Source organism: Pseudorca crassidens, chromosome 13, assembly GCF_039906515.1.
Source record: "Pseudorca crassidens isolate mPseCra1 chromosome 13, mPseCra1.hap1, whole genome shotgun sequence".
Classification (NCBI taxonomy): Eukaryota; Metazoa; Chordata; class Mammalia; order Artiodactyla; family Delphinidae; genus Pseudorca; species Pseudorca crassidens.
Genome location: NC_090308.1, coordinates 75,582,501 through 75,654,589, shown reverse-complemented (window position 1 = coordinate 75,654,589; position 72,089 = coordinate 75,582,501). Strand labels below are relative to the sequence as shown.

The 72,089-nt window shown below is 37.3% G+C and overlaps 1 long non-coding RNA gene, 1 other non-coding gene and 1 pseudogene across 2 annotated transcripts; 1 reads left to right on the top strand and 2 right to left on the bottom strand.

The window, feature by feature from the left end:
- Positions 1–16,823: 16,823 nt before the first annotated feature.
- On the bottom strand, positions 16,824–25,061 carry LOC137204812 (E3 ubiquitin-protein ligase RNF114-like; annotated as a pseudogene).
- Positions 25,062–36,765: 11,704 nt separating this feature from the next.
- Positions 36,766–36,875, bottom strand: LOC137205146 (U6 spliceosomal RNA). Its single transcript, XR_010934010.1, has one exon. It is a non-coding gene; the product is annotated as a U6 spliceosomal RNA (small nuclear RNA).
- A 5,601-nt stretch (positions 36,876–42,476) lies between these two features.
- On the top strand, positions 42,477–51,809 carry LOC137204811 (uncharacterized). Its single transcript, XR_010933853.1, has 3 exons — positions 42,477–42,792; positions 45,297–45,412; positions 51,550–51,809. It is a non-coding gene; the product is annotated as an uncharacterized lncRNA (long non-coding RNA).
- The last annotated feature ends 20,280 nt before the right edge of the window (positions 51,810–72,089 follow it).

The window sequence follows — 72,089 nt, the reverse complement described above, 5'->3', positions numbered from 1 at the left end:
TATATCAGTGAAAAAAAATAAATAGTTATTGTTTTAGGGCACTGAAATGCGGAGGTTGGTTTGTTAGAACAACAGACATTATCCTATGTTACCTTTGCTAACACAGCAAAGACACATTTTACCCAAACCTCCAGAAAAAGATGAGACTGTTTCACAAGTCAATGATAATCTGAGGTGAGCAGAGGGTACAGAAACCGTGAGCACTGGCCTTTAATTAAAACAGTTAAATCAACCCATACAGGCAAACCCAAAATAAACCAGTTGTCTCAGGTCTAAATAAAAAACATGCAAGTTACTATAGAATTTTCCTAAATGTTTTAAAGGTCTGTTTCCTACAGCTAGATAGACTTATGTATATTTCCCATTAACTTTAAATATTACCACCCTTAAAAATCACAGTGATGTTTTGGTGCAAGTAAAATAATCTTTACATGATCATAGAAGGCACCTGTTATTATAGTTACAAACCTAAAAAGAGCAATTGCTGTTAGAAGTATCACTTTTCTAATACATCTAGGATTATGAAAGACAGGGTTTAAGAAGGAGATCAGTTTCATTAGCCATAAAAAAAAGAGTGGCATCTGTTACTTGGTTTCCAGGGAACTGCTATGGTTCAACAAAATAGTTCTTTTAAAGAGCTGTTTTCCTATCACCATATTAGATCCATGCTGGCAGCTTACGCTTAATGGGGGAAATATTCAGGGCCTTATTAGAGAAGGAAGGTGGGATAGATGAGCTTTTCAGGGGAAGATGGGTCTTGTTAGCAGATTAGTCAGTCCTAAATGCTCCCAGAGTGTGTAATACAGAGTAAGACACCCAAAGCAGAGTCACAGAGTCTGTATGTCTCTGTTAGACCAAGATGTCATTTCTTGAGCCCTTTGTTTGTTTTATGTTCCCCTCTATTTGCCCTTTCCACTGTTTGGTAGGGATTTTTAAAAAGTGATAAAAGTATCAGTAAGTGAATTTTGCTACTTTTGGAACCTTAAGAAAGATGAGAAAGGAGGCACAATATATCTGTGTACCAGAAAGCAGGAAAGAACCTATGAAGGGTCTGAGGGTTTACCGCATTTGTAAGCTAATAAGTTAGCCTCTTACAGTTTTATTGATGCTGGCAAAAGACCCAAGACACGTGGGTCAGAGGCAACGGGACTTATTTGTACCAATATCAGTAGTGAGAGTATCAGCATGATATTTAATTTCCACAATGATGTGAAGAGTCTGAGGTAATACTGGCACACACAACGGACTGCCTTCCAGGAGAGGAACCCTGAGCTTGGCGAATATGAATCTTTCATAATGGACAGCATGCTAGTCCTTTGCTCTGGAGGATAACACTATCTTTATCTTCCAAGGCTGTAAGCCAGCCTACCTTTGGTCCAGACAAAGACACTATTTCTACCGTCAAAGGCTGTTTACTATACAGACATCCTTGAAAAGAAAAGAGTTCAGAATTAAAAGGGGCAAACTTGCAAGACGTGTAAAATGCAAGACACTCGTGGACATGAGAATTCTCTCCCTCTCCTTAGTATGTATACATAAATATTTATATCTATTTTTATATATTCTCTACTTAGTGTGTGTGTGTGTGTGTACACACACACACACACAAAGGCACAGCAAGGTTATTTAACTATGTAGAATAGAGTTTAATAAATACTAATTTTTCATTGATTGAATTAACTATTTAGCAACTAGAGATCTAATTAAATATAGAGAAATATATAACATAATATGTAAGTATATATTGATATAATATATAAATATATAAAACATAAGTAATATATAATGTAAATGTACACTTAAAATAGAATATAAATATATAAGTGCATGCTTAAATAAACCTGTTTGGTAAAGAGTTAATTCGATCAATCAAAAACAAGTATGTATTAAACCCTATTCTACATAATTAATTAACTTTTCTGTGTCTTGTTCCCTCACCTGTAAGACTAAGATAGTAAAAATATCCACTAATTGCATTATTTTGAAGTTTAAATGAAACTGCATATAAAGCACCCAAAATTATAGTTGGTTTATATGTATCAGTTCAAAAATGTTAGCTCTTATTCTTTTATTATTATATTCATGTTTAAATTTTATCATGTTTTCAAAATCAACTGTTGGCTATAACTTACTTTACTAGGTAATTATTAATAGCTACCTATCTATACAGATATATGTTTGCATATATGTATATATAACGCTTTGCACATTATAAATATATTCTAGCTATAATTTTATTCACCTTTCAAAAACTTAACTGGAATGATTTTCTTCAGAATGTAGAAGTCTGTTTATTTTATTATTGTTGATTCAAGGAGACTCAAGTTGAAGTGTAGAATCAAGTTATAATAGAAGAAAGATACTAGTTTATGACATTCTTGCCCGCTCCAGAAACAGGTCCTGAAGTAGCCTTATAATTCTCTCATCCTTTGTAGACAGAACCCTTTTAATAAACTGTGATCCATCAGGCAATAGGAAAAGCAACAGAGGCAGTTTGGGAAGGAAACTGAAAGGACTTTTATTAAAAGCACTATGATTTTCTCTTTAAAGAGTATTCATAGACAGCCTGTTAAAAGGGAGTGAAATCTTCCATTCTTGTGAGAGAACTCATCAGGAGAAAGATTCTTTTTTTGTTGAGACTTGCATCTACCAAGAACCTCCTTTTCCACAGCAGGACCAGGTCATGCTACAAAACATATGCTCCTATTTATGGCGCTTTCCTTGTTTCTCAGTGGTCTCAGATCATCTTTCACTTCTTAGGCAATGAAAGCTTAAAGGGAAAGGGAAGCTCAGGTTATAATGAGCTCGAGCTATCAGTAGTTTGTGTACAGGGTGGAGGCAGGGATGAGGCAGGAGTAAATTAGAAATGGGGATAGCAATAGGATAAAGTTTGTTGGGTTTATTCTTTTGTTAAATATTGTGTATGAAAATTTTCTCTCCTTGATCTTTAAAATCACCCTCAGTATTCTGACCTCAACTGAAATGAAACAGGAAAAGTCACTTGCTGAATTGAGGTAGGCAAAGACAAAAAGGCTACTAATTTCCCCAGTTATTTACCCTGTCTGTCTGCAAAAAGCACTAGACAACCAAGATAAATGAACGTGCACCTGCCTGTTTATAATGACGAGCACGCCACCGCTAGTGCCTACTAATTACCAGCCCAGGAGCTTAATTAAGATCTAATTATTCATTTTAGTACCATATTGCCTTAATTCTCCTGCAAAAGAGGTCAATCCACAGATACAGTCAGTAGCAGGTCAGTCACCCACCTGGCGGGGGCATGTAGCTTTTGAGGCACTTTTAGAGCACACATGATGGATTTACTGATTTTCCTTTTATCTTTCAAAAATAACATTTTTTGTTGCAATAAGAAGTCCTCATGTCTCCAAAAGCTTCCATTCACTTCTCATTTAAATGAATAAAACATTTTTTTAGAATGACATTTATTTGTACATTTGAAGGCATGGAAATGTGCATAGTAAGTACAGTTAGCTGTTGACTTTTTTATTTAATTCATGGCTTAGTCTAAAAGGCTTGAGATGGTTACTTTTTCCTGACATTCACAGCAAAAAGAAAATCCTGCAACAGACCTTAACTTCTGGGATTATAATACAAGTATATATTGTTCCAGTCCTTGTAATATGTCATCAGTAGAAAAAAAGATGCTGGGGGCTCTAGAAGAATTCTAGAAGCAAAGGGATAGTCTCCTCCCACACCTCACCCTGATTCCTGTTCATAATGTCTACACGAAGCAGCAGGGGATGCCCTTTAAAATTGGCACCTGCCTATTTGATAATATAACTTCTTGAAAACAGTGTTAAATTGTGCATATGCTAATTTAACTGTATTATAAAGGGTGTATAGGAGTGAGGGACTTCCATTACCTATAGGACAGACTGTTCTTCCTGCTTGGGAGAATTTACTCTGAGATATATATTCATCTAACCAAGAGATCTTGGAAGGAAAAGTATATACAGCTCTGACCTACTTATCTTTAACCAGTGAAGGTTACCAGTATTTACTAAGAGAGCCTGTACAACAAGTAGTTATCATTGCTTTGAGGTACACGTGCAGTTTAATGCCCGAAAGATCTTAGGGTTGCAAGTGATTTTGGTAAATACTAGTAATCTTCACTGGTTAGAAGTGGGTAGGTGTGGGTCATATGTCCCTTTTCTATCCAGATATCTAACGGGTGATGTTTCAATGCAGATACAAAAATTTATTAAAGAAGGGGCTCAGTCACTTAAATGGCCCACAGGGCTTAGGAACAATGACCATAGTCTATAATTCTCATATAATCCCATGAAAAAGGAGAATGATTTTTTATGGTTGGGTCAGGGCTTTGGTGATTTTCCCAAATCCATCCTATTAGGTTCATCAAAGTTAAAAAAACTTTTATGTGAGTTTAAATTTTGGTTGTGCTAAAAATACCATCCAGCCATGCCAGATTATGAAGTTTATTATATAGTATTTATAAATATCCAGAAGAAAATTTTGATATCAAGAAATTTATGATTTCTATTCTTTCCCAGACAACTTTTAAAAAGTGGCAGAAAGTCACTTAACAAGGGTTAAGAAAAGAATAAGAGGAATTTGCAATCACAGACCTTCCTGTTAGTAAAATTGGATATAATTATTACTAATATAACCATGCCCAGGATCACAAGAATATTTTTCTTTTTAACAGTAACTAAAATATCAAAAAGCATCAAAGAGAGTGCAGTTTTTAAAAAGCAAATTTATCTAATGGCTGCCTACTTTGTAGCTTTTGATTTTGATTCACGTCTATTAAGGGCTAACTTCAGCAAATCCCAAACAGTTTAGAAATATTAGACATATTAAGATAGGTTTATACTGTGGCTATACTCCATCCCCAAATCTTGATGACTTGAAATATAAAGTTCATTTTTCACTCATGTAAAATGTACTGTAGGGCCTTAGAACTCTGCAGTGTACAAACTAAATGTGGTGACTCAGAAATCCAGGCTGTTTAAAACTTGTAGCTCTGCTATTAATAACACATGAGTTTTCTTCTTACCCTCAAGGCATAAGAACAGAACTGGAGAACCATGAGGGCTTTTTTTCCTGCCTCGGATAAGAAATGACACTTATTGCTTCAGCTCACATCTCATTGACCACGACTAGTTGCATGGTCCCTTCTCATTGCAGGGCACTGGAAAATGGGGGTAGAGATAAAATGTTAGTTGAGCATCTGTGTCTTTGTGAAATTAGATTATTAGACACTTTAAGAGCCAGCTCTGAGAAAGAGCACAAGGTTCCCAATATTCTCTTTCCAAAAGGTTAATTCCTAGAGTTTACATGCAAAAAGTTCTATGAGATAGGGTAAGATTTTGATGATGTGGAACTTATTGGTGGAGAAAGAATCAAAAAGGAGGGTAGTCAGACTTACAAACAAATGACACTCACCAATTCTGTGTTCTAGCCTTACTGCCTTCGTCCCTTTTAGCTAGTTTTCCTTCCTGGGGAGGAGAAACACAAGTATTTCCTACTAGGCTACAAGAGGAGCAGCAAACATAACACTGCTGAAAGTGACGGAAAGCATTCTCCCACATTCCCTGCCCCATCTCTCTGCTCTCTTTCTGTCTTTCTGTCTCTCTGTCTCTCTCTCTCTCTTCCTACCTCCATACTTTTCCCTCTTTCTTTCCCCCTCCTCTTACTCTTTTGCACTTGAAGACTCTATGCTCTCTTAAAGACAAAAATAACACATGCAATAATTTTCTCCTTTCTGTTGCTCTTTTATTTAAAATTTTCTTCTGCCTCATCACATTAGGAATGAGATGTCTTCCTTTTATTCATAAGTTGATAATTTTTGTTTAGGTTTCCTATTTGGAAAATATAAAAAAGGATCCTCAAATTGAAGGGAACAGTTTTTTCTCTTCAATTTCCTTTTTATATTATAGAAAATTTCCACTTATTTTAAAGTTCCCTGGTTGTATTTCATATTCACAGGTCACTGATCTCACAATTGACTGAACCCAAATGAGAAAAATGCAAAAACATTTAATAATAATAATATAGCTATGACCCAGTATGAAAACATTAAACTAAATTCTTTTATAAAAATACCTCTGACATTTTCTGACTTTGCTTTTATTTTTAGGGTACAAGATGATCCCCTCAATATCCCAGTATAAGAAACTGATTTTCACAATTCTGAAGTATCAATTTTCTCTAAAACAAAATTTGTTTCATGCTAATAAAATTGTATTTACTTATACTGTGACTAGGAATCAACTCAAGATGTAAATGTCTCCTTTTATTAAATATCATGGGTTGATAAGTTTTTATGTTTTTAATTATGATATTGAAAGAAGACAGTATAATTTTTCTCACTAATAGATTTTTAAGTATACGAAAAAACATTTCTTACTTATCTATAGATCAGCCTCCATAATGGGTTATGGAAGATAAGTCACCCACAACCTCCCAATATGACTTTATTTGTAGATATAATTAAATTAAGAATCTGGAGATAAGATCATCCTAGATCTTAATCCAATGACAGGTATCTTTATAGGAAGAAAGGACACAGAGACACACACACAGAAAAAGAGAATGTGAAGATGGAGGCAGAAATTGAAGTGATGCTGCCACAAGTCAAGGAATGTTGGGCCACCAGAAGCTGGAAGAGGTGAGGAAAGATTCTCCCCTAGAGCCTTCAGAGGGAGTGCAACCTACTAACACTTTAATTTCAGATTTTTGGCTTCCAGAACTGTGAGAGAATAAATTTCTGTTGTCTTAAGCCATAAAGTACATGGTAATATGTTATGGCAGCCCTAGGAAACTAATAGAGTCTCCTAGAGGTTCTGCCCTTCAGGACAAATCTTTAAAACTAAATATGTGAGAAAAGCCATCCTGTGTTAGAATCACATATTTTGGGAGGCTCAACCAGAGCCCAGTAATTAAAGACACCAGCTCCTAGCCTGGACACTTACTCACTAGATGATTTTTAAATATTTTTTCTGTCATGTATTTTTAATTAAAATAGTGAAGACAATTTAAAAATTCTATGCTAAAATACCTTCTCTTTTTCTTACTGAACAAATGAATCCTCTTTGGGAAAGTGAAAAAATAAAGTTCCATCACAACTATGGCTTGAAAATGAATTTAACTTATAAATAAGAAGATTTTAAACTGCATCAGTGTGTATGTGCAGAAAGAAGAGGATATGGTGAAGAATCACTTTCCTCATGATATGAGGTCCACTTTATGGGAAACTACAAAGAAAATTCTTCACATTATGGCAAAATATCATTGCATCACATTTTTATCTCTCTGCATATCTTTAAGCCTTTTTAAAAATATGAGACAAACTATGGAATTTTTTAAAAAGAAGTTTCTTTTTCTACTTTTTGAAAAATAAAACCCACCCAAATATGACCTATACTTATACAGTTAGAAAAAATTGACACTTTTCTATGTTCTCAAATGCAGATCAGCTAAGTAGAATGAATTTTCTGGTACAGCCTAGACTCCACATCCCCTGGTTTTTGGAAGAACACCTGTACTGCAATTTCTTGACACCCCTACCATGAACGTAGAGAGTAGCGTCATGCTTAATATTCAGGACGAGACCCACCACTGACATTTGCAAGGCCCAGGGCAATAATCCAAATGCGAGCTCACGGATCTTGTGTTTAATTATTTTAGAGATGTAAATCAAGCTAACAACCTCAACTTGAATTCTCCTCCCAGTACTTTCTCTTCAGTATAGGACCGTGAATTGCAAGTAGCTCATTTGGCTAGTTCTGTGAGTTGGAAGGGTCCAGACCCACCAACATCATTCGGTCTTCCTGCAGACCCTTTCCCCTCACTTTAGAATTGGAGCCTGCAAAGTCCCCTCCCAGTTTCCACCTCTGTTCATAGATTGTCCAATCTAAACTACCATTGCTCACGTTGGGTCATGTTTTTTGTTGTTGTTGTTGTTTTTGCTGCATTCCAAAGCACAGTCTCTAGTATCATAAGGATCCAGTTGCTAACAGTAGTTGGTCCTCTCCCATTCATATTTTGGGTTCGTGAGAATTTCTTATCATATTGTGTAGTAGATGTTGTCCCTGGATGTTTTACTTATTTGTCTATATAGTTGTTCTATCCATTTTTGAGGGAGGATTCATAAAGAAGAAAAGACTTCACACAGAATTCTTGCTTATATGAGAAGGACCTATCCAAGCCTCATTTAATTCATCTATAAAATAGGGGTAATGATAGTACCAATCTTATAGGACTGAGATAAGAATCAGATAACATGAGACATGTGCATTTTTAAACACTGGCCCCAAAGTAGAACTTGAACATATTAGCTCTTATTTTTAGCCATTAGGATCAAGCATGTTCAGAAACTTCTAGATTCTTTTTACCATGAAATTCCAAAGAAGCTTTTCTTACATGGTTTTGGAACACAGACCAGATAAGAAACAGAAAACTACAGGTGGTAGGCGGTGTCATTACTCACAATTGCAATTACACTAGAAAGGTTCTTGACAGCCTGCTATTTGAGGGAAGGTGCAGCAGTTAAAAGCAGTAAAGAACTATTCTTCTCCAGTACAATAATGGACCCTTACAATTTTCACATAGAGATTATAGTGTTGTTAGTTAATAGCTTGAAAAACATTTGAAGTATCTTTAAATAAAACCTCAGAAGTTAACTCCATTAAAAGTTTCAAAAAAACTTGACCATAAAACATATTTTATTAAGAACATAGTAACCTTGTCATCCTTCCTTTGCTTAAATAAATGGCTACAGGGCATATATATATATACCAAGAGATTCAGTAAAGTTCAACTCTAAAATCTATTTTTATTCTACTCTATGACATTATGACATATTGTCACTGTAATAATCTCTCAGTGTAATCTTGGGATTGTTTGTCTTTGACCTCTTTTTTTTTTTTTTTTTTTTAGCCTCTCTTTTAATTTCCTTCGAGTATAAATAACTGAATGGTTGAAGTTGACATCTGAGCCACTGTTTTGAGGTCGTTTGCTATGCAGCAATAGATAACTTGAACAGAATGAGAGTGAAAAAGGTAGAAAGGGCTTCCCTGGTGGCGCAGTGGTTGAAAGTCTGCCTGCCGATGCAGGGGACGCGGGTTCGTGCCCCGGTCCGGGAGGATCCCTCATGCCGCGGAGCGGCCGGGCCCGTGAGCCATGACCGCTGGGCCTGCGCGTCCGGAGCCTGTGCTCCGCAACGGAAGAGGCCATAACAGTGAGAGGGCCGCGTACCGCAAAAAAAAAAAAAAAAAAAAAAAAAGGGTAGAAAAATTCAAGTGGAAAATTTAATTTACAGTAATCAAGATAAGGAAAAAACAGAGTCTCATATCTAAATAATAAAAAAATCATCACTTTTTGGAAGATGAGTCATTCATTTATTTCAACAAACATACTCTTTTCTTAGTAACAAATATATTTTCAACTCTCTGTTAGACACCTCCACCTGGATATCCCGTTGGATTTTTTTAACCTAAGCTGTCCAAAATGAACACATCCCCTTTCCCTGAAATTGTCTCCTTCTCCTAAATTAATACTTCTGTTAATGTCAGGGTAAGCCTAACTCATATTCAAATTCCAATAGGTACATTCATAAAATAGATATAAAGCCATATATACATTCTGGCTTTCAGCTAGTCATCCAATCATTCATTCCTTCAAAACACAATCAGTCCCTGCTAAGTTCCAGACATAAAACTCAAGGCTGAACTACAGAGACGACCAACCAGTGCTTCTTCCTGCCATCATGGGACTTCCTACAACATTCTATAGCAGCAGCCTTTGCCATTTCATTTCCATTATCTCTGCTCTCTTTCTAGGCATTATTTCTTCTCACTTGAACTAACGGTCAGTTTCTTTACTAAGAGAACTGGTTTTTCTGCCTCCTCTTTTCACTGGTCTGGCTTAACCATGCTGCTAGATTGACCCTTCTATGCTGATTACTGGATTCCTTGGCAAAAGTGATTCACTGATTTGGTACTAATCTGCTTCCTTTTCTCAGAACTTTAATTCAGCATTTAATGAAACATTCACATAGCATCATCCCTCTTTATCGAATCCTACTCATCTGCAAAGCACATCTCAAATGCCACCTCTTCCACGAAATCTTTCCTGTGTGTGAGATATCTTTTTGTTCATTTCAAAATCAGTTTATTGAGGGAAGGGGCACCATAGAGTCTAACATGTATTATAGTTATATAAGGTGAATAACTGTCCTCTCCAAACCATGGATTTAATCATCTTCTACCTGGAATAGCCTTTCTCTCAATTGTTTAACTTTTTTGACCCTAATTCACCATAGTCCATTTTCGTAGTTGATTTTCAATTTAGTAGGCTTTACAACTGGATAATGCATTTCATCAATGTTAAAGTTCTGTCTCTGCAAGGTAATACACTTACCATTGCGGCAGCTATGAATAGAGAAATGAAAAGGATCAGATGTCTCAGAAATTTCTATGTGAGTTTATATTAATGATTCTGAAAATCGGTAAAGAAGATAAAAGTTAATTCAAATATCTTTTTTCAATTTGTCCTAGAAGAAAGATGACAACGCTAAAGAACATAGTCTTTTACTGCCTCACCGACATGCAGAAGAATATATCAGACTTAAAAAAAAAAAAAGTAAGTCTCTTACTGCTCTGGAAACTTTTTCTTTAAATGTTTCCCACATAATCAGTTTAATGAACTACTGTTTAGTTAAAACATTTTCTGCAACATTTTTTTTCTAACAGTTAAAGCTGTTCTTATTTTCATGCAGTATTCATTCTTATTTTCAGAATATTTTTTGTTTAAACCCTTGTATATAATTCTGTCTTAGAAAAAGAAATTCCTGAGTATTTGACTGAACTTTCAGCCACACGAATCTTTTCCAGTACTGTCTTCCTAACATTAAAAGCTGTACATATTTCCATCTGGAAGTCTTTTTTACAGAATTTTTGTTTAAACTTTTGTATGCAGTGATGCTTTAAAAACGTAATTGCCCACGATTTGACTGATTTTTTTTCAACCACACACACCTAGTAAATGCACCTGAGGAAGTCAGTTGGTGAAGCAAAGCCCACTTGCCTTAAAGACATCCAGAAGATGTGGTACCCCAAAACAAACAGACAAGAAAAAAGATTCTCTCCATCCTAAGAAATCTGCATTTCCATAGCTTGAAGAGCAGAAGCAATCTTTTAAAACATATCTTTACCTTAGTTCTAAGCAACCATAATTCTTTATAAAACATGAGTATCTAGATGTCACTAAGAGGCAGCCTGACACAGAGGTATGGATGTAGGGCTTATAAGAGGGGCATCTAGACTCCACTACAGACATTGGGAACCTGGGGGCAAATGACTTCACCACTGTGAGGCTGCCTCAGTTTCTCCTCCCCAACCTGCAAAATGGGAATAATAACCCCTCACCTTCAGGATTCAGATAGGAACTAACCAGTATAACCAATGGGGGGGCAGCTGATCTTGGTATAGCAGTTGCAGCAATAGTAACAGAACAAAAGATTCCTGCTGCAGGAAGGGGTGGGGTGTGATTAGTCATGGGAAGTGGATGTCATCTTAGTTAGAAAAGTTTGTATTCTACTGATATTTTCTTACTGAGAAGCGCATTAGGAAAGGGAACCATACTTGTGTGTCTTAAAGCTGTAAGGAATGTGATGTCTGTGAAGGAAACACAACAGAACTGCTGCATATCCACACCAAAGAATCCTATTCTTGAAGCCATGCCTTTCAGTTTATCCTGATGGGTCATGGCTTCACTGAATGTGTCCCTCTCCAGATGACACATCAACAGGGTTGAACTAAATTATCTTCCCTGTTATCGTCTGGTTGCTCAACTGAGTAGGAACATGGAGAAAGACTTGATTTCCAGAGCACACAGTTAGAGGCATCTATCAGCTAACTTGTATGTTGTGCTTTCCACCTTTCTAACTTTACTCTGATGGAGGTCCGCAGTGGTCCTAATGTGCAAATTGGTCTTCTGACTTGGGTAAATGGAGGGTGCCCGGATAACTGAAAGCCATCCCCTCAGATAACTGTGCTCTGGAAACCAAGTGGGAATGCGAGTGGTAACTAAAACTGAAATGTTTCTACTTGATATATTATTCTGGTCTAGTGGTTTCAGCTTAACTTTCTTTTTGATGAAATGAAGCCACTAAGTCCCCAAATACCCACTTCACTTGGTATTTTGTGGGCAGAGAATGTGTTGATGTAAGAACTGTAGAGATGGTGTTGCACTAATGTGAAAAGTCCCTGTCACCCCCCGGCCTGGAGTCTGTAAGCCTTTTGTCTCAGAGCAGCCACTTTTAGATTATGAGCATCCTGACATGTACTAAGAAAGATTGACTGCTCCCTGGAATTTGGGGTTTGGGAAGGGACACACCACCTGCAGCCACAGGTCAAGAATCTATAGGAAAGACAGCTGTCAGTGTGGTGCAGGAATTGTGTAAGGGGCTTTTAGAGAATTTCCTTACAGTTAAGAAAACGGAATTCTTTTGGATGGGGAGGAATTAGCATGTATAAAAAGCTGCCTGGCTTTTGTTATTTCCATAAATTATAGTAATGACCAAATTTTGAAGTGTGACAGGCTTGTTATTTGATAAGAAGATGAAAAGGACGTATTAGAGCAGGAATGAATATGGCGTTGATGGTAATGACACCATCGTTATCATTATACTTGCCTGTATTGGTAAATAGTTACAGTCAAATTCTAAGAAAAACATGCATACATCTTGTGGAGGTAGAGAGGGAGGGAGTAATTAGGGGACATCTCGTAAAGGAGGTGGCAGCTGACCCACGATGCAAGGAAGCAAAGCGACTATAATTTTGATTAATCCTAAAATGAATGTGCTTGCTCCTTGCGTCCCCAGCCAGGCTGGTGTAAAAGCCCACTTGTTCTTTTATTATTTATTTTTTTTTTTTGCGGTACGCGAGCCTCTCACCGTTGTGGCCTCTCCCATTGCGGAGCACAGGCTCCGGACGCGCAGGCTCAGCGTCTATAGCTCACGGGCCCAGCCGCTCCGCGGCATGTGGGATCTTCCTGGACCGGGGCACGAACCCGCGTCCCCTGCATCGGCAGGCGGACTCTCAACCACTGCGCCACCATGGAAGCCCGCCCACTTGTTATTTCCACAAGCATTTATATCTCTCTCATTTCCTGTCCAGCCTTAAGGCAGTAATTACTAGCAGCAGGATCAGCTAGTAAGTAAATCATTTTGCTGCCTCTCTGCAACTCTTCCTACTTCGGGCACTATTTCTGCTAACTGGACTTTGGTAAACAGCACTTTGATAAATAGTAAGCCCCTGCCTTTCCCCTTTCTTCTCTCTGCATATTCCTAAAATTCTAACACACTTCTTACATCAAGTTGGAAGAGTGCGCTGAAACACCCCTTTTCCAAGTGTCTCCCTCCTATTATACTGCAAACACCCAGAGGGCACAGAGTTGCCCACTGTAGATGGTACATCCACGTTGACAGAAACGAACTGAAATTCCAAATGGAAAAGCTGATGCTTCCTTCCCTTCTATTCACCCCTGTTAGAAATATTTAATCTTTAGCTATCACTTAGTCTCCTCCTTCCAAATATTCTCAGAATTCCACTTATGTTCTGAATGACGCTTCATTTTCTCCAGATATCCTTTAGATTTTCAAGATACTATCCTCCTAACTTTCAGCAATTTTATGGAATTTCCCTGGGTTTTTATTCCTCTCATTTGTACCAGCCTGGTCGGATCCATACGTATTTACAATTATTTCCTCTTAAATCTGAATTTAGATTCAGAATATGTGAGTCCAAATGGAAGCACTTCCTTTTACTAGATTGGATACATTGGGCAAGATGGTTTGCTTCTCCAAGCCTCAGTCTTCTTTTTGGTAAAATTTGAGTGTTTATATTTCTTGGGCCTACAGAGCTGTCATAAGGACCAAATGAAAGAGGGTTTGTACAATGCTAGGGACATGATAATGTACTATAAACATGTTAGCTATTATTTTACTGAGACTAAATATATCAACCACATATAACAATAAAATTCCGACCCACAACCTGTGCAGCAACCAGCCATGGAAGCCAAACCACAAGCTCTGTAGCAATTGGCTCCAAAGGGTTAGAACTTGGTCAACAATTGTTAGCTCCCCCAATTTTTGTAATCCTTCTCCCCCACTTCCAATTCAGAACTAGCCAGAGAAAGCCAAATAGGATTCCTCCTTTCTAGTTAGCCCACCTTCAACTTCCCTTGCCAGCAACCTCCAATAAAAGCATTTCTAAAAACTTCTCTCATTTTTTCCACTACACAACTTTTCAATTCTGTTACCTGCCTGCCTTTGAATCTCTGCCAAATGAAGTAATAGTGACTTTGCTAAAGCAAATCTGCATAAATAACCTCTGTTCTCATTTGGGTGGTCTTTGTGTATTTTTATAATACTATAGTGTATATTTAAATTTATTCCTATAAAACCTGACAATACTATGTATTTTTTTCTCTCAGAGAAATCCATTCATTGGCTTAATGTTGATATTTATTAAACATCTCCTACATAATAATACTGTGATGGCTCCTCCAGGGTTTCATAAAAGACTAAATTATGTAGAGCCGTAAGTTATGTGGAACCCTGTGGAACACACGGCTTTGCTTGGAAGATACGATACAAAATAAGAAAAAGTAAAGTCAGAAATTCAAGACAGGCTAAAAATAATATGTTTATAAGGTAAAATCAGTGATATAGGCTATAAACGTCCTGATTCCAAAAAGTAGATATCACATATGCTTACCCAGGATCTAGGAAGGCTTCACGCAGGAAATGTGATTTGAACTGAGATTTGTAGGAAAGTTCTAAACTGAGGCTGGCAGCAGGAAGTGAAGATAATCCAGACAGGGAAACATCTATTAGTAATGTCCAAAGCAGGAATGTGCAAAAACCTGATAGGAAAGCGTGTAGTAATTGCAGCAGCAATCTGTTGGGAGATAAATGGGATACAAGAAAGTAGTGGCAATTAAGACTATAAAATCATTCACCAAAATGTGAACTTTATCCTGAGAAGCTCCTGAATGTTTGTGATCAAGGGCATAATATGTGTAGATGTAATTTCAAATTTAGAAGTCTTCCCTCCAGATGTTAACTTCTCAGCATGTGTTGGGAAATACTTCCTCCTACTTGGTTCTACTTAGAATAATTTATGAATAAAAGTATTGCTTTTAACATAACTAACTTTCTAATATTTTAAATTATCAAAGAATTTCTAAATACTGAAATCATGGTCTCTGTTTAATTAACTTTCCTGGGAAAACTCCTTTTAATGCTTGTTTAGTTAAAAAAGCATGCAGAGAGAAAGACTTTGGAGAACATAAAGACATTATGCATATTCACTTCTTATCCATTTTTTATTGGAGTATAGTTAATTTACAATGTTGTGCTAGCTTCAGGTGTACAGCAAAGTGATTCAGTTACACACACACACACACACACACACACACGCACACACATATTCTTTTTCAGATTCTTTTCATTATAGGTTATTACAAGACATTGAGTATAGTTGTCTGTGCTATACAGTAGGTTGTTTTTCTATTTTATACATAGTAGTATGTATATGTTAACCCCAAACTCTTAATTTATCCCTCTCACCTTTTCCCCTCTGGTAACCATAAGTTGGTTTCCTATGTCTGTGAGTCTATTTCTGTTTTGTAAATAAGTTCATTTTTATCAGTTTTTAAGATTCCATGTATAAGTGGTATCTTATATTTGTCTTTCTCTGACTTACTTCACTTAGTATGATAATCTCTAGATCCATCCACGTTGCTGCAAATGGCATGATTTCATCTTTTTTATTGCTGAGTAATATTCCATTGTGTGTGTGTATATATATATATATATATATATATATATATATATATATATATATATCTCACATCTTCTTTATCCATTCATCTGTAGATGGCCATTTAAGTTGCTTCCATGTCTTGGCTATTGTAAATAGTGCTGCAATGAATATTGGGGTGCATGTATTTTTTTTTTTTTATGCTTTGAGACATTTTATTTAAATTGTTTTTAAAGACAGCAATAATTTATGCCATGAACCAAACGAGGGTGCCGATGAGCATCTTCTGAACTGCCTGGTCACTGCCCCGGCCCCTGTGCTCTGCCATTGCTGGGGGCGGCCCTGCCGGGGGTGAGAGGTGGTCAGCTTTGGAACAGTGACAGCAGGGCCGAGGCCAAGACCCAGGCGGGAGGCCAGGAGCAGACACAGAGCCACTGCAAGTAGCCGGGCGTTGGGATTTCTTCCCGTTATTATCACAGTGACCCTGGGGAACCGCGAGGTGACCTGGGGACGTGGCAACCTCAGTCCCTGCACACAGCGATTGCCCTGTCTCTCCTCTCCTCCCCCTACCAATCCCACAATGGTTCATTTTTTATTGTTTGTTTTTTAAAAATATATAATTTTGTAAATGTTCCATAAAAATACTATTATTCCTAGTCAAACACAGATATTGCAATATGAAGGGTAACTGCTCTGTCTTTGCTCTAGAAAATGTGAAAAGGTCATCATATCGGATAACATAGAAGAGTGTGGAAACTTTACGTATCACAAAAGCCAGTACCGAGCACGCGAGGGGGAAGCATTGCCAGGTGCTGGGCCGGGGCCCCCTCCGCACTTCCCTGCTCAGTGCCGGGGCCTGTGGACATGGCAGGGCCTGAAGGGTCCTCTCTGCAGGGAGGACATCATAGCTTTGAGACACAGACAGTGGCCACACTCCGTCCCAGTGGCTGGGCCCCCGAAGCCACCTGCTCAGCCCGAAGCACCGAAGAGCCGGTGATGATGGGGACGTGGCCTCTCCTCCTGCAGCAGTGAGGCTCCACCTGGCCCTCAAGGTGCCTTCGCAGGCAGGCCTGGGCCGCAGGAGCTGGCGGGGCCTGTCCCTTGAGGCAGGAGGCCTGGGCCAGTGGCCGCGCCTTCAGTTCTCGGAGAGAGACAGGGCCAGGGAGGCCTGGAAGGCAGCCTCCTCGTCGATGCTGTAGTCCACGAAGGTGTCGTAGGAGAACTTGCGCCGGGGGAGCAGGTGCTGCAGGAAGTTGGCGCTCTGGTAGCTTGGGTCGCCCCAGGCCATGGCCGAGCAGATGGAACACACCCCGCGGCTGGGGGTCGCTGTAGTGCTTGTCCATGCAGTGCTTTACCAGCTTCTGCTGGTCCAGGCTGCGGGCGCCACAGTAAGGGCAGGCGAAGGTGGACCTGTTGGGGACGGCGCTAGGGATGGGCTGGGATGTGCGCACCACAGGGACGAGCTTGGGACAGTTAGCCATCTGCTCCTGGACCTTCAGGCAGGAGGCAACGTGCACCCTCATCTTGGCCAGCGTCACCTTCTTACTGCAGCCCTGCAGGGTGCCTTGTAGGATGAAAGCTGCTTCTCCACGTGGGCGGCCTTGTCCACTTTCTTGGGGTCGAAGGGCAGGCGGCACCGTGGGCACAGGGGGGTTGGCACCTGCAGGCATGGCCGGAGGTACTCCTCGCAGAACCTCTAATTCTTGCAGCCAGTGGGATGGTTTCGCCGCTGAACAAGCTGTCCTTACAGGGATGCAAGGAAAGTCGGCCTCCCTGTCCCTTCTACCCACTGGCTCCACTTCTGCCTTCCAGGGCCGGCATGTATCTTTTTGAATTAGAGTTTTCTCGGAATATATGCCCAGGAGTGGGATTGCAGGATCATATGGTAGCTCTATTTTTATTTTTTTTAAGGAACAGCCATACTGTTCTCCATAGTGGCTGTACCAATTTACATTCCCACCAACCATGTAGGAGGGAGGGTTCCTTTTTCTCCACAGCATTTATTGTTTGTAGACTTTTTGATGTTGGCCATTCTGACTGGTGTGAGGTGATACCTCATTGTAGTTTAGATTTGCATTTCTCCAATAATTACCAATATTGAACATCTTTTCATGTGCCTGTTTGGCCATCTGCATGTCATCTTTGCAGAAAAGCCTATTTAGGTTTTCTCCCCATTTTTTTGATTGGGTTTTTTTGTTTGTTTGTTTGTATTAAGCTGTATGAGCTGTTTGTATATTTTGAAAATTAATCCCTTGTTGGTAACATCATTTGCAAGTATTTTCTCCCAGTCCCTAGGTTGTCTCTTCTTTTTGTTTATTGTTTCCTTTGCTGTACAAAAGCTTTTAACTTTAATTAGGCCCCATTTGTTTATTTTTGTTTTTATTTCCATTACTCTAGGAGACAGATCTAAAAAAATATTGCTGCAATGTATGTCAAAGAGTGTTCTGCCTATGTTTTCCTCTAGGACTTTTATAGTATCTGCTCTTACATTTAGGTCTTTAATCCATTTTGGGTTTATTTTTCTATATGTAGTTAGAGAATGTTCTAATGTTATTCTTTTACATGTAGCTGTCCAGTTTTCCCAGCAACACTTATTGAAGAGACTGTCTTTCCTCCATTGTATAGTCTTACCTCCTTTGTCATAGATTAATTGACCATATGTGAGTGAGTTTATTTCAGAGCTTTCTATCCTGTTTCATTGATCTACATGTCTGTTTTTGTGCCAGTACCATACTGTTTTGATTACTGTAGCTTTGTAGTATAGTCTGAAGTCAGGGAATCTGATTCCTCCAGTTCCGTTTTTCTTTCTCAAGACTGTTTTAGTTTTTCTGGGTTTTTTTGTGTTTCCATACAAATTAAAAAATTTTCTTGTTTTAGTTCTGTGAAAAATGCCAGACATTATGCATATTCATTTTATTATCAAGTCTTCACTGGGCTTTATTTGTAGGTCCATACTCAGCAAAACTTCCATTAAGAAAAAAAAAAGTCATGAACAACCTAGGAATAAGACAGGAATAAGGACACAGACTTACTAGAGAATGGACTTGAGGATATGGGGAGGGGGAAGGGTAAGCTGTGACAAAGTGAGAGAGTGGCATGGACATATATACACTACAAACGTAAAATAGTTAGTGGGAAGCAGCTGCATAGCACAGGGAGATCAGCTCGGTGCTTTGTGACCACCTAGAGGGGTGGGATAGGGAGGGTGGGAGGGAGGGAGACGCAAGAGGGAAGAGATATGGGGATATATGTATAGCTGATTCACTTTGTTATAAAGCAGAAACTAACACACCATTGTAAAGCAATTATACTCCAATAAAGATGGTTAAAAAACAAACAAAAAAAAACTAATATGCTGTAAAGTTCTCTGTTGGATAATGATCACAAGCAACTCTAAACAAACAAAAATGATATAGCATGAAAGCTTACAAACAAGCTGAGGTAGAGTTTTGGTTTGTAGTGTTTTTGTTATTTTTCTGAAGTAGAAATGCCACCTTTCCAATAACTTTGAAAGTAAATCTTAACTTGCTGGTAAATACACTATGATAACTACTTTCAAGAAAGAAAAATTCAGAGGCAAGAAGGAAAAGGGCATCTTTTGAGGTTGCTCACTAGCCCACCAACATCTGAGCACTGAGGTGAGTCCCTTCATGGCCATAATCTTTCCTCATCATCTGGTCTCCACCATCACAGCCAAGTATGTCTCCCAGCCTTACTCTATTAGATGTTAGAATCTTTATTTTGATGCATTTTATCTGTTAAAATTTCTAACATTTATTTTCAAGGTAATCTCATTATATGTTCAAGGTTTGATTTTAGTGGAATATCAAGTGCATGTATCAAACTGCTCTCCAGATATTTCATTTGAGGACTGTAGAAAATCATATGTATTATTGCTATGTCAAACCTATTTTGTTTCCTTTCTCACCTCCCTTTCTGTCTTTCTGAGGCCCAAGCACATACTGAAGATACTCAACTCATTTAATATTTCAAAGCAACATTGGGAGAATGATTCTTTCTGCATCTATTAAGGAGGTGTGTCAAGAAGTAAATGTTGTTTTGGTGTTGAATCAAACTACTGACAACCTCTATATCTAGAACAACCAGAGTTCATAAGTCTTTGGTGTCCCGGAGAAAGGAATCCTTAAAAAAAGGAAACGTTTTCCTTATTGCCCACAGGGATGTATCCTGAGAGTCTAAAATGTTGACCCTAAGTCTGCTCAGGAGATCAGAACAAATTATTTAAACTTGAAAAGTCACTTTGGACGCCCCATGCAACACCCATCCCACAAACGCCTTATGGCTTGAAGCATATGAGTCGAACAAATATATGAATCATTGTACATTCTTCTGGAATCTCCATATGTTCGACTGGCCAAGAGTAAGATTGTTTTCCACTGGATTGTACCATCTTTCCTTGAATGATTATGCTTGAATTATTAGAGCAAAGCTATAGAGTTTTGCAGTGTATCTTTTCTAATAGTTGTTAAATATCAGTGAGTTGAATATCTCTTCTCCATGGAAAGACAGCTTGGTAGTAGTGAAAAACATACAGAAAAAGCATGGTTGGGGACATAAACTAGCCGTATGTCTCAGATACAATAAAATATTTTACATTGAAAAATAATACTTCATAATTAAAACACATTTTTGGTAAAATGATAACAAGTGCACAGATCATATAGAAAAATGTTTTTTAAAGGGGAATAAATGAATAAAACTTAAAGATAGTAATAAAAGAAGAGATTTAAAAGTTGAAAAGATTGAACTACATATTCTCTCAGGTGATCTATAATGAAAAGAGAATAGATGGCATTGCTAATGAGAGGGGAAATGTCCCAGAGTGGAGTGTCAATCACAGCTTAGTCAAAGAGAAGTTCAGAAGTAAAACTTGGCAAATCAGAGGAGGTAAGTAGTACCAGAAACATAAGGCTTTAAAGTGAGACACCAGAGGAGAAAAAGATAAAAGTTGCATAAAAAACAAGCAGGGATATTTACAGATAGAAAATTAGGTATGTATAGAAGGGAGAGTTGAGGAGGAACTTTGAAAACTGGAAGTGATTTTACCTGCAGGTTAACAGGAATTCAACAGCCCAGTAAACTGGTCCTTTTATTATAAATTTCCCTTACATCTGAGGTGCTCATCATATGGTGAAGATAAAAACCAGAATAATATAAACTTAACATCAATGTGCTGACTTGGAGACCAGAGGAAGTCATATTTTCGACTATGAAAAAATGGGAAGTATATGGGACCACAGAATCCTAGGGTTGAAGGCATCTGACGGGTGTCAGTTGCTTGAGTCTCATTTATAAATTATTTTCCAAAAGCTCATTACTTCTAAGGCAGTCCATTCTGGTCAGAATATTCTGTCAGATGTGTCTACCTTGTATTGAGTTGGGGAGTCTCTCCCTGTGCATCCATGACTCATTGGCCTTAACTGTAGGGCCACATAAAAAGACTCAAGCCTTCTACATCAGATCCAGCTACTGTGCTCTTCATCAGGTGGTCTATTCAGGGTAACATAAAGACGAGTCTTCTAACCAGGGTTCGTAAGGTATGATTTTAAAACTCTGCTATCAGCATTAGTGTTCTTCTTTGAGCGTACTCCACTTACTTTAAAATTCTTAGTATAATCTGATTAGCCTCCTGGCCACTATTATTTTAGGAAGGTGATGTCAATCATTGAGTTTTGCAATGAGCCATATCATACTGTTGACACTTACTGAACTGATTCAAGTTCAACACATGCTGCTACTAAGCCATCTTTACTGGATCCTGGATATATATGAGTAATTTTGTTTTCTTTCAAGTTTGGGACCTTACATTTACATCAGATGATACATTATTTTATTGGTCTGTTGTTCTGTTTGTCAGGACATTTTTAGCTCTTCATTCAGTCACTAGATCACATATCTTGCTCAGTACAGTGTCTGAGCCACCATGTCATTTAATAACTTGATATGTCATTGATATAAAAGTCATTGAAACAGGGCAGAAGACAGAGCACAGCATCAAAGATGTCACTCAGGTTTGGGATTCAAACATTCCTAGGTGTATGATCAACTCAAACACATTTCTTCAGCTTGTCCTCAGTGATAACCTGAGAAAATGTGAAATATTTTTCTACCCCATTTCTCTCATTTGCAAGATTAGTAAGCCCGTATAAAAGTTAAATTAGATAATAGAATATTTTCTTACTGAAATTTTGCATGATCCTAGTGATCATGGCTTTCTTATTTTTTCTCCTCATGTCCTAGGTTATCTTCTTTTAACTATGTGTTTAAAAAATAATGATAAAAGTAAGGGGTTCTCATGATAAAATTTAAAGTCACACAACTATAAAACATAAAAGACTTTCATTGTCTCCAGTGCCCATACACAACTCCCTAGAAGTAACACAGTTAAAAGTTTGGCATATATATTCTCAAACATATTTCATGTTATATTCATATTCATATATACAGATAGAGGAATAGTTATACCCTGTATCTGTGAGTTTGGATATAGATAGAACGCATATATGTTTATACCATCCATCTATCGTACGTCTCCTGTTTATGAATGCACCCACCTAACTACCCAACGCTTTCATCCTCTTCAGCTAATGGCCTTTTTTACTCTAAATACACTGATTTATTTTAATGGAATAATTCAAGTTACATTGTAATTTACATCAAGTGTAGATAACTTCTATTTGCTTTTCCAGATTTATTTGCCACCCTTTTTCACCTTCTTCTGTGTCCTGGGAGGCTGGCATGCATGGACCACATCAACAGACTCCCTTACCCTTTGACTTTCAGTTTGGTTGAACCACAAGAAAGCACCAGCAACACATTGGAGAGAAGGGGAAGAGTCACCCTTCCCTCTCTTAAGGTTTTTCTTGCACTGGCTACCTCCCTTGACCAAAGGTCCTAGCTCCTGTGAAGGTGGCCCTCTCTTCTTGTCTTCTGGGGACCCTCTATCTCTTTCCTCTTTAGGCACAGAGATGATAACTGTGCCTGTTGTTTCTAGCGCCATTTCCCCTATGCCTTGCCAACACCTTGCCAACACATATTTAAATTGTTCCTTCATCAAATTGAATGGGCGATCTGTTTCTGACAAGCATTCTGATAGATATATTTATTGACGATTTTTAGATTCTTTACAATATTTTACTACTGCAAAAAATTTCAGTGAGATATGTTTTACACATATCGGTGCACAATTTAGTTAGTGTAGGAAATGTTCTAATTTAGTTAGTGTAGGAAATGTTCTATGATCCTCTACTTTTTTACAATTTCCAGATATTTCCAAATTTACCATAAAAAAGGTATACATTTGGACTTACAATGATACCGTGTGAGAGTCTGTGGGAGTGTAAACTGAGTTCCCTGTACAGTATGCAATCCACCTGAAGTATTTAATAATTCATTCTAGAATTTTCCCTTAGTTTGAACTAGAAATCACGGATTACTGTTTTCAGAAACCATTTCTGATGTTTTAGGAAACAACTGGAAAACTCTATTTCTCAGCATTCATTTCTCTCTCCTCTTCCCAGGATCCTTCCACAATATCTGATAGTAGGTTTGACTTCATGCCTGAATCCCTTAGTCCGGGGCTGGAACCCACCTGCAGCATTAATGAAAAATCTGGAGTGTTTACTAAACCTCTTTAACTTGGAGGGATTCAACTTCAAACTCAGTCTTTCTTTCACTAGGAAGCTGTTAATATCCTTGTTCAAGACTTTCAGTTCTAGTTATTGTTTTCCCTCTGGGCTCCCTGGAGCCTCCCAGCCCATAAGTCCATCAAGGATGGGTGGAGAGTTTGAAAAAACATTTTTTGGGTTTTCTCTCTGTGGCCCTGCCTTCTGAGATACTGCCTTCCTAGTTTTCCAGGCTTGGAGACAGTCCTGAAATCCAATAAGTTATGACTTTGTACTTGAGTATTATCTTTGGCTTGCTGTGGGGACTGGGGAGTGCCCCAAGGGAAAATCAATATGGATCCTTCAAGGGTCATATGCTCTCTAGCTCCTGCGAACATTAAGTTCCTTAACCAGTTCCTTTTAAATATTTTGTTCAGAGTTTATTAGCATTAGTAGTATAGTAAGCCACTCTACCATTACCAGAAACCAGAACTTGGTATATGACCTTTTAACTTTTAGGAGTCAAGTAAAAGCCTGGGTGTTTGTATGCAACTATTTTTGCTAAATTTTACTAAGTGAGGAAACAGGTGATACTCAAGAGTTAAAACTTTGAGATAAGAGGGTTCCTATTTTATCATCTGTGACAATAATGGAAATTCAAGGCTTAAAACCCAGACCATTTTGTTACTAAGTGTATATATTAGTCTTAGAATTATAATAAACTTTAAATTTTATTTTATCATTCCAGTTTCTCTCAGAAATTCTTACATAAAACAAAAAATGTTGTAATAGCTTTATAGAAGTTAATTGAATGGTTTCAGAAATGACTAAAACCTTACACTCTGGTCTTGCGTATTTCGGGGAGAATACTGGACTTGAGTTCAGAGGCATGTGAGGCTCTCTACACTCAGCACATTAATCGCTGAAAGTGATTAATATGAGAAAGGCTGTACTTTTCCATTAACTCACATTCCTCATTTACCTTTATTGTTATCTAAGAAGAAAAGCTTTATTAAAATAAATTTGGTAGTTTAAAGAATAATAGAGAAGGTACTTAATTTAATGAAGAGAGAAACTGCTTTTAGCACACTTTTGCGGTTTGGAAGCACACACTTAAAATCCAGCAGTTGAAAGACTAATTAGAATTCATTCTTATCTTTTTACTAAAGCATGAACCATCATGTAAGCATGGTTCAGGATCTTTTTAGCTTATCTCTAGCTTTGGCTTTTAGCATTTTCAAGTTGCTTTTCCTCCTGTGCACGTCCATTGCTGCTACTAACATCACAGCTTGTGATTATTAGTTTACACATCTGTACCCTCTGATCGCCTCTGTTTTACTCAGCTTCATGGTCGCTGTACCCAGCATGGTGCCTTAGATGTGGTAGGTACAGAATGAAATTTAACTGTAAGTAAATTTATTTTGAATGACTACATAAACAGAAAGAGTATGATGTTAAAACTTTATGATCAGGAGAAGTAACAACTGACACTGCAGAAATACAAAAGATCATGAGAGATTACTACAAGCAACTCTATGCCAATAAAATGGACAACCTGGAAGAAATGGACAAATTCTTAGAAATGCCCAACCTGCCAAGACTGAATCAGGAAGAAATAGAAAATATGAACAGACCAATCACAAGCACTGAAATTGAAACTGTGATTAAAAATCTTCCAACAAACAAAAGCCCAGGACCAGATGGCTTCACAGGCGATTTCTATCAAACATTTAGAGAACAGCTAACACCTATCCTTCTCAAACTCTTCCAAAATATAGCAGAGGGAGGAACACTCCCAAATTCCTTCTACGAGGCCACCATCACCTTGATACCAAAACCAGACAAGGATGTCACAAAGTCAGAAAAGTACAGGCCAATATCACTGATGAACACAGATGCAAAAATCCTCAACAAAATACTAGCAAACAGAATGCAACAGCACATTAAAAGGATCATACACCATGATCAAGTGGGGTTTATCCCAGGAATGCAAGGATTCTTCAATATACGCAAATCAATCAATGTGATACACCATATTAACAAATTGAAGGAGAAAAACCATATGATCCTCTCAATAGATGCAGAGAAAACTTTCGACAAAATTCAACACCCGTTTATGATAAAAACCCTGCAGAAAGCAGGCATAGAGGGAACTTTCCTCAACATAATAAAGGCCATATATGACAAACCCACAGCCAACATCATCCTCAATGGTGAAAAACTGAAAGTATTTCCACTAAGATCAGGAACAAGACAAGGTTGCCAACTCTCACGACTCTTATTCAACATAGTTTTGGAAGTTTTAGCCACAGCAATCAGAGAAGAAAAGGAAATAAAAGGAATCCAAATCAGAAACGAAGAAGTAAAGCTGTCACTGTTTGCAGATGACATGATACTATACATAGAGAATCCTAAAGATGCCACCAGAAAACTACTAGAGCTAATCAATGAATTTAGTCAAGTAGCAGGATACAAAATTAATGCACAGAAATCTCTTGCATTCCTATACACTAATGATGAAAAATCTGAAAGTGAAATTAAGAAAACACTCCCATTTACCACTGCAACAAAAGGAGTAAAATATCTAGGAATAAACCTACCTAAGGAGACAAAAGACCTGTATGCAGAAAATTATAAGATATTGGTGAAAGAAATTAAAGATGATACCAACAGATGGAGAGATATACCATGTTCTTGGATTGGAAGAATCAACATTGTGAAAGTGACTCTACTACCCAAAGCAATCTACAGATTCAATGCAATCCCTATCAAACTACCACTGGCATTTTTCACAGAACTACAACAAAAAATGTCAGTTTGTATGGAAACACAAAAGACCCCGAATAGCCAAACCAATCTTGAGAACGAAAAATGGAGCTGGAGGAATCAGGCTCCCTGACATCAGACTATATTACAAAGCTACAGTAATCAAGACAGTATGGTACTGGAACAAAAAAAGATAGATCAATGGAACAGGATAGAAAGCCCAGAGATAAACCCACACACATATGGTCACCTTATCTTTGATAAAGGAGGCAGGAATGTACAGTGGAGAAAGGACAGCCTCTTCAATAAGTGGTGCTGGGAATACTGGACAGCTACATGTAAAAGTATGAGATTAGATCACTCGCTAACCCCATACACAAAAATAAGCTCAAAATGGATTAAAGACCTAAATGTAAGGCCAGAAACTACAAAACTCTTAGAGGAAAACATAGGCAGAACACTCTATGACATAAATCACAGCAAGATTCTTTTTCACCCACCTCCTAGAGAAATGGAAATAAAAACAAAAATAAACAAATGGGACCTAATGAAACTTCAAAGCTTTTGCACAGCAAAGGAAACCATAAACAAGATGAAAAGACTACCCTCAGAATGGGAGAAAATATTTGCAAATGAAGCAACTGACAAAGGATTAATCTCCAAAATGTACAAGCAGCTCATGCAGCTCAATAACAAAAAAACAAACAACCCAATCCAAAAATGGTCAGAAGACCTAAATAGACATTTCTCCAAAGAAGATATACAGACTGCCAACAAACACATGAAGGAATGCTCAACATCATTAATCATTAGAGAAATGCAAATCAAAACTACAATGAGGTATCATCTCACACCAGTCAGAATGGCCATCATCAAAAAATCTAGAAACAATAAATGCTGGAGAGGGTATGGAGAAAAGGGAACACTCTTGCACTGCTGGTGGGAATGTGAATTGGTACAGCCACTATGGAGAACAGTATGGAGGTTCCTTAAAAAACTACAAATAGAACTACCATATGACCCAGCAATCCCACTACTGGGCATATACCCTGAGAAAACCATAATTCAAAAAGCGTCATGTACCACAGTGGTCATTGCAGCTCTATTTACAATAGCCAGGACAATGTTCATTGCAGCTCTATTTACGATAGCCAGGACATGGAAGCAACCTAAGTGTCCATCAACAGATGAATGTTTAAAGAAGATGTGTCACATATATACAATGGAATATTACTCAGCCATAAAAAGAAACGACATTGAGCTATTTGTAATGAGGTGGATAGACCTAGAGTGTGTCATACAGGGTGAAGTAAGTCAGAAAGAGAAAACCAATACCGTATGCTAACACATATATATGGAATTTAAGAAAAAATAATGTCATGAAGAACCTAGGGGTAAAACAGGAATAAAGACACAGACCTACTAGAGAACGATCTTGAGGATATGGGGAGGGGGAAGCGTGAGCTGTGACAAAGCGAGAGAGAGGCATGGACATATATACACTACCAAAGGTAAGGTAGATAGCTAGTGGGAAGCAGCCGCATAGCACAGGGAGATCAGCTCGGTGCTTTGTGACCGCCTGGAGGGGTGGGATAGGGAGGGTGGGAGGGAGGGAGACGCAAGAGGGAAGAGATATGGGAACATATGTATAACTGATTCACTTTGTTATAAAGCAGAAACTAACACACCATTGTAAAGCAATTATACCCCAATAAAGATGTTTTAAAAAATTAAATTAGAAAAAAAACCTTTATGATCAAGATTTTTATTGTTTCATACTGGTATTCTACAATTATTCTGACCGACTGATATTTTTCTAAATATTTTAAAAGCAACTTATTAAGTAAATTTGATTATACCAAAAGTTTGGAGAAATCTGACATTATAGAAGGTAAGCTACAGGAGTTTTGTAAATTTCATGGGAGGTCGGAAGTGAAGTTAGGATTTTACCTGAAACTTACTCTCCATCCCTCTTTCATTGCTCTCCATTAGCTTAGTGATTCTGTCAAGTTCAGGAGTGTAGTACGAGGCCCCGCCACCTCAGAAAACTGATTTGCTGGCTCAATTCAGGCACAAGGACTAAACTTACATTCTGTAAAACGTCAGAATGGCAGTTTACAAGATCTAAACTCCCACAGAAACTAGCTACTCTTCCCAACTTCTATTTTATGCATTCTTTTTGCATTATGGTATATCAAATTAGTATCTGAAATTTATTTTCTGGTAATCAAATGTAAAAAGGAGTTAACATCAGCTACAACAATGATAATAATGCTAATAAATATAAAATAATAAATAACAACTACCATTTATAGAGCAGGTACCATAGACCAACCTCTTTTCTATATGCCATGGTTCAATGTTTTACATTAATCTAAGATTCCCGAACATATTTATTTATACATTAAGAATATACAAATTATCATAACAAGACAAATTCAGATCCTTGTACTAAGATCTATTGGATCTCCTTGTAACAGCACTGTAACTCAGAAATCTTATTTTAGTTATACTCACACACATTGAAATACACATGAAATTCACAAGTAGTTAAAGATCTACTACTGAAAAATACGCCAGACCCAGATTATTTTATAGAAGAGTTGTAACAACCTTTTTTTTTTTTTTTGCAGTACACGTGCCTCTCACTGCTGTGGCCTCTCCCACCGCGGAGCACAGGCTCCGGACGCGCAGGCTCAGCGGCCATGGCTCACGGGCCCAGCTGCTCCGCGGTATGTAGGATCCTCCCGGACCGGGGCACGAACCCGTGTCCCCTGTATCGGCAGGCGGACTCTCAACCACTGCGGCACCAGGGAAGCCCTAACAACCTGTATTTTTAAACTACATAGAGTACAGAAAAATATAGAACATTTTGTTTATTTGATGTATTTTAAGATAAGTTATTTTAATATTCAGAAATTATAGAAATATAATGGACAACCAATATTCACCACTCAGATTAGACAAACATAAAACAGGTTGTTTTGTTTCAGATCTTTAAGAAATAAACCTTTATAGCTTTCTTTTACCCCTTCATATCTCATGTCTTTCTTTCCTTGTCCCTACATGTTTATGTAGTGTTACTTCACATGAATGCAACAATATACAATAAATTAAAAATTTTTTTCAACAGCAGAATCATTCATTTATTATTCTACAGCTTGCCTTTCATTCATTTAACATTCTGACTTTGATTTTCATTCATGTGATAGATGTAGATCCAACATACTTATTTTAAATGCTACATAAAATAACCTACAATTATATTGTTATATATGCCAGATGTATGTCATATTAACTGTATATAATCTTACAATAACCCAGTGAGGTCTACATAACTATTATAATTACCATGAAGAAAATGAGAGAAAGAGATTAAGTGAATTCTTCAAGGTTATACAGTCAGTCAGATGGAAACCAGGATTTGAATCCAGCCATCTGGTTTCATTTTCTGTGCTCATAGCCACTTTGCAACACCATCGCGCACTGCTACGCTTTCCATTGTTTCACTATAATGTAACATTTCCTTGAGCTTTTTACTTTTTAACATAAAAAGCATAATTTTTAGATTTAATAGTTACGTTTGTCATATATACATACATATGTATACATGTTTGTACATACACATCCTCATATATACACACATTCACCATATATATACCATATAACATATTAATTGTGTACCATGCAGTATTTTAAGTGCTATGCCTATATTAACTCACTTAATCCTCATAAAAATACCATAGCATACATTATCCTCATTTTATAGATGAGAAATACAGAATCAGAAATGTTAAGTAAATTGCCCGAGCTTACATAGCTAATAATTAGCCGAACCCAGATTCATACCCAGCAATCCAGCTAGAGAATATCTGCTCTTAACCACATCCCATTCATTTTCTCTGGTTTTATGTATCTCTAGGTGGTCAACTATTACTCTCTGCTCTTATTCTTGAATATATCTTTAGCTGAATATATTACAGGTGATAGTTATTTTCTCTCAGCACTTAGAATATTTTATTCTAAGTTCTGGAATATAGCAATGCAAATGAAATACCATTGTCCATCTACTTGTCCTTCATTTTTAGGTAATCTGTTTTCTCTATGCTAGCTTTTAAGATTATTTTTCCTTGGCTTTCATGTCTTTTAGTTTCAATATGAAGTATCCAAGATGTGTGGGTTTGAAATTCTTGAAGTTTTAGTTCTGGAGAATTCATATATAGTATATATTTGAAAATAGTTTTTCTGCCATTATTATGCATATATATTATATACACATAATATATAAAAAATACATGACATTGTTACACTATATAATATTATATATACTATAGTATACCTTATTCCATATGTATATATCATGTGACATGTATATATTGTATACATATGTATTACAAAGAGTACACTTTACATTTATACATATATTTTAGCTTATCTTTAAAATGTTTTTGAACATATTTATTTTTTATAGGATTTTTTAATAAGTTCCTTTTATATCTAACAGCTGCTGTTGCATTGATTCCTGTATTTCTATTTATATATATTTAAAGATATTCTTTCCTTCATTTTCTTTTTTGTTTGTTTTGGGAAAAGGAAGAAATCCTAAATGAAAAAAGTTATTTTCAAATTGATCTAAGGTTTTAATCCATCTAGAGTGATAAAACATTGTTCACTCTTCCTTTGTACTTGTTTTTTGAAGGCATTTTGGAGTTTCTCTTGGAAGGTGCACCTGGAATGTGGGGTCCTGCATGGGCTCCCAATAAGGAATATTAGGATGAAATAAGGCAGTAAGTGTAAGTCACTAAAGGCAGTTCCGGACACATAAGCTTTTAATAAGCATTGGAACTTCCTATTATATCTGCTGTTTAGCATTTCTTTGTTGCCTTCATCTGGCCCCTATATCTCATTCTAGACCCTCTTGTTATACTGGAGAGTTGATGTAGGCTCTGGCTGTAAGGAGATTAATTAATGTCTCCCTTGGAATGCACCTTTACAGACACCTGAGACCCAGGCAAAAAACAGCCCCAGCTCTTTTCAGCCTCTTCCTATTTGCATCATAGCTCTGGTTTCAAATAGTGAGTACATCTCATTCCCTGCCTCATGTGGTCACTTTTAGTCTTTTACTTCATAAACTCTCTTCTCCCTGACCCTATTTCCAGACTCATAGCTCAGCAGGCCCACAGTTTTTGCAGGACTTTCTACTTTGTCTTCCATTTACACTTTGGGTACACTGAGATGCTTACCTCATTAACTTTCTCCATCCTTGTTATGTGACTGGAACTGAGAGATCAGGGGACAACCCAAGCATGAACTTTCAATACAATATTGATTAAAATCTTATCAATTTTACAAGTTCTACTTGTAAACTTTATTTTACAAGTTCTACTTACTTTTATTTATTTATTTGTTTGTTTATTTTTGGCTGCATTGGGCCTTCATTGCTGCACACGAGTTTTCTCTAGTTGAAGGTGAACGGGGACTACTCTTCATTGCAGTGCGCGGGCTTCTCATTGTGGTGGCTTCTCTTGTTGTGGAGCACGGGCTCTAGGCACGTGGACTTCAGTAGTTGTGACACTCAGGCTCAGTAGTTGTGGCGCACAGGCTTAGTTGCTCCGCGCGATGTGGGATCTTCCCGGACCAGGGCTCAAACCCGTGTCCTCTGCATTGGCAGGCGGATTCTTAACCACTGCGTCACCAGGGAAGTCCTCTACTTACTTTTAAAAAATAGCCTCCTATTCCATTCCACTGAAAATAGTCTCCAATACCTTGGTATTCAGTCTTAGGTAGATCATTTAAATAAAAACATGTACTTTGAATTAATTCACTTTATTTGAATCTAGAATCCATTAGGCAACATGGTATTAAATTTCCTGTTTATAAGAATGATAGTTCTATTTGCATTCTTATTTTATTGAGTTTTTATCTAGTAAAGGATTTCTTTGCACTAATTTCAAGGCTATATATTTGCCATTTTTAAAGCAAGACCACTAAATATCTTCCTTTTATATCTGAGGAAAGTTTGATTTGAATCCACAAATACCTCCTTAATTATTATGAAAACATTTTCATGACAATGAAATTCTGAACATTAGTTTTATTGAAGTGCAGTATATCAGAGGGAAATATGTATTAATTATCAAAATAAAGTATTTTATCTTTTTGTTTATTTATGTAATTATGACAGGGGAGATAGAAAAGAAGAGGGCATTTTCCTTCTATTGTGTAGCATTCCTATAGATTCTACACTGGCCATTTGGTAATTCCAACATCTGACTCACATGAGCAGCTTTCTGATTAGGATGTTTCTGGAGCTGGAATATTTTTAGGATAAAAGAAAATCTGTTTATATTTCAAGTAAAACTACATATGACCTTTATTCAGTGCAAATATTGCCTCATTCTTTAAAAATCCTAACCCACACAGAAGTCTAGATCACTTGTAGGCTCTGCAAGGAAGTGGAAAACACACCTTTTCTGGCTTGAGATTGTCATCAACTTGGTTTCCACCAGGCATTAGAGGGATCTACGATAGTAAAGTATATCCTTAGGTCTAGTGTACTGCTCTGCACCTCATGGACACCAGTAAATACATGTAACTGGAATGACTACATGTGATTTTCAATAGTCCCCAGAGAGGAAAGGAATTTTTTTCTATTTCATTCTTTATCATTGGTATGGTCAGGAAGTATTTTGTTGCCAAGACATAATCATTTTTCTCCTGGTGACTTTAGCAAAACATCACCCAGTCCAATTAAAAAGCTGTTCTTTTCCTGTTAGTTTAAGAAGTCAGCACCCACGCTTCACTGTGGTATCCAGCCCTCCGTTATTAACAGTTCTCTTGGCATCTTATTAAATTGGAAAGGGTTTCAGACCAAGATTAAATGGCATGTATGAATCTCTTTATATTATTTGAAACATATATTCTGTCCACATAAACTGCTATTTCCATTATCTTAATTTTGTATAGCACAATGAATTATATGAATTATTTTTCCAGGCCCTCAGAGGGGGTCATTTTCCACAAAGGAAGTAGCCACATAATAAAAAGGTCAAAGCTAAATCACAAAAGAAAAAGTCTCTAATCATAAAAAACCCATTTTTTTGGAGGAAGATGAAGCAGATCAGTCATCAGCTACTTTTTATCACAATCTAAGACATGTGCAGTAATAAATAAATACATTCTCAATTTCACACGATAGATTCTCTCCACCCAGGAGTATGACTGTGGTACCCATATTTAGAAAGGGATTATTCTTTTCTTTAAAAAAAAATTATTGAGGTATAATTTACATATAATAAAATGCATATTGATGAGTTTTGACAAATACATACATGCACACACACACACACTGATGTGACAGTAATAATAGAGAATGTTTTTATCACCCTCAAATATGCTTTCAGATCAATACAGGAAGCCCCCAGCCTTCATCCTGGGCTCCAGGCAATTGCTAATACGCTTACTGTCTATCACTAGAGGTTGGAACAATGTCTCCTCGACTTTCACACAAATGGGTCTATATGGTATGTATCCTTTTATGTCTGGCTTGTTTCACATTTTAAAAACTTTTTAAAAACTAAACGTTTTATTTTAGGATAATTTTAGATTTACAGAAAAATTGCAAAGATGGTACAGAGAGTTTTTCCTATCCTTAAAATCTTATATTAATACATAACTAATGTAACTAACATGCTGCATTTGTCACAACCAATGAACAAATATTGGTACATTAGTATTCACTTAAATCATGGTTTATGCCAATTTCCTTCCTTTGTAAACTAACGTGCTTTTTCCTGTTCCAGGATCCCATCCAGGATATCGCATTACATTGAGTCATTGCGTTTAGTCGTCGTGTCTCCTTAGCTCCTCGTGGCTGTGCCAGTTTCTCAGATTGTCCTTGTTTCTGATGACCTTGAAGGATTTGAAGAGTACTCCTCAGCTCTGTTGTAGAATGTCTTTTAATTGGGATTTGAGTGATGCTTTTTCTTATGATTACACTGTGGTTAGGAGGACGACCACAGAGGTAAAGTGTCAGTCACATCACATTCAATCAACATGACCTTCACTATTGACATTCACTTTAATCACCTGGCGGAGGCAGTGCATGGTCAGGTTTCTCCATTGTAAAGTGACTCCCCCCACCCCACTTCCAAGCTGCCCTCTTTGGGAGAAGTCACCATCTGTAAGCCACACTTAGAGTGGGGAGTCATGCACCACTTCCTTAAGTGTGGATTACCAACCATAAGTCATTTGTCTGCTCTCCCCCATTTATTTCCTTAATAAGTCATTTATTTATATCAGTATGAACTCATGCAAATTTATTTTAAAATTTGAGTTACATTACAATACTATGTGCATTAATTTTATTCCAGCTTTGGCCATTCAGAGCTCTTTCAATTGGCTCCTCTGCTACGGTTTTGGATCTGCCTTTTTACCAATAAATACATATGTACCCTTGATAGAATGTAATGGGAATGACACATTACCCCTGTAGTGTCCTCCCCAAACCCATAACCACAATCTAATCATGAGAAAAATTGGAGAATGGTATTAGAAACCAAGAGCTAGGTATGCTCATTGTTACTGAGGTATCATCACTTCCAGGCCTTCCAAATCGAAGAACAAAGTTGTTACCAACCCTTATATATACTCATATATATGTAAATATTTCTATATTATCTATCCGTCTCTGTATTGAACTGTATATAGATTCATAAGATGTCTCCAACTCTAATCCATTACCACATGGATAATTCTAGCCATCTCCCCTTGTTTATCTGTAAACTCCCACTCCAGCAGTGAGAATATTAATTGATCAATTCCAGTATGCATATATACGGAAGTATTTCAGAATTGTTATCTTGCGGTCCTGGGAAAACAACATTATCACCCAGAGTACGTTGTTATGTATAGTTTTCCTTTAGCCTTGAAAGTATCCACTGACTTCCAAACTTACTTAGGTCAGCACCTTTGTCCCTTACCTCCTTCAGTGAAGTTGTTCATACATTTGTAATACAGAGTTTGAGTTACTGGTATATGTGAAGTACCATTAACTGAGACTGGAAAAATCTAGGGGAGGAGAAGGGTTTTTTGGCAAATCAAGTGTTACAATTTTATGTGTAAGTTGAAAATACTTATTAGAGATCAAGGGGAAATGTCAAGTAGACTGTCAAAAATTGATGTCAACCACTTGGTATGTGAATTTAAAATATTTTCCCTGAATTAAGGTCCATCATTTGATTTTGATTATGATATGATTATATAATTACATATTTACATTTTATAATTAAATATATATTAATATATATTACATATTTTATATGGAAATGAAAATATATTTTCTTTATATCTATTCCTTCCAGTTGACATTTCAAAATTAAGATGTGCTCTGGGTGCTTTAAAAATAGCAGAAAATTTTTGAATGACATTTGCATTGCAATCATTGTGTTTTCTATCTATGATGAAATTATGCTTCAAGTAGTTAAGATCCAGTAAGTCCATATAAAAAAGTGGGGGGGCTAAACTGGGAGATTGAGATTGACATATACACACAATTATATGTAAAATAGATAACTAATAAGGACCTGCTGTATAGCACAGGGAACTCTATTCAATACTCTGTAATGATCTACATGGGAATAGAATCTAAAAATGAGTGGATATATGTATGTGGATAACTGAATCACTTTGCTGCACAGAAGAAACTAACACAACATTGTAAATAAACTATACTCCAATAAAAATTAATTAAAAAAATGAAGTTCAAGAACGGCCTGAGAGGACAAAACTGTCCCTACTCCAATCACCATTTGAATGGAAGGATCCTTGATCAGGTACTTCTATTTAAATATATCCTCAATTATCTAAAGTGAAGAAGAAAATGATCTTTTTTTTAAATATCTTTATTGGAGTATAATTGCTTTACAATGGTGTGTTAGTTTCTGCTGTATAACAAAGTGAACCAGTTATGCATATATATATATCCCCATATCTCTTCCCTCTTGTGTCTCCCTCCCTCCCACCCTCTAGGTGGTCACAAAGCACCGAGCTGATCTCCCTGTGCTATGCAGCTGCTTCCCACTAGCTATCTGTTTTATGTTTGGTAGTGTATATATGTCCATGCCACTCTCTCACTTTGTCCCAGCTTACCCTTCCCCCTCCCCATGTCCTCAAGTCCATTCTCTAGTAGGTCTGTGTCTTTATTCCCATCTTGCCCCTAGGTTTTTCATGACCAATTTTTTTTTTTTAAGATTCCATATATATGTGTTAGCATATGGTATTTGTTTTTCTCTTTCTGACTTACTTCACTCTGTATGACAGACTCTGGATCCATCCACCTCACTACAAATAATTCAATTTCGTTTCTTTTTATGGCTGAGTAATATTCCATTGTATATATGTGCCCCATCTTCTTTATCCATTCATCTGTCGATGGACACTTAGGTTGCTTCCATGTCCTGGCTATTGTAAATAGAGCTGTAACAAACATTGTGGTACATGACTCTTTCTGAATTATGGTTTTCTCAGGGTATATGCCCAGTAGTGGGACCATCTCCAGCAAAAATATGGAATGCTTCACAAATTTCCGTGTCATCCTTGCACAGGGGCCATACTAATCTTCTCTGTATCACTCCAATTTTAGTATATCTGCTGCTGCTGACGTGAGCACGAAAATGATCATTTTTGAATAACTTCATCTTACATCTCAAATGACTTTTTGAATGAACTTAAACATGTCAGACGTATAAAAAAATAAATTAAATAGATGTATTTACATTTTGGTATCAGACATATTTTCTTTGGGATGATTTATTTTATAAAGATTTATTTTGTATATAAAATATACCTGATTTGGTGTTGAGTTCTTTCTTTTCCAGTAGCATTTCAAGTATCATAATCATCAGTACACATACAAGATATCTGAAGGGATTGTTATCTCTCCTTTCCATTATAAATGTACCGCTTAGTCTACTGGCATATCACTTAATTGACTTAAAGCTCCATTTTTCAGAATATTAAACTTATAAAAAAATAGTTTGTCAAAAGTACAATATGTGGAAAACGGGTTAAAATCACCTGAATATATGACAAAATAAAACTGAGCTAATCCCTCACACATCGTTACCTTTTAATCAGTGGTGATAATCTTGACATCACTAGCTTAGCACTTTCATGGAAAAGATGAGTCAGAAATGCTCACAAAGGAGAAAATATGCAAGGGTGAAGGAAAAACTCTTTTTTTTTTCTTTGTTCCTTTTTTTTTTTTTTTTTAACGTACAGAATCTATGACAGGGAATACAGGAGTGCTGTGTACAATTTTACCATGGATTTCTCATCCAGAAAGAAGCAGAAGGAAATTTGAAGGGAAGCTCTGTTTACATAATGACTAGTTGTGATATTTTGTTAGTAAGTAAACTCCAATTGGTATTTTTCCAACAGACACAGTAGGTAGGCAAAGTTAAGCTTCTCTATTAAGTATGCATACTTTCAAATCAATGTGAATATGCTTAATTTATCAAGAGTTGCTCTTGTTACTGTCAGCAAGTACAAAGCTAGCTAAATTAATACTGTACTAATTTTCTTTTGTGCTTTATCTATTACAGTTGTTTTGCTTCTCATAATTTCAAACTACATCATCATGGATTATATTTTGTTTCAAGGAACTGCAGAACCTCAGCTAAAACAGGCATAAAATAAGGGTATTATAGGTAAACATTAAATGTATTTCTTAGGGGTTTGGTCCAATTTTCCTAATAGCTATAAGTAAGGATTTTATGAAGATTATACCTTTGGGGGGGAGGGGATCACAATATATATACTATAAACAAGAAGAAAAGGCTTTATTTTCACCTATTTCTAAAGGCTTAAACTTGGGCTCTTCCATAAGAAACTCAGAGTGTGAATCAATCTCACAGAACTCAATGTCATTTTAAAAATACTGAAAGGAGAAAATTGCCAATATGACTTTTCCCTAAACATCCTCATCCCACTTACAAATACACACAAACAGCACACATATTTTGCACATGCGTACACCTGACCATGAGAGACCATCTGATGCTAAATGTGGTGACTGAGCTTTCATATTAAAGAGACACAAGGATCTTTTTCATCAGAACAGTGGCTGCTTCATCTGAGGAGGATATGGTTTACCAATGAGTTGAAACTATTAATTAATATTTGTGAAAAGAAAATAATTATATTGCTTATTATAAATGATAAAATTAAGGGTTTTAATGCCAGAAAGGTTATCAAGATAAATACATTAAAGTTGAATTTCTTTACGTGATTCACCATAGGGGAACTATAAAAAAAATTGTAGGACACTTTTTATCCAGTCCAAGAAAGTGATGGCTATAAAAACTGCTGAAATGCTCATAATAAGATGCTAAATTAAAACACCGTTTTCGCTTAGATCTCAATTCTGTAAAATTATAAGTGTTTTAAAAAGACTAAAATGCTGAGTAGTTGTCTCTGGGAGCCGAGGTTACAGGTGATTTGTACTTTCTCTTTATACTTTCCTGAGTTTTTCAAGCTTTTAAAAAGTCAGACAGCAATGTTTTAATAATCAGTGAACCACATTCATTATTTTAATAGCTTTATCAAATGAAATTCTCTTGCTCACACATTATGCTGGCTCAAATAAGTATGTCCTAAAAGTGAGTCCCTGTCCGTGGAGGTCCTGACAACCACAGAGAAATTCTGCTCATGGTTTAAAAATAACCCCAGGAAATTACCTCCAACTTACAAACAACACAGTCTCGTGTTCTCTTTGCTCTAACTTATAAAGCAAATCTGGCCTGGGACTCAACAGGCTATTTTAGTTAATACTGTTTTCATTCTGGCAATAGTCCCTACTTCCGTTAAATTCAGAGCAGTTGTTATGTTCAAAAACTGAAGAGGAAGGTAGGTGTGAGGGTTTTGGCCCCAAAGAGGATTTTTGTTTCCTCTGAGATGTTGTGAGCACTCTCATTCCTCACCTGGCAAGCAAAACGGCATTGGGCCTGCTGTCATTCTATAGCCCAAATCATAGTGATGAATGTTGTGTCCTTAGGATCAAGGGCAGAGTGAAGCTGTGTTGGAAGAGAAATCAACCCTGACAAAAATACAGCCCCATGAAGGAAACGTGCTGTACAGAACTAGATCCGTCTTTGAGTTGGAGCTATCATAAGATATACCTGTACACCTTTTCTTCTTTATCCAATCATTTGTTGATGGATGCACAGGCTCCTTCCGTATCTTGGCAGTTGTAAATAATGCTGCTATGAATATTGGTGAGCGTGTGTCTTTTCAAATTAGTGTATTCATTTTCTTCAGATATATACCCAGGAGTATATGCGCTGGATAATATGGTAGTTCTGTTTTTTAGTTTTTTGAGGAAACTCCGTACTATTTTCCACAGTGGTTGCATCAATTTATATTCCTACCAACACTGTACTAGGGCTGCCTTTTCTGCACATCCTCACCAACATTTATTTGTGAGCTTTTTGACGATAGCCATTCTGACAGGTACGTGATGATATCTCATTGTGGTTTGTATTTGCATTGCTCTGATGATTAACTATGTTGGGCATCTTTTCATGTATTTGTTTGCCATCTGCTTGTCTTCCTTAGGAAAAATGTCTTTTCAGGTCTTCTGCCCATTTTGTATCGGGTTTTTTTTGTTGTTGTTCTTTGTTTGTTTTTGGACATTGAGTTTTATGAGTTGTTTATATACTTTGGATATTAACCCCTTATCAGTCATATCATTTGCAAATATTTTCTCCAATTCATAGGCTGTCTTTTCATTTTGCTGATGGTTTCTTTTGCTGCAAAAACGTGTTTAATTAGATCTGATTTGTTTACTTTTTCCTTTTTTTCCCTTTTGCCTTTGGAGACAGATTCCACCAAAATATTGCTAAGATTTATGTCAAAGAGTGGCCTGTGTACCTGGGTTGTGACCTTCATTTTGTGTCCTTAGTTGTTTTTTTTTCCCCCTCTCTTTAGGGGGTACAGGAAGGTTAGTACTGGATTTGACTAACTGTCCTCCCCCTAGGTAGATAAGGTTCTGGTAAAATTGTTTCCCTTGGAGAGAAGTCCTTTGTCATGCTCTGGACATATTTCAATACGGTTACTTTTCCACTACCCCTGCCGGAAGCATAAGGGGATTTGTCTCTGATCTTCACCATGAGAACCTAGTAGCTTCCCTGGAGATAAAACCCATGAAAATGCTGGGGAGCTATGACTGTAGCCTCCAGGAGCTTCTCACTCTCCTGTAGTTAGTGCAAAATAAGCTTCCAGCAATTTGTCAAAATAATTTAAATATTCCAGCCACTTTATGGCTTCAATGTCTTGCTCTAGGTAAGAGAATCTTCTCTATATTCACCTTTCTCTCCAGATTTCAGGTGATGATTTGCCCTGGGACCCTAATTCTCATGGGAGAGGTGACTTCCAAGCTCTTTTTTTTTTTCTCTTCTTTCTTCCTTTCTTTCTTCTTATTATTTTTTTAACATCTTTATTGGAGTATAATTGCTTTACAATGGTGTGTTAGTTTCTGCTTTATAACAAAGTGAATCAGTTATACATATACATATGTTCCCATATCTCTTCCCTCTTGCGTCTCCCTCCCTCCCACCCTCCCTATCCCACCCCTCTAGGTGGTCACAAAGCACCAAGCTGATCTCCCTGTGCTATGCGACTGCTTCCCACTAGCTATCTATTTTATGTTTGGTAGTGTATATATGTCCATGCCACTCTCTCACTTTGTCACAGCTTACCTTTCCCCCTCCCCATATCCTCAAGTCCATTCTCTAGTAGATCTGTGTCTTTATTCCTGTCTTACCCCTAGGTTCTTCATGACATTTTTTTTTCTTAAATTCCATATATATGTGTTAGCATATGGTATTTGTCTTTCTCTTTCTGACTTACTTCACTCTGTATGATAGACTCTAGGTCCATCCACCTCATTACAAATAGCTCAAGCTCTTTACATGTCAGAGCTGAGAGCAGAACTCCACAGCTTCCCTAGCACTGATTGTTTTGGATTGAAGTAAAGGGAAACCCATCATTTCTACATTTCTTAATTCTCTCTACCTTAAACCATGGGATTATTAATGAAATTTTTTCAGTATCTTTAATTCTTAGAATTTTATTATTCTCTTCCTGGGGACACCTTACAACTGCATATTTCAAAATATAATCCAAATATTTTTGTAAGCAGAGATTACAGTTAAAATGTAAATATTAAAATATGGTTTGTGATGTTTTGAAATTTAAGGATGGAATTTAAAACAGGAGGAACAGAATCAAATTGGGGCTGTCCTCAATTCTCGGGTTTTATTGCTTACCTAAATGTTATGGACTATTTAGAAGATAAATACCATTGATTGGTGACACAGAAGCAATAAGTAGTCACAGAAATTGATTAATAAATACTTATTTTTTTCAGCACTTCATCTATATAAACTGTTTATTTGCAGCAAATGATAAAGTTAAAAAGAGTGTTGCTTTTGTGGTATGGATCATAATGCAGATAACAAAATTCTAATTTTTCCTTGTAAAAGATGGACATGTGCAACTTTTCTTTCTTCTCATGGAGGCAGTATGTTAACATCTATGTGTCGTTGTCGCTATGAATAACGTGTTCCTATTTACTTCAGCCTATGGAATTTTACCTTTAACTTTTCTATAGGAATACATTCATGTATTAAAAAAAATTAACATAGAGAGTGAAATGTCTCCCCATCTATATCTCCATCCTCTCAGTTCCAGCTCCTGTGTATACACTGTAATTAGTATCTAAGCACAAATTTAAAAATCCAATATTTGCTTGCCGATTGAACATTAGGTTTTTGGCTTCAGAAATTAAAAAGTTGAATTCCAGAGAAAGACAAATATCATATGATATTGCTTGTATGTGGACTCTAAAAAAAAATGATACAAATGAACTTATTTACAGAACAGAAACAGGCTCACAGACTTAGAGAATTAACTTACGGTTACCACGAGGGAAGGGTTGGGGGGAGGGATAGGTTGGGAATTTGGGATTGACGTGTACACACTGCTATGTTTAAAATAAAATGCCTTTCCACGAAAAATAAATAAATACAAAGTTGAATTCCCATTAATTGTAATGGGTAAGACTTCAAGTAGAGCAGATTTGTGGGAAAAGCTCAGAAATTCCATTTTTGGTATTTGTGCTTCAGATTCCTTCAACATATCCAAGAAGATAGATTGAGTAGACGGTTGGACATGTGTCTGAATTCATCACAGGAAGTCAGGCTGGAGACATACTGTCAGAGTCATCAGTGATTAGACGGTATTTGAAGCCATAAGACTGGATGAGGTCACCAAGAATGAGCGTGCCTATGACAAAGGAATGCAGCACTGAGCCACAGGCACTGAAATACTCAACATTCAGGAAGGAGAGGGGTAAGCTGTAAAGAGACTGAGGTGGAAACAAGTTGTAGGAAGAATATTAGGAGACTATGATTTCCCAGAAGCCAAGTAAAGAAATAATTTAAGAAGAAGGAACTAATCAACTGAATCAAATGCTGCTAACAGGGTTAGCAGTTCACTTTAGGTGATCCACTAGCCAGATAAAAGTGGTGAGTGAGCTGGTCTTGTATTGATACTACTTCCTTTTTGGTTTGAGTCTACTCTCTTTTTAGAGAAATTCCTGCACCTAAGAGCTGTTTTCCATAACTAGCCTGCTGCTGAGTGCCCCCATGACTCTTAAGAAACTGGCTCAGCAGACAGTCCAGTATTTCCTGATCTCTTAGTATCGCCTCTACTATTGCTTTCAGGGATATGGAACTTCTTCCTCCACAAAAGATGATGTTTCTCCTCCGAAGCTTATTTTTAGTAATATCTGCATCATATCTAGAAATTATTTGACATAGGACGCATAATAATGTCATTCTCTATCTAGTGTCTGAGACTGATGTAAGTTTTTCCATTAGTTTTAGTAATTTTTTGGTCATTTAGGTTTAATTTGCAGGAGGAAGGTAAGGGTGGGAGGATTATTTACGTTCACACCACATTTCCTGTAAGTTTGGCTCTGTTAGATTGTATTCCAGCTACTGACCAGCTGGCTGACCTCAGGCAAGTTACTAAACTTCTCTAGGACTCAGTTACCCTATCCATAAAGTGAGGGATGAAGCATAAATGGTTACTGTGAGAATTGCACTGCTCACCACAAATTAAACACTATTTAAGTTTCTGCCATTTTGAAAGCACACAAAGATCTTTAAGATATATGAACATCCGTGCTTGCCTGTTATTGGCAACCTTAAAGGCATCTTTAAACACTGGGAGTAGACAGGTTGACTGAACATATAATGCAAAGAAAAAATTTCTTTTTCTCATTTCAGTGAAGCATTGGGAGAAGGTATGAAGAGATGCATATTATTACCAAGATTAAAAGAAAATAATTCTGGAAAAATCTGCAGAACTTTTCTATAAACAGGACACACTGCAGAATCATGTTATGAAGATTAAAAATATGATAGCAGAGCACCAAGGAGCATACTGCTCTTGGATTCTGTGATTAAAGGAAACATGACTGTGTAGCTCCTAAAATTAATTTAGAGTACTTTTAATGCCCTTAGGCATATGACAGAATAATGTAAGGTCACAAGCTTTAATGATAGCCATCACCACTGAATTCAATTTCTTCATGCTGGCTGCAATTTAGTTGTTTTTTCTTTTAAGAGCTGTTTAAATTCAAGGAATTAATAAGCAAAGCTTAGTATTTAAAACTTCCTGCCTACAAATTATATTGCAGCTTTGTGGTGAATGTAGAATAGTGGCAAGATCTTTTTTCAAAAAAGTTAGAGAATTTTAGAAAAATAAAAACTTATGTTTTGTATCTTATTTTTAAATTTTAAATCATTAAATGATTAAAAGAGATCTGATTCAATCTATTGATTCATTTTCTAACATATTTAGGAAAACAATTCTGTTTTCAACATCAACAATATCAATAGTATTAAAATCAAAAGCAAAAATATACGTTTTCTCTTGCTATTTTTATAAAGGTTAGCACACAATGGGGTTATGAGATTCTGAGATTCTGAGTCAAAAAAAGTCAAAAAATAATTTGACTTTTAAAGTTTCAAAATACTTAAATGTGAAAAGGTTAGGAAAAAAGGGAAAGTGGGGAAAGAATGGAGATTTATTCAACAAACATTTACTGAATGGCTAATCTTTGCAAGTCCCTATACTATACAGAAGAACCTACTATCTTATGGAAAGGCCAGAAAGTAAACTGACAATAAAACTAGTTAAAAATTGTTATCACAGAGGAGGTGCTTGGAGCACAGAGGAGAAGGCTGAGACCCAGACAAGGGAAGGAGGATATTTGTGGGTGCACAGAGATAGTTTTCAGAGATCTGGGCTGTGTGTTAAATGTGAAGGATGCGGAAGGACATTACAGTAAGGAGTAGCATTTGCAAAAACTTAGAGACTTGAGAAAATTGGATATGGTTGGAATAAAAGGTAAGACGTAGGGAATGGTGAGAGTTAAGACTGTATGGATAGAACTGTGATCAAGAAAAATGTCTTGTGGCAAAGAGACTTTGTTGAATCCTTAACAGGTAAAGGTGAACTTGTCAGTGTATTGTTACTGAGAGAGCTGCTTCTCAGAGAGATAATGGCCTTCTTGGGCAAACTAACCTGATAATTGCTGATGGGTCAAAATAACAACCAAAAAGTGATCAGATACTTCAGCAACATTACATCATTAGTGACGCTGGCAGGATTTAGAGTAGATGCTGGAAACAAAGTTAGATGGAGCTGACCAATGAACCTAGAAGAATCTCTAGACTGTACTGAGGGCTCACTTGTGGCTGATAACCCTGAAAATAAAAGCTGTAGAAAGGTGTACATTGTAGATAGAGGGTAAAAAATATCCTTGCATGATAATAAACCAAATCCTTACTATTGAAAACTCTTTTCCAAGGGGTTTAACTGGGGGTTTGTACAGATGAGCTCTAATCTGGGCATAGTGAGCTTCATCCTCAGAATTCAGGAGCAAGGTCAGAAAATATTACCCTATGATATTGAAAGTAAACACCATTTTCATAAAGTATATGTGTTTATCCACCTCCAGAGGTAAGCCACAGGAAGAAATGATTTGTGGAAGCTCTGCTGAGAACACTAATGTCATCATAATTACTATCAAGTGACTAATCTCTCTCCCAAAACTCATCAAGTAATTAATGTAAGGTAAGTTCGGTAATAATGAGTTGTAATATGTCTGAAAAATTGGTACCAGGACACTAAGATGGCACCTTAAATGCATAAAATGTTAGAGGTGAATATATGTTAAACAGAAGTCTTCAAAGTAGTGTGTATACACGTTAAAGGGTCCATAAAATGGTCAACAGATCTATGCGAATGTTAAACAAAATATTCCTGCATCTAAAGATACATGGATATGTGTATACAGACACATACACATATATATGTGCATATATGTATATATAGACATGCATTTATAGGTTTGTTTTTATCTGAAAAAAATAATTACTCTTCCCCACTATTTAATGCAGAGGTTAACACTGTCATCCTCCTCTAGGAAGAGGGTGGTGCACCCAAGTATGAACGTGCTGGGAGTGGGATCCCTATCTCCTTCTCTTTCATCATACTGCACACATTTTTGTTTGTACATGAAGAGTCATTCAGGGCAGAAGACAAATACACTGGTCAAAGATTGGGATATATGAATGAGAGAATGCATTCAGGAAGCTCTGAACCATCTGATGTTATGGGAATGCAGGCAGAGTGTGGATGAGTGAGGAGATGAAGTGGGAATCCAACTGTAGCTGTTGTGTTCCTGATCTTAAGTCATAATTCTCCCCCCCTCCCCTTACTTGTCTCTCCGTTCAAGAAGCTAGTGAGCTCTGCGCTCATTGTTTTGGAGGAGGCATGTGCTAGAGATGCTAATAGGACAAGACTTACAAGTCCTTACAACTTTAATTTCCAGAATCTAGATGCATCAAATAGGGAAAGGATTCCTGGTATAAACAATATGCGTTGAGAGAACCAGAGCAGGAAGCTCCCACTTATAGGCCCCTAGATTCAAAAGAGATCCCTTGAACTGTGGAGAGAAGAGAAGGTAGAGAAAGATAGATAGAGAGAGGGAGGGAGGGGAAAAGTAAGAAAGATAGATGGAGAAAGAGAGAGATGTGTTGGTGAGTCTTGTATCTTGTGAACAGGACAGCCACCTAGCATCTCAGAAGGTATCTAGCATGTCCCCAGAGAGAAGCGTGTGGTGTGTGTAGAAAGATGAAGCCTTGGACACTTTCTCCAAAGTATTTTGTGTTCCACGTGGCACAGAATAGTGTCTAGTCACTGGTAGCCAAACCAACTGGGTGATGTATATCACACTGTCAAATTATTGGAGCAAAGGACCACATTGTCCTCCCTCCCTCGATTCGTTCCTTGACACAACTTAAGACCTGAGTACTATAAGAAATCCCTGGGAGGTATATGGTGTATGTGGGGAGTGGGTACTACATTAAATGGTAGTAAAAGTTAATACTATTATTCAGATAAAAACAAATATATAGATGACCCTAGAAGAGACTGAAGATTTCATCCACAATGATAAAATAGAAACAGAAGTTAAATTGAATTATAAAAAATTAAGTTGATTTTGAGATTGGATATTTAATAATAATTGTATAACTATAAGAATTTTAGACTTAATCTGCAAAATAATAGGGAACCATTATAGGAGTTTAAGTGCAGGAGTTTAACATGACAGTCCTTAATAGAAGATTATTATGGAGGAGATATTAGAGGTTAAATATAGAGAAGCATGTTTCCTGATGAGTGGAAAGATACATTCTATATTACAATAAAGGTACATTAACAAATTGTGCCTTTACTCTAAAAAATCAATATGTTCTTGAGGCTCTTTATTATTTTAGTTAAATAATTTTAAGATGTAGAATCATCAACACTGAGAAGCAAACCCTTACCCAGGGAGACTCTACTAAGAATTAGGTCTTGCAGTAAACTCAACCTGACCACCTGGTCTAATTCTCTCTTAGTAGCTAAGAGTTTTGAGAGAGGATGATACTGAATTCATGTAATTTCTAAGAATAGAACTCTTTCTGACAGTTTTACAGGGTTTGAGGGGATAGGGATTTGAGATCAAATTAAGTTGTAAGGGCAGCATAAGTGGGAGAAAGAGGATGCAGTGTTTTTATATCTGTCCCTGGAATTTTATATTCAAGCTAGGGTCCTATCTTCTATCTTTTTTTTTTTTTTTTTTGCGGTACATGGGCCTCTCACTGTTGTGGCCTCTCCCATTGCGGAGCACAGGCTCCGGACGCGCAGGCTCAGTGGTCATGGCTCACGGGCCCACGTGGCATGTGGGATCTTCCCGGACCGGGGCACGAACCCGTGTCCCCTGCATCGGTAGGCAGGCGGACTCTCAACCACTGCGCCACCTGGGAAGCCCCCTATCTTCTATCTTAACCAAGTTCTAAGAGCTGACAAATATGCAACGAAGTTTCAAAAAGAAGGCTAAGAAAATAAACACTCTAATAACTACCACATAGATGATTGATTCTTAATAATATATAATTCTTAATATTATGGAATTGAAATTAGTTTCATTCTTTCCTCCTTCCCTCCCTTCCTTCTTAAATATTTAGGTGCCAGACACTTTTCTAGGTACCAAGAAAACAAAAATCTCTATTCTCACAAGGCTTGTGTTAAATTAAGCTAAACAGATGATAAATACATGCATATATCAATATATGTTACATCAGATGTTAAGAAGGATTCTGGAGAAAAGTAAAGCAAGGAGAAAGATAGTGTGATGGAGTGGTGCAGGGGTAGAGTTGAAATTTGAAATAGGATGGCCAGGGGAGTAGTGATGATGAGAGAGTGAGCCATGACATTTGCAAAAGAGTGTTCAGACAAAACAAATACAACTCTAAACATTCTGAGGCAGTAGCATGTGTGTCATATTGAGGGACAGCAAGCGGCATGTGTGGATAGAGTAGAGAGCAGTAGGAGATGAGCTCAGGGAGGTAACTGAGAGATTAGACCAGGTAAGGCCTTATAGGCCATTGTGAGGCCATTGGCTTTCACATTATATGGGCCAGGAAGCTACCAGCGTATTTTGTACAAAGTTGTAATATCTTACATTTGTAAAGCATCACTCTGTGAGACAGAGAATGACAAATCAAGGTTAATTCCCATGTGCCACCTTCACCCTTCATTCCCTGGCAAATGAAAAGGTGACACAGGCATTGACATTGACAGAGATGGTGAAGACCCTGAAGTTGCAGGTTTGGAATGAAAATCAGGAAGTCTGGGTTTGGGCATGTTATGCTCGAGATTTCCATTAGACAGCCAAATGGAAATGTCTGGTAAGTAGTTGGATAAATACTCTGAATTCAGGGGAGAAATCTGAGCTGGAGATAAAAATGAGGGCATTGTTTTCATCTAGATGGTATTTAATACCATTAAACTGAATGAGATCCCCTAGGGAGTAAGTTCAATTATGGATTGAACTTCAATTATGAATTGAAGCTCCAGTCACACTCACTAAGAGATAGAAAGATGGAAAGAAACAGTAAAGTATGCTGAGAAAGATGGGTCAGTTATTTAAGAGGAAAATTAAACAGTTTTGTGTTCTTTAAGCCATGTGAAGCAAGTGTGGGAAATACTGCTTATACCAAATGCTGCTGACAAGTTAAATAAATTGCCTCCTTAGAATTGGATTTAAAGTTTATCTGTGGCCTAGACAAAAACAGTTTTGGTAGGTGGGAGCTAAAGCCTAAATTCAGGAAGTTTAAAAGAGGATGGGAAGAGAGAACTTATAAACACTTTCTCAAGACTTGTTGAAAAGGGGAAGAGAAATCAATTTCAGTATCTGGAAAGGGATTTGGAATTGAGAGGGCTTTTGTTGTTGTTGTTGTTGCTATTAATTATTCCTAAATGGGAGTACCTACAAAATGTTGCAGGATGATGGGACTGATTGAGCAGAGTAGTGAAAATTGGTAACACAAGGTAAAAGCGAGGAGAGTTTCTACTGCTGTGTTCTTAAGTAAAACTGGGGGAGAATAGTTTCTGGGACACAGTGGAAGGGCTGCCTGAGACCTAGGAACAGCCGGCTTATCAACAATTGTTGGGAAGGCAGAGTATAAAGTCTCAGTTGCAGGTGGTTAGATGGTGGAAGCTGGTGGAGATTTTATTCGGTTGCTTCTATTTTCTCTGTAGAATAGGAAATGATGTCATCTGCTGAAAAATGAGTGTGGCTAAGGAGGTGTGGGGCATTTAAGGCAAACGAAGGGATGAAATGGTGTTCTAGGACTTGAAGTCAGCAGACAGGGAGTGAAGTGAATCAGTTTGCTGTGTGTTTTTCTGTAACCAAAGCATTGAAGAGGCTGATTTTCTGGATTTGGGACTTGGGCACAAGAGGGGCAAATGAGCTCAAGATATTCGTAAGGGTATTATTTTAATGATGAGTCATAGAACTCACTTGGTAAGGAGGGCACTGTCAAGGAAAAATGGCACCAGACATAGTTGAACAGGCAAGGTTGACTTTATTCAAGACTACTGCCCAGGAGGAGAACTCCACTGAAACAAAAGGCAGGAGGGATTTTAAGAGCTGGGGTGAGTTAGTGGAAAAGTACTAGAGGACATAGGAAGGTGGGGTTGGTCAATGGGCTGTGTCTAACACATTGAAAATCACTCCTGAGTTTTCAGATGTTTTCTTTTGTGATTAAGCCATCTGTGTTTGCTAGTGGCTACTTATTGAGTTAGGTTGCTACCCCCTCACTGGGAGATAGGGGTACCGTCTTTCTTGATTACATTTCAGAGATGGCATCCAGGTCCTTGAAAAAGACATCCCTGGGTTGTAAAACTGGTAAGAGGCTGGGAGAAGATTTCTCTACATTTCAAAGAGGCAGAGAAAGAATTTGCAATTACTCGTTTTCTAAAATAAATGCTCTAAGAAAAGAAAGGTCAGGGGCCTACAGTCAGAAAGAAACTTGCTTAAAGTTTAGTCTAGCTAAGGGGAATGTTAAGTTTGTGTTGTTCAGAAGTAGTAGAGAAGATGGTAAGAGACATGAACATAACATTAGGATAAATGGATTATGGGTCCCTATTTGGTCAAATAAGTTTAGGTATTGGCATACTGGTAGAGGTTAGTAGGAAACACAGGTCTCAATAGTGACATCTTTCTTTTTTTTTTTTAATTCTGTGGGAGTAAGATTTTCTGCTACAGGAAGGAAAACAGTTGGCATATTAGAAGCAAAAATGGGCTGCATGTTAATACAATCTGATATTTGTTCTCAGAGTTCCTCCTGACCCTTTTTATACTTGAGCGAATCCTTTGAGGCAAGTAAACTGATTTTGCAAATTGTGCCATAATAAGTAAATCTCAAGGAAGAAAGGAAGAAAATAAACATGTAGTGTACATACACCATGTATCAGTAGATGCTAGATATTTTCTAATGGATTATCACATTTAATCTCCACAGTCTTAGAATTAAGTAAGAATTAGTTCATATTTATGGATGAAGAAAGTACATCTGATGTACTTAGTGGCATGGACATATATACACTACCACATGTAAAACTGATAGCTAGTGGGAAGCAGCCGCATAGCACAGGGAGATCAGCTCGGTGCTTTGTGACCACCTAGAGGGGTGGGACAGGGAGGGTGGGAGGGAGGGAGATGCGAGAGGGAAGAGATATGAGGATATATGTATATGTGTAGCTGATTCACTTTGTTATACAGCAGAAACTAACACACCATCGTAAAGCAATTATACTCCAATAAAGATGTTAAAAAAATAAAATAAAATACAGGCAAAAAAATGTTATTTAACGTTTTAATCCAGCTTAGTGTTCTTTGGTATTAATAAAGACCTCTTCATTGTCATTGTCTCTGAAATATGGACCTGTGACTGTGAGGCCAAATGCTTCCTATAAAAATAGCAGATTATTTGCTGAAATAACTTTTTACTTGAAACTCCACATTTTAGTAAAATTGTTTATTTCGATGTGCAATTTATCTCCTCTTAAAGCATTTTCCCATCCATCTCTACAGATAATATATAGAGTTTTTTTTCATTTTAATGACACAGTCTAAATCCACTTGATAGCTGTAGAGGAAAAAAATACATTTAGCCTGACCTTAAGGTAGTAATTCTCTTGAAGCAAACACTGTATTTCTCCACTTCAATTCCATTGGTATGAACATTATCTTACAGGATTCGGATCACATTAGATTTGGAAATATAAAAATGTCTGTTTTAACTACAAATCAGTTTTACGACTTTGTCTTCAATACCAATATCTCTCCAATTCAAATCACTTTGTTTTATTTACAGGTACTGTCTAAATATAACAGATGAACCGTGTTAAAAAAAAAATCAAGGGACTTCCCGTTGGTCCAGTGGGTAAGACTCCGTGCTCCCAATGCAGGGAGCCTGGATTTGATCCCTGGTCGGGGAACTAGATCCCGCATGCATGCCACAACTAAGAAGTCCGCATGCCGCAACTAAAGATCCTACATGCTGCAACGGAGATCCCTCATGCTGCAATGAAGACCCGGCACAGCCTAAATAAATAAATACTAAAAAAAGTCAAATTGGTTGACGTTGGCTATTGATTACTAGAGAATGGAAACAATATCCGGGCTCCAGAGAATTACTGAAATAAAGTGAATTTGTACTGAAACATCCAAAAGTCGCATTTATTAAATCAGGCACAAGCCCACTCTTTCAGTTGGAAGTGTGCAATGCATTATTTTCATGCTATGAAGATTGCCAGAGTTTTGCATGTGGTTTCCAGTCCTTGACATTCTCTGGAGAAATGATCTGAATTGCATGGATCTATTCCATGCACTTAAGGAATAAGTGTACATACTATACTTGCAGATCAGCTGATGCCATCCCCTGATACCTGTTCTGACTTCCTGCAGCAGAGAACACTGTCCTCACTGCATAGACTAGTGAATAGAGGAGTCATCATGCTAGCATCTTCTGGGGGTTCACCCCACCATGAATGTTGCACAAGCCACTACATTTCTCCTCACTTCGTTTATCTTTTTCAGAAAAGTGAGAGCAAAAGCTCTGGCAAATTGCCACTACTCTGTGGGGATTTCATAAGAATTTGAAATGATACATGCAAAGTGCAAAGCATTAGGTAAGCAGAGCAACTTGCAGAATCACCAAAAGGAGACTAAAAAGGGATTTTATAACTTTATAGCTTTGCACTTACTGACTTTGATTTTAACATCATTTCTAAAAGTAATTATTTTTGCTTATGACCTTATTTTGAAATAACATGTTATAAACAGGAAATCTAGATACCACATAGCATAGATAAAAGTGAAATTGTGTGTACTCCAAAAGCCCTCATGGGAGAGTTTGAATTTTGTCAGCTTGGCTAGTCTGGAACTACATGTCTCAGAATCCTCTTCCCTGTATAGTCCCAGCTTGGAGTTGCCCACAAGAGAATTTGCATGAGATTTGGACCAGTGAAGCAGTAGCTGTCACTCCCTAAATGTCATCATGGTTTGAGGCAGAGAAAGACAGATGTGGAGGTGCTGATGGGTCCCAGCGTATCCTCACTCTTCTTCCGTGCTCTGAATACTGCTCTTCTTGTCCATTGACCCTCCTGAACCACAGCCTCCCAGGCCCACTACATGCTTGGCTGTGAACTCACAGAGGCAGTAACCGAAGAGTTCCTTCTATACCCACATCCACTGCAGCCCACTCCAGCAGCTGGGTGGTCCTTGTTTCCAGATCGCCTGTAAGCTTTAACATGGGCCCCTGTGCCAGTGCTTCAGGAGGGTGCCTAGTGATGTATAATGACTGCTAAATAAACTTCCACCTCCCCTTTGTGAACCCTTGCTTTCCCCATTTCTCCTACAACTGCGCAACGTCTAATTCCTATAATAAATTCCTGATTGCATCACAGTCATAGTGGTTCTGTTTCCTTGATTAAAGTCTGGCTGATCTATTGAGAATAGGTTCATTGGTATTCACTTGTACACTTCTTTTCTATTATTATTTTTCATCAGTTAATTCAGTCAACTTTTTTTTTTTTTTTTTTTTGCGGTACGCGGGCGTCTCACCGTTGTGGCCTCTCCCATTGCGGAGCACAGGCTCCGGTCACGCAGGCCCAGTGGCCATGGCTCACGGGCCCAGCCGCTCTGCGGCATGTGGGATCCTCCCGGACCGGGTCACAAACCCACGTCCCCTGCATCGGCAGGCGGACTCCCAACCACTGCGCCACCAGGGAAGCCCTCAGTCAACATTTGACAGTTCCTGATTGCTCAGAGGTCTTCTCCACGTGGACATCCAGTGACCCAGGCTCTTTCCTTATTGTGGCTCAGCCAACCCCTAGCACTTCCTCACTATCCGCAACTCAGTGTCCAACTGACTGAAGGGGAAATTGTGTGGGGAGGAAATTCACCTGCTCCTAAAAATCTTTGTTCCGACATCATGCGCATTTTTATTCTGTGAGAACATTGACATGAGGACACTATTCTATGGTGTGAATCATATCGGGTTTTGAGTGGTAATAATGTTTTTCTATTATGGTCAATGAAAGCACTAAATTAGCACATGTAGAATTATCTTTCAATGTCTAATTGGCTCCTGGAGAAAATTCCCTTATCACCAGCTAGAACGACTCCAAAGGAAGCAACTGAAAGGAATAGAAGATCTGCCTCCAAGATAAGACAGTTGATAATGCTGAGGTGATCTACCATGGCTCATTAAATCACTTACGGAAAAGTGTTTTAACACTCTCTGTCAGTACACTATACACTATTTGTTCTTTTCAATCCTTGCATTAAAGATTTCAGTACATGCTTGTTCTTTCCATTTGAACACAGCCCATGCTTATTATCCCTTGTGCATTACATATATAAGATTTTGAGAATAAGTGAAGTTTTTTTCCTTTCTTAAATTGTGTCTAAACTTTGCTCACCATCTATTATTCATCTGTGAGATGAAAATGTGGCTGTGTGTTCGAACCTTCAGTTATTGTGTCTTTCAATTGTATTTAGGAAAATAGGCAGCTATTTCCATATTTCCGGTTTTATATATCCTTCCTGAGTAATCTGATCTTTAAAGCCTAGAAATATAGAAGACTAAAAGTACACTTTTTTTGAGACCATACACCTAGTTTAGGAATAATTCTAAAAATGTTCTCACGATATTCCTGTCCCATGTTTATTCAGTCAAACACTAGTCTAGTTACTTCCGTGAAGGGACTGCGTGGTTATGATTCAACTGACCTTAAGATAGGAAGCTTATCCTGGTGGACCTAATATAATCACATGGCCCCTTAAAAGAAGAGGAAAGAAGAAATGTCAGTCAAAAGACGTGGTGGAAGACATCGGAGGAGCCATGAGGCAAAAAGGGAGATCAGAGACATTTAAAGCTAAAAAAGACTCAGCCCATTACTGCTGTCTTTGAAGGTGGAGGAAGGGGACCATAAGCCAAGGAAGTCAGGTGGCCTCTAGAAGTCGTGGACAGCCCCCAGTCAATATCTAGCAAAGAAACAGGAACTTCAGTTGTACAGCCACAAGGAACTGAATTCTGCCAGCATCCTAAATAAGCTTGGAAGTAAATTCACCTCCGGTGTCTCTAGAAAGGAATGCAGTTCTGCCAATAACTTTGGACTTCTGAAATCAGAAGCAGAGAACCAGCTGAGACATGTGCCTGGACTTCTGATGTAACTGTGAGATAATAAATGGGTATTATTTCAAGCTGCTATATTTGTGGTAATTTGTTACCTCAGCAAGGGAAAATTAAGATTATACATGCCTTCCTGGGCCAAGAAAACCGGTGTCTTAATATTAGGTAGCATAAACTAGTGGAGAGGAAATGATCCAGTGGTGCTTCTTGAATTTTCAAAAATAACTTTACCACGTGATGTTTTTAAAATGTTCACCACAAAGTTTATAGTTAATTATCAGAGTCCAGTAACACAGCTTCACACACATCTAGGACTTAGGGGAAATCAAGGAGATATACAACACTGAATGAATTTTAACCTTATGTTCAGTACCTGCAGAAACCTCATTATTTCATAGGGATACAGTAGCTAATTCTCAACAATCTTGGATGGGATTGAAGATGGAGGCTTTCAGCTTTTGTAGACTAATGGCTTTGGTGTGTATTTTCACCCTCTCAGATTTTCAATTCTTTTTTTTAATTTTTTACATGAAATCTTCATATCCCTTATGTGGAATTACACGGAAAAAACTGCCTCCAGTTCTCAGTGGTGATCCATTTGGAGACAACACTGTACTCACTTTAGAAAACACTTTCTGAAGAGACATCTGATGCATAAAAATGTTTTAAAAATCAATGAACTTTTAGAAATGGTGACAAAATGATTAAGCAGCAAACTTCAAAATCTCAATGAAGATTTCCTTTTATATCAACAAACATTTATGAAGAATCTACTGTGTATCTACTGCTAGGATATAACAGAAAAAATCAATTCGGAGCCAGAGAGAATTTGGTTTGAATCAAATATTCAACCACTTACCGCATGTACCTTTGGGTAAGTCACCCATCTCTTGGATTTCAATGGTCTCGCCTATAAATTGGAACAGCAGAAACTACTTCACAGACCAGCTGTGAAGACTGAGTAGATTCACGCAAAGGAACATGTCTAGTTGGTATTTGTAACAGGCTGTATAATGGCCCCAAAGATAAAAAATTCTAATGCCTGGAAACTTTAAATGTTACCTTTTATGGAAAAAGGATCTTTGTAGCTTGATTGAGACTCTTGATATGGGAAGATTATTTATCTGGGTGTATCCAAAATGCAACCACAAATGCCATTAAAAAAAAAAAAAAAAAAGCAAAGGAAAGAGAAAAAATCCCCAGAAAAACAGAAGAGGACAAGGCAGTGAAACCATAGAGGCAGAGACTGGAGGGATGCAGGGGACATGGGTTCGAGCCCTGGTCCAGGAAGATCCCACATGCCACGGAGCAACTAAGCCCGTGCACCACAACTACTGAGCCTGCGCTCTAGGGCCCGTGAACCACAACTACTGAGCCTGCATGCCACAACTACTGAAGCCCGCGTGCCTAGAGCCCATGCCCTGAAATAAGAGAAGCCACAGCAATGAGAAGGCCACACACCACAAGGAAGAGTAGCCCCGCTCACCACAACTAGAGAAAGCCCACACGCAGCAACGAAGACCCAACGCAACCTCAAAAAATTTTAAAAATTTAAAAAAAAGGGATGTGGCCATAATCCAAGGACTGTCAGCAACCATCAGAAAGAAACTGGAAGAGGCAAGGAATGACTCCTCCTCATGAAATTCCTAAGGGAGTGCTGCCCAGCAGATACCTTGATATAATCCCAGTGAAACTGTTTTTGGAATTCTGGTGTCCAGAACTGTGAAACAGTAAATGTTTGTTGTTTTAAAGCTACCAAGTTTGTTGTAATTTGTTATAGAAGCCACAGGAAAATAAAATAACATAATGCTCAATGATTGTTAGTTTGCTTTCTCATCTTTGGATAGGTTTTTGTCTAACTAGTATTACCTCATCGGGACTTTCATTCGGTTTTCATCACTGCAAACCAGATATCATAACCCTTGCAATATAACTGTGATACAACTTTTTCATCTAGTTGCCGTTTTACTCAACAAATTTGGTTAAAATATTCCTACACATATTTATTAACAACCAACTACCTGCAAGGCATTGTACTAGGGGATATTCAGGATGACAAGATGCACAAAGTCCCTGGCCTAAAAGGATTTGTAATCTGCTTTAGCCACAGTTGTGTAAGGCAATTTGCACTAAATAGGTTTTAAAAAAACTGGAAAATTCAAGGAGGGAAAGATTCATTCCTACCAGAAAATCAGGAAAGTCTTTATGGAAGAATTCACCTTTGATCTAAGTCTTCGAGAGAGCTATACTTTCTGCAGTTGGAGGCATGGGGCAGGAAAGAACAGCAAACAGCAAACATTGGAGAAGCTATGAGTGAGCTTGATAAATGGGGCCATAATATGCCTAGCAAAGTGTGAGAGCAAAGCCTATGTAACCAGAGGACTAGAGAGACATATACTCAGTCAAACAGAGCCTCTGGATATTGTCTAATCACCATTCTAAAATCAAGTCCAGTCCCTGATTTTTGAAGATTGCATATGTTTAATTTTTAAACACTGGAGACTCTTATCAGGGCTATAAAGGCTTTGGGGGGGTTTTGTTTTGTTTTTTTGTGTTTTTTTGCTTCTGTCAGTGCTTATTTTATTCCGTTTATAGAGAAATTCCATCTCCAGTAGTTCCATAGTCAGCAATTAGATAATCCTATATTAACTACACACATATTTGTGACAACTGTCTTACATGTATTAAGCCTACCTTCTGACAACACAGTATAAAATTAAAAACTGCATATAGAGAATATTAATGCTGCTATGAAATGATAGCACAATGTTGCAAGAAGTCACCAATAATTTTGTTCATATCTATGAAAGGCTTTTGGCAACTAGGATATGGTGGGCTAGCAAAAATGTCCTTAAAAGTCCTTAGCTGGATTAAGTGAGGGAACAATTCGATTTTTCTATTGTTGTCTGGATATTTCAAATTATCCTCTTTTAACTGTCAAATTCTTATATTAATCTGATAGTGAATGAAAGTAGAGGAGAATAGCAAAGTGTTCCAGTTTGCCTGCATTGATTTTCCCCATTGTGTTTTAATATAAAGTCCCTATAACTTTAAAATCTTTGTATTGTTATTCTCCTCTTTTCAGAAAAATATGTAGAGTCCAAAGCATAAAGCCATGGTATGATTTTAGTTTAAAAGTCTGTGAAAGAGAACAGCATTCAAACAGCTGAAGACATGGTCCCATCAAAATACAACTCGCTGTTGTTTTCAGTGTAACTATTAGGTTTTCTTACACCCGAATGTTCTTTAAGCCAATCCACTGTGGTAGGTGTTTTGGGGCTAAATTGGAAGATTGATATTCACTATCCTCTGTGTAGATCATCTCTTGTTTTACTCTGGTATAGAATCAGTATGAAGAGGGAAAGAAGGACAGCAAAAACACCCAGGCAGGTACAGGGGAGAGAAACTGATGAGCCATGAAGCAGGGAAGGGACATTAGACAAATTTGCTCCTGGAGCTCATGGGTATCAACAATGGAGGAAAAAAATGTGAAAGTGAGAAGATGGAGGGAGAACTACAGAAAAATCCAGCTCTGTTTAAATAATTAAGTTTCACTACTATGTTGGTTGGAAAGGTAAGTTTCCTTTCCTTGATAAGTAAGGAAAATGGACCCTTATGTACTCAAAAATAACTGGATATTCTGATATTTACTTTAAAAAAATTTTTTTGGCACATGGCTGTGGAATATCAGTTGCAGAATCTCATTGTAGTTTTTAACTATTTTGAAGGTAATTGATTAAATGAATAGACAGCAGGCCTTTACAGCTGTATAAGATTTTATAATTTATATTCAGTAAATATAATCACACTTGACTTTCATAATGATATAGGTATGGCAGGTATTAGGTCCACTTCCTAGGCGGGAAACTATAGATGGTGGCCTTCCAAGGTCGCCTAACCTCTTCTTTGCAGATCTAGGACTCAAACTTAGGTCCAGATTGTTACCCATCAACTGCTAACTGACTGTTGTATACAAAAACTGATGCAGCAATTGTTTGAGGAAAAGCACTGAAAAGTGTCAGGTAGTATCTAATAATAACAGTTGCTATTTTAAGTGCTTACTGTGTTCTGGGTATCATTCTACGTGCTTTATCCGCACAACCACCATCTGAGGTAAGAGTTAATAGTATCGCACCATTTTATGGATGGACAAACTGAGGCAGGAAGAGCTTACGGAGTGCCTAAGATCTATAGCTAATGTGAAGACAGGATTTGAATCCAGGGAGTGGCGCTTCAGATCTCATGCTCCTAACTAGGTATATTGCTTCAAATTCAGATGTGTAAGAAACAAAATTATTTTAGGTCTAGTTCCTACTAACAGATTAATAAACAGTCACTCCTTAAATGCTGTACCGGATTTAATTTGGGCATGTTTACATTTTGTTCCTCACCAACCCATGGCTGGAAACATTCAGCCAAATTAGACTAGAAAGTAACACTGCGGTGTTACTGCAGACACCCAATTTAGACAATTAAGACTCCCCTATTTCATTTTGCTTTGGATGTACAACACCTAGCATTTGCAGAATACATAAGTTACTTTGAAAGGACTTGGGAAATATTTCTCTTAATCAAAAGCTAAAGTCAATAGTGAGAGATAAAAATGTTCATATACATTATTAATATTGTCTTTATCATTTCTAGCGTCTTATCTGATCCCAAGTGGATCTGCCAGGCAAATGTTCAACTTTCTACTTCACTTATCTGAAATGAATTTCCCAATGTCAATCATTTACATTCCAATAGCAGAGAAGAGTGCTATAATGTAGATTCAGATGTCATTTATCCCTTAAGATTAAAAGATCAGGTCCCCTGGTGTTGTGTGGGCCCATAAAGCTAGTCCTGGCCAATGAGATGTGAACCTTCATCTTTCAATAGTCATGCAGGTCTCCCTGGGGAAACTTAAAGGAAGGGAAGCACAGAGTGAATGGCTGAGACTGGTCCTGTTCTAACCTTAACAGGGAAAAGTAAAAGTGGGTTGTAGGTTTCTGCCTTCTTCAGACAACTAAGAAAACCAGAGAGGAATCTGCATTGGAGGTTTTACTCAGTCAGGGTTCTCCAGAGGAAGAGAACCACTAGGATATACATATAGAAAGAGTGAGAGATTTGCTAATTGGTTCATGCTTTGATGGCAAGTCTGAAATTTGTAGACGAGGCCAGCAGGCTGGCAACTCAGGCAAGACTTCTATTACAGTCTTGAGGCAGAATTCCTTCTTCTCTGGGAAACCTTAGTTTTTGTTTTTAAGACCTTCAACTGATTGGATGACGTCTACCCATATTATTGAGGGTAATCCCCTTAAAGTCTGATGATTATGAATATTAACCACATCTACATAATGTCTTCAAAGCAATATATAAACTAGTATTTGACCAAACAACCTGGTACCATAGCCTAACCTAGTTGACACATAAAATTAACTCATCTCTCCCTGTATTTTTCTCTATTACATATCACATATCTACAGATCATGTACTTGAACAAATAAAGTTAGCTTAAGATACAGTAATTGTCCCCAACTTTCCTTATCTTTTTCCTGACCTGCCCTAATAATATCTTCAGGTCACCCTGAAATCTTTCTGGTTACTCAACATTCTGATGCCAGTCTTTCCTCTGACCATCTGGACTTGAGGTTTGTTCCTCTTCTCTATGGATATTCCCTATAATGGATCATACAGCACTGACCACATGGCCAGTACCCAACTTGAATAATCCAGGGAGTGGATGAGATGCTGACCCTAAAATGAAGTGTGAAATTTCCTGTCATTTTTCTATGTTTGAAATCTCATCAAACATAATAAAATACCTAGGAATAAACTTAACAAAGGAGGCAAAAGACCTATACTCTAAATAAAAACAAGAAAATATTGATAAAGGAAATTGAAGATGATACAAAGAATTGGAAACATATCTTGTGTTCATGGATTGGAAGAGTTAATGTTAAAAATGTCTACACTACCCAAAGCAATCCAGAAATTTAATGCAATTACTATCAAAATACTCATGGTATTTCTCACAGAACTAGGACAAACAATCCTAAAATTTATATGGAAGCACAGAAGACTCTGAATAGTCAAAGCAATCTTGAGAAAAAATAACAAAGCTGGAGGTATCATGCTCCCTGACTTCAGACTATACCGCAAAGCTGCGGTAATCAAAAGAGTATGGTATTTGCACAAGAACAGACATATAGATCAATGGAACAGAATAGAAAACCCAGGGATAAACCCACACACTTATGGCCAATTAATCTACAATAAAGGTGGCAAGAATATAAGATGAAGAAAAGACAGTCTCTTCAACAAGCAGTGTTGGGAAAACTGGACAGCTACATGTAAAAGAATGACATTAGAACACTCTTTCACACCATATACAGAAACAAACTCAAAATGTATTAAAGACCTAAATGTAAAGCTTGAAACCATAAAGCTCCTAGAAGAAAATACTCTTTGACATAAATCATAGCAATAAATTTTTGGGGTCTGTCTCTTAAGGCAAAAGAAACAAAAGCAAAAATAAACAAATGGCACCTAATTAAACTCAACAGCTTTTGCACAGTAAAGGAAACCATGGACAAAATGAAAGACTGAATGGGAGAAAATATTTGCAAACGATATGAATAATAAGGGGTTAATATCCAAAATATATAAACAGCTCATACAACTAAATATCAAAAAAACAAACAACCCAAATAAAAATGGGCAGAAGACCTGAAAAGACATTTTTTCAAAGAAGATATACAGATGGCCAACAGGCACATGAAAAGATGCTCAACATTGCTAATCATCAGGGAGATGAAAGTCAAAACCACAATGAGCTATCACCTCACATCTCTCAGAATGGCTATCACCAAAATGACAAAAACAAATGTTAGCAAGGATGCGGAGAAAAAGGAACCCAGAACCCCGGTAGGAATGTAATTTGGTGTAGCCACTATGGAAAACAGTATGGAGATTCCATACTAAACTGAAACTAGAGCTACCATATGATCCAGCAATTTCACTTCTGGGTATATATCTGAAGAAAACAAAAACACTAATTCAAAAAGATACATGCACTCCAATTTTCCTTGCAGCATTATTCACTATAGCCAAGATATGGAAGCAAACTAAGTGTCCATCAACAGATGAATGAATAAAGATGTGGCATATATGTACAATGGATGTTTTCAGCCATAAAAATTTTGCCATTTGCAACACTGTGGAGTGTATTATGCTTAGTGAAATAAGTCAGACAAAGAGAAATACTACGTGTTATCACTTATATGTGGAATCTAAAAAATAAAACACATGAATAAATATAACAAAACCAAGTCACAGATATAGAGAACAAACTATCAGTTACCAGTGGGGAGAAGGACATACGGAGGGGCAAGATAGGGGTAGGCGATGAAGAGGTATGAACTACTATGTATAAAATAAGTAAGCTATAAGGATATATTGTACAGCATAAGGAATATGACCAATATTTTATAATAAATTTAAGTGAAGTATAAAAATATTGAAGCACTATGTTGTACACCTGAAACTAATATAGTATTGTAAATCAACTATACTTCAATAATAAATAAATAAGTAAATAAATAAAGCCAAGGGACCCAAAATGATGGTATCAGAGAAAATAAAAATTAAGAATGCAAGAGGCGAGTGGTATTCAGAGAAAATGGCAGGAAACTCTTGTGCTACCATCTCTTTCTCTGACTTTCCTTTCTGTTTTTTAAATCTGAAACTGGAGTGTTAGGTAACAAGGTAGTCAGTCACCTCTTACACATGTCTACAGAGTTGCATTTGCATTTTGAAAGAGAATTTCACGGAGACGAACACAAAGAAATAAAGTCCTTGGCAATACCACTATAGCAGTAACAGCAACTCATTTTTGAACAGCATTTTGACAAATCATTTACATTTAAAGTTGTAATCCATCTTAAGCTCAGTGTGGATCAGTTGTTACCAACCTTGGGCAACATTTTACAAGTGTGACCATAGGCTCTCATTCCCCAACTAGGAATCTATACGTTTAAAATGCAGTCCAAGTGATTCTAATAATCAGCGAGGTTTGGAAACCACTGCACTAGGCAAATGTTCACATTTTAGAAGTTAGAACAACAACTAAGATTCAGAGGAGTTATCTAATTTAGTAAGAGAATATAACTGGTAACATCAGATCAGAGAATTAAATATTAGACTTAGACTTTGATTCTAAAAGAGTGGAACATTTAATGTATATTGTTAGTTGAGAAGTATATGGATTGGGAGATCTGTTCCACCTAGTGGTGATGTAAACCTAAACCTTCCAAGAAGGGTTTATCTTGTGCTCCTTCCAAGAAAGTATACTCAATGAAGCATCCAGCTCACAACAGTAGGACTGGTTTGACCTAAAGAGGAACTTCATGATCCAGCCCTCCGGAATAGGTGTGGGACAGCAGTTTTGTGCTAGATTTCAAGGTCTATTATGTTCTGATAAATTTCAAGGTCTTCCACTTTCTGAAAACTACATGAATTAGTATGAATGAAATTTAACCATCTGTTCTCTTTGAGATGGCTTTGTGCTGTATCAACATATAGGTTCAAAAGTTACAACGTCTTTTACCCTCAAGTTACTTTCAAAGACAGACATCAATGGGAAACATAGGATTCTTTGTGCCAATACATCTTGAAAATCAAATGGCTTGGTTTCTGTCCTGTGCTGTTCAATCTAGAACAGAAAAATTGAGCAATCAAACTCAACATCAGTTCTTTTCACTTGGTTGGTTGATACACCGCCAAGGCTGAAGTTAGGGGCCAGCCTGTCACTGAATAATTCTTCTTTGAGGGTCAGTGCTATAATCTGAACTACTGCAAACAACACAGCAGTGTACCCAATCAGTGTTGTGCACACACTCTTTATTTCTTATGGTCTATATATTTTACTGGCTGAGTCCATTCTGAGTTTTCATTAACTTTTGCAAAGATATTCCTATTGAATCTTAGATAATAAGAATGATTAAATAGAGTGCAATAGATATAGCCTAAAATAGCTTCAAGGAGTTCAGAGAAAAAGAAATATAGACCTTCCCAGCCTATGTTTCACTGTTTACCTGGAAAGATGTTGAGGCAGTCTCTATTCTTTAAAAATACACTTAAGCATAATTTATGAGAATGCTATAACTTTCTCATTAAAAAGTAACATACATATATATATATATATATATATATATATATATATATATATATATATATATATATTAGTGAGCAGGCAGGCAGTTTAAGCCTGGGAACTATCAGAGGAGGGGAGTTTAACCTGGCTATAGGAATCAGGGAAGTCTTCTTGGAGGTGGAAGGACAAAAGAAAAAAGTCATCGAGGATGGGAGAGCCACAAGATGCCTTAGTTCTATGAAACCTGGGCAAAGAAGGCCCAGCACCTTCAAGATCAGGAGGGAGACACACTCACATTTATTCATTCAACAGATATTTATTGAGTGCCTACTACATGCATGATGCTGGGGACACAGTAATGACCAAGACAGATACGATCCCTGCCCTCCTGGAGCCAATCAAGTGGTGGAATATAAAAATAAATGTATAAATTAATAAAAACCGAGCAAGTAAAAAGACAAAAATTAGGGGCTTCCCTGGTGGCGCAGTGGTTGAGAGTCCGCCTGCCGAGGCAGGGGACATGGGTTCGTGCCCTGGCCCGGGAGGATCCCACATGCCGCAGAGCGGCTGGGCCCATGGGCCATGGCCGCTGAGCCTGTGCGTCCAGAGCCTGTGCTCCGCAATGGGAGAGGCCACAACAGTGAGAGGCCCGCGTACCGAAAAAAAAAAAAAAAAAAGGTTCACGAATCTTAAGTTTAACAACTTGAAGGACTGTCACAGTACGCCAGTCAAGAAATATTAATACAATATTACCAGCACCCCAAAAGCCTTTATTTTACTCCCTCCAAAGCATTTCACCTCTCTCCTTCCCAAAGGTAACTACAATTGTGAGTTCTAACAAAAGAGATTCGTTTTGATTGCTTTTTCCCTTTGTATAAATAGAAAGTACAGTATTCATCCTTTGCTGTCCGGGTTTCTTTCACTAAACTCTGGGTCTGTGAGATGCATCAATGCTGTTTGGATATAACTGAAGTTTGTTCATTTTTCATTGTTATGTACCATTCCATTTCATGAATAAACCAGAATTTATTTATCCATATTAAGACTACTGGACATTTGGATTGTTTCAACTTAATGACGGTTATGAATAAAGCTTCTATGAATGTTTCTGCACATTTATTTTGATGCACGTGTGTGTGCATTTCTGGTGGGTATGTACACAGGAACGAAGACGGCTAAGCCATTGGGTATCTAGATCGAGGCAATTTTAGTGGCTGCACTACATAGATGCATCCACAAGTTACCCACAAATCGCACATTTAGATGGCTTTCAATTTGGGAGAAGGGGTAAAGCAAAATAGCAATTTTATAATTTGCAAAAATTTAGCAATCTCCAAAAAGGGCTTAGGCAATTATGGTAGTTTGTATGCTTTGATAAACAATGAGCTCTACTTTATTTATTTATTTTTTTTGAGATAAAGAGCTTACTCTAGGAAAAGAGAAAAATTCAATGAGAGTTGCCTTTTCTGTTTTAATGACCAGGACTTAATTTATTAACCGACGAAGCTCTGCTCTCAAGTTTGCTGGCGTAATAAGTCCTTGATGAAGATGTGGCAGGCACTCTGGGCATGAAATTAGGTGAAATAGCATCTAATCTTACCAATGCCACAGATTATTAATATAGTCTTTTTTTATGGCCACACCATGGCTTGTGGAATCTTAGTTCCCTGCCCAGGGGTTGAACCGGGGCCCTCGGCCGTGAGAGCGCAGAGTACTAACTAACCGCTGGACCACCGGCTAATTCCCTGCTAATATAGTCTTTTACTTATTTTTGAAATCTCTTTGGGACTTGATTTGCTCATAAATGAGAAGATTAGACTATATTATTGCTAAATTAATTTCTACTCTAAACTCTAATATGATATTTTAATATAAAATTCATATTCCCTCACTAATCTTACTTGTAGGCTGCATTGAATTTTATAGGACTTAGTAAGTAGTAAGTATTTGCAACCCCACTGAATATAACAAATTATCTAGTATGTTATTAGAGTAGCCCAAAATTGTTTCTGATAATTTTCCAGCATGAATAATTATTCTTCATTTAGAGAAGAGATTTTTATCTGTGCATTCATCCTCTAATTCCACTATTGTCATCTTCATAAATTAGATTTGGAGCATTGCAATTTCTATTTTAGGGCTTCCGATTAGAGGAACGACATACTGAGAACAATCACAAATCTGTGATTAGAAAACATTATGCTCTCTAAATATACCAGATTTTAGTTATTTTCTATGAAAAAGAACTCTGAGAATTTCAGAATGTATTGTGACTGCATGGAGTGGAAGTAGAGACACAATTAAAATTGCTTTAATGCACATTAATGAATGAACAACCATCTTCCCGTCACAAAGCTCTTTAAATGAGTCTTTTTTTTGTTGTTTTTTTTTGCGGTACGTGGGCCTCTCCCGTTGCGGAGCACAGGCTCCGGACGCGCAGGCTCAGCGGCCATGGCTCACAGACCCAGCCGCTCCGCGGCATGTGGGATCTTCCCGGGATCTTCCCGGACCGGGGCACGAACCCGCGTCCCCTGCATCGGCAGGCGCACTCCCAACCACTGCGCCACCAGGGAAGCCCCCAAATGAGTCTTTTTGATTCTCCAAATATGCAGTGAGAATGACACTCTATTTTAATAATGATTATGACAGTGTTTTGTGTTTTTTTTTTTCAATTTCACCTATCCATATTTCTTAAAGCCCTGGCTGCCTTCAGACTGCAATTTCACAGTTTATCATGTTTCTAGGACATAAATGGTCAGAAGAAATTTCGAGAGTAATGGTAGAGGAAAAGCAGGCAGAAGCAGTATCTCCTTAATGGGCATGGAAAGTGTCTTAGAAGACAGTGAAAAGCTATGTAACTTGAGGTTTGTGCATTTGAGAAGCAGGTCATCTTATTTTCAGTGGGTTTCCATGAGAACCTGGCACTGCAGGACTGGCCATTTCATGGTTTTAAGGCTCCTTACAGCCCTGTGAGTGCAAAGTACACCGAAGAGCTCCATTTGGCTCCGATTTTACTACAAGGCAACAGTAGTTCACAAACACAAAACTAAACAAAGACTGAGTGACCAAAAACAATTTTTTTTTTGATAGAAGTGTTATACATGAAAGGGAAGTGTTTCAAAGCAAATTGAAAGTTACTTATAAAGCATTAGGAAAGCAAATAGTAATGTCCAAGGAGAAAAATGCAAAAGTAAAACCAAAAAGGCTTTTGAAATTCTTTGTATGTTCCTAAATGGATACAGAAAGATAAGGCTAGAACAGGGAAATAGAAATTGAACAACGGACAGAATTAGAAGGAAAAATAGTCCATTAATGAAGAAGGTAGTATGTTATCAATGAGATCATAAGTTGAGATGTCACCAAAAATACATGTGGAAAAGATTCATAGGTATTATATATATATATGAAATTGGGATTAAATTTAGTATGAAAAGGGGATCTCTTGGCTTCTATGTACTGCATTCCTAAAATGACATTTAGGGTTAAGAAGCGAATAAGATTCCCAAATGATCTGCAGTGAGAGAAGGCATATATAGTGCTGCATTACTCATGACAAATGGAAATAGATTATTATGCCCTGTTCAAGAAGCAACATTAATCTCATGGAAAGATTATATTGGTGATAGTGCAGAGATAGGTTTTCCTTGAGAATTCTATTTCCAAGAGTCCTCTAAAATTCTGAGTCTAGATAGAATCTGTATTAATTCCTTAGTAAAATCTCCCTTAAACATCCAAGACAGTTGGTTCTCTCTGCTGCTAAAATGAGAAATCTTTAAAGTCCTTTATAAAGCCTTCCCTGAAAGCCCCAGTGGTAGGAGAAGGATTCAGATTTCAGAGGTTTGAATGAGTGGCTTTGAAACGGCCTTACCGCTAGCGGTATCACTCTTGAGGCGTTTGCTTGTGTGAAGGAAGTGGGAGAGGGATCACGCAAGGGGATTTTGAAGACAGAATTCCTAAAACATGTTTGTAGGGTAATGGATATAATGCCAGTGATTCAGATGAAATTCTTACTGTGCTGCAGAAAATGTTTTCTCTTTGCTCACTTACCTTTTTTTTTTAATATAAATTTATTTATTTTTGGCTGCGTTTGGTCTTCACTGCTGCACGCGGGCTTTCTCTAGTTGTGACACGCGGGCTTCTCATTGCGGTGGCTTCTCTTGTTGTGGAGCACGGGCTCTAGTCGCGCGGGCTTCAGTAGTTGTGGCACGTGGGCTCTAGAGTGCAGGCTCAGTAGTGGTGGTGCATGGGCATAGTTGCTCCATGGTATGTGGGATCTTCCCGGACCAGGGCTCAAACCCTTGTCCCCTGCATTGGCAGGCAGATTCTTAACCACTGTGCCACCAGGGAAGCCCCTCACTTATCATTAAATAATGATAGATATATCCATTTCTGGTAATTACTTATGAACAGTGTCCATAGATTTCCTCCATGGTCTTTCTCAGATTTTATCAAGTTGTTGGTTAAATTCCATTGTTATTTCTATAGCTGGAGCTCAAGTCCTCAGCTCCTAGATCAGTTCCCAGCATTCATTCATCCATCCATCCATCCACTCATCGACTCAGCATGTTTTTGTAGGTTTTCTGTCTGCAAGATGTTAAACTAGGGTGGTCATTTCAGATTGAGACATCTGAATTCTGATCTTCAATCTCTCTTACTTTGTTCTGTTATACTCTTAACTCATTCAGAATATGAGAAACAAACAACTATACAAATAAAAAATCATCTTCTGTATGAACTGCAAGGGGTCTTACCCCCTTCTCCTTTGCCTCCACTGGCAGAAACTATAACAAAACAAGGATTAGATTAGAAAAATTAGCTTTGTGAATTAAGTTAAGAGGCAAAGCACAAACTGCAAAAAATGTTTATAATACATGGCGAAGTATGACTGATATTCTTTAAAGACTTAAAAAAATCAATTGGAAAAGAAAGATTACCAAAAATGGGAAAAATGATGAACAGGCAATTCTCCATAAAACAAAAAAGTAGATCATAATAACATGTGTTCAACCCACAAAGTAAAAAATAATGAGAAAACATATTTTCCCTTTTATACTATCAATGAGTATAAAGAATACGAAAACCTAGTGTTGGGGAAATATTTAGAAACTGCCACTTTCCCATAATGCTAAGGGGAGGGTCAATTGGTATAACCCCTTTTTTGAGGACAGTGTAGACAACATGTATTAAACCTGACAATGTGAATTCTTTTGAACCTAGTAGTACCACTACTTAAAATTTTTTTTAGGGAATTAATCAAAATCTTATGCAAATATTCATGAATAGTGGGGTTCAGAGCTATTATCTATAATTGCAAAAAGCTGGAAATATCTAATTACCTTTCTTATAACAAGGATTTGGTTAAGGAGATTATATTGTATTTGTATAATGGTATACCATATAACAATTAAAATTATCTCATAGAGAATATTGACATAAATATGTGTGTTATATTTATTAGTGATAATATTATGCATTTAAAATACAGATATATATGTATATATAAAGCATTTAAATATAGATATCCACATTTGTTTTATATGTACATGGAGAAAGAGGAATTAATACAAAAATGATAATATTTAAATGGTGAGATTATTGTTGATTTCTGTCATACTTTTTTTCAATATTTTTTTGTACTGAGTACATATTATTTTTACAAAGAGATAATTGCTATTTTAAAAACATAAGAGTGAATTATGATTCTTTCCCTAATTCCTAATGTTTAGATTGCAGAGAGTTGCAGTTTTTGGAGGTATGTATAAAAAGAGATCATGACTTCTGTTTCAAAAGATTACACCGATTACATCCTCTCTTTTCTTTCTCAAATCCATAAAAATAAAAAAAACCACTTTTAAATAATATTGACTTTAAGATTCTATAAAAACTTGGGAAAACAAAAGTGGAACTCCTTGATGAACTAAAAGAAGTAAGAAATCCCTTTGGGAAGAAAATTAGTAACACCCAGTTAAAGAATGCCCAACAATGGGTGAACAGATAGAAAAGATGTGGTATACATGTATACAATGGAATATTACTTAGCCATCACAAAAAGGAAATACTGCCATTTATGACAACATGAATGGACCTTGAGTATGCTAAGTGAAATAAGTCAGACAGAGAAAGACAAATTCTGTATGGTATCACGTATATGTGAAATCTGAAAAAAGCAAACTTGTAAAAACAGATAGAGAAATGGTAGTTGCCAGGGGCTGGGGGTTTTGGGAATAGGAGAGATGTTGTTTAAGGGTACAAACTTGCAACGAGTAGATAAATAAGCCCTAGAGATCTAATGCACAGTATAGTATATTGCAGAGCACGGGCTCTAGGCGCACGGGCTTCAGCAGTTGCAGCTCGTGGGCTCTAGAGCTCAGGCTCAGTCATTGTGGTGCACGGGCTTAGTTGCTCTGAGGCATGTGGGATCTTCCCGGACCAGGGTTTGAACCCGTGTCCCCTGCACTGGCAGGTGGATTCTTAACAACTGCACCACCAGGGAAGTCCTCTGTGATTCTTTTTAGTGAATTATTGAACCTGAGGGTAGTCTTGAGGACCTGATGAATTGCACTATGCTGCGTCATCTTGCGAATACAATCAGACTAATCTCTCCCTCTTCTCGATTTAGAACAATCAGAATTCATCCCATACATATTCCCCAGGTTTCTCTTAATATACAGCTTAGCAAAATCTTTCGTTTAACTTCCAGCAAAGAAGAGACAATTATGAAAATGTGACTAGCTTAATAGGTAGAAGAAATGGTCTAAAACTGTTAAATTGAGATAATGAAAGGCTAACGGTAAGTCCTTTTCCGATTACCCTCTCCCTCTCCCTTCCCTATGGTGGTGTAGGGAAATGGATGGAAGCAGAAAAATAAGGATTGCCAAAACAATAAATCCCAGGGATGAAGTTCTCAAAAACAATCTAGCTAAATGTGGCTGTCGAAAAAGAAAAATATCCCATATTTACCTAAAAAAAATAATTGTTCCACTCCTTTTGACATTTTTCATATCTCATTAAAAGTATTATATTCAGACTATATTTTGTCATTACAATAGAAAACATCTTCATGTCATAAATAAAATGGAAAGCTTCATTAAGTAAAGTGTTTGAAAGTTCATGAAACTGATTATGTTCAGTCTGTTAGAAACATAGTAATAAAGCATGGTTATTTAATGGTACATAGGAGATCACTGTCAAGGAGATTTGGGTCACTTCTTCCTAGTTAATAGGAAGATAATTGTAAACTTAGGCCAGAAGAATTAAAATTAATCAGTAGGGACTGGATGAGGTAGCTACACATAAAATTTCATCCTCTATGTTATCCAGGCTTGGTCTAGATTGTTAACATTCCCTTGTGATTTAGCCCAAATTAACCACTGACCTCAGGGCATCTATCTACTTAGGTCTAACAAGAAAAGTGTACTCCAAGTACTTTTGCAAACGTGTATAGAGAATACTTGTAGAGGTGATTCTGGAAGGAAGTTATTACTGTCATGCTCCCAGGATCCTTCTTGACTGCTTAACATTTTTGCCAATAATTTGGTTAAAGTTTTCTCCATGTTATCCTGTAATTACTGATATTACCGTCTGTCTTCTCTTAAGGGATTCTAATTTCTGGAAGGCAGGGAATATGTCCTATCAGATTTTTGCATCCTTACAGCCTAACATGGGGTCTTATACATTTTAGAAGCTCAGTAAAGGTTTAATAGAAAACAAAACCATGATAGACTATAACAACAGCCTGGGAAAATATTTCAAAAAAATCAATTTTAGAAGAATAAATGTAAGTTTCCACATATAGTTCCAAAGGTCAAAATTCATGATCACATAATGCAGCATGTGTGCTGGCAAACTGCATGCATTAAATGAAGGCTGAAGAGGTTTTGGATGACAATACAACCTTAAAATTCTCAACAGTATAATGTCATTGTCTAAAAACAATATTGATTAAATTATAATACCTTGACTAGAAGTGTTTCTAATTTTTAAGGGCTGATTATGGTGCACATGGAATTTGGGATTCATTTTTGTATGTCATGCTTTAAAAGTAACAAAGTGTAATGTATAATAATTGTTGAGATAAGAAAGC